The 67,963-nt window shown below is 46.1% G+C and overlaps 6 protein-coding genes across 7 annotated transcripts; 2 read left to right on the top strand and 4 right to left on the bottom strand.

The window, feature by feature from the left end:
* Positions 1-7,616: 7,616 nt before the first annotated feature.
* Positions 7,617-12,921, top strand: TMED7 (transmembrane p24 trafficking protein 7). The gene is made up of 3 exons (XM_068176986.1): positions 7,617-7,920; positions 10,198-10,443; positions 12,358-12,921. The coding sequence occupies exons 1-3, from the start codon at positions 7,753-7,755 to the stop codon at positions 12,592-12,594; spliced, it is 651 nt and encodes a 216-aa protein (XP_068033087.1). The 5' UTR covers positions 7,617-7,752; the 3' UTR covers positions 12,595-12,921.
* An 11,714-nt stretch (positions 12,922-24,635) lies between these two features.
* LSM5 (LSM5 homolog, U6 small nuclear RNA and mRNA degradation associated) lies at positions 24,636-27,199 on the top strand. Its single transcript, XM_068175663.1, has 5 exons — positions 24,636-24,744; positions 25,213-25,308; positions 25,534-25,561; positions 26,170-26,242; positions 26,935-27,199. The coding sequence occupies exons 1-5, from the start codon at positions 24,699-24,701 to the stop codon at positions 26,965-26,967; spliced, it is 276 nt and encodes a 91-aa protein (XP_068031764.1). The 5' UTR covers positions 24,636-24,698; the 3' UTR covers positions 26,968-27,199.
* Positions 27,200-29,581: 2,382 nt separating this feature from the next.
* LOC137464365 (AT-rich interactive domain-containing protein 4B-like) lies at positions 29,582-38,866 on the bottom strand. Of its 2 annotated transcripts, none has more exons than XM_068175660.1 (7): positions 38,698-38,866; positions 38,249-38,555; positions 37,034-37,144; positions 36,212-36,301; positions 35,613-35,759; positions 30,461-30,512; positions 29,582-29,778 (listed from the first exon to the last, which is right to left on the bottom strand). In XM_068175660.1, exons 1-7 carry the CDS (start codon positions 38,710-38,712, stop codon positions 29,724-29,726), a joined length of 777 nt encoding a protein of 258 aa, XP_068031761.1. In that variant the 5' UTR covers positions 38,713-38,866; the 3' UTR covers positions 29,582-29,723. The 2 variants fall into 2 exon arrangements, with proteins under 2 accessions (XP_068031761.1, XP_068031762.1); XM_068175661.1 differs by having other exon boundaries at positions 29,582-29,775.
* Positions 38,867-40,719: 1,853 nt separating this feature from the next.
* Positions 40,720-45,725, bottom strand: LOC137465109 (serine/threonine-protein kinase PAK 3-like; the record flags this gene model as incomplete). Its single annotated transcript, XM_068176868.1, has 10 exons — positions 40,720-40,878; positions 41,113-41,250; positions 41,347-41,543; positions 41,825-41,924; positions 42,671-42,788; positions 43,052-43,161; positions 43,338-43,386; positions 44,024-44,087; positions 44,468-44,609; positions 45,609-45,725. Coding segments are annotated over 10 exons (1,137 nt in total), but the record flags the coding sequence as incomplete, so codon positions are not given.
* A 4,955-nt stretch (positions 45,726-50,680) lies between these two features.
* LOC137465145 (serine/threonine-protein kinase PAK 3-like) lies at positions 50,681-55,677 on the bottom strand (the record flags this gene model as incomplete). Its single annotated transcript, XM_068176935.1, has 10 exons — positions 50,681-50,813; positions 51,048-51,185; positions 51,282-51,478; positions 51,760-51,859; positions 52,607-52,724; positions 52,986-53,095; positions 53,272-53,320; positions 53,958-54,021; positions 54,402-54,543; positions 55,537-55,677. Coding segments are annotated over 10 exons (1,161 nt in total), but the record flags the coding sequence as incomplete, so codon positions are not given.
* Positions 55,678-60,529: 4,852 nt separating this feature from the next.
* Positions 60,530-67,096, bottom strand: LOC137465358 (serine/threonine-protein kinase PAK 3-like). Its single transcript, XM_068177373.1, has 10 exons — positions 67,073-67,096; positions 64,334-64,370; positions 63,886-63,949; positions 63,200-63,248; positions 62,914-63,023; positions 62,535-62,652; positions 61,688-61,787; positions 61,210-61,406; positions 60,976-61,113; positions 60,530-60,741 (listed from the first exon to the last, which is right to left on the bottom strand). Exons 1-10 carry the CDS (start codon positions 67,094-67,096, stop codon positions 60,640-60,642), a joined length of 939 nt encoding a protein of 312 aa, XP_068033474.1. The 3' UTR covers positions 60,530-60,639.
* Positions 67,097-67,963: the final 867 nt, after the last annotated feature.

Raw genomic sequence — 67,963 nt, 5'->3', positions numbered from 1 at the left:
TGCCAAAATAGGAGAAAACTCTGTTAGGGAGAGACCTACAGGTTTACTGGGGGGTTGGGATTATCCCAAGAGAAGGAAAAATGGTGGTACAAATAATGAAGTTATCCCAAGGGGATATTGCTGACATAAATCCAGGAGTATGGGCTGAAGGAGGAAAGTGGGGACATTTGGATATCCCACCAATAACTATAAAGATGCAGGATGGCACCCCACCTATAAGAGTCAAACAGTATCCAATCTCTCTGGAGGGGAGAAGGGGGCTTGCTATGGTGATTGAACAACTGTTGCAGGAGGGGATTTTAGAACCTTGTATGTCACCCCACAATACCCCTATTTTAGTAGTCAAGAAAGCTGAAGGGAAATATAGACTGATACAGGATTTAAGAGAAGTTAATAAGAGGACCATTGCCAGACGTCCAGTTGCGCCCAACCCATATAGTCTCTTAAGCCAAATTCCAAGGGACCATGCCTGGTTTACTATCATAGATCTGAAAGATGCCTTTTGGGCGTGTCCCCTAGCAGAGGAGTGCAGAGATTGGTTTGCGTTTGAATGGGAAGGCCCAGAAACAAAAAGGAAACAGCAGCTCAGATGGACCCGATTACCCCAAGGGTTCACTGAATCCCCTAACCTCTTCGGACAAGCATTGGAGGGTTTGTTAGAACAGTTTGTCCCCGAAGGAGATGTACAGATTCTACAGTATGTAGATGATTTGATGGTGTCAGGAAAAGAGAAAGACCAAGTCAGAACAACCAGCATACAACTTCTAAATTTTCTGTGGGAAAAAGGACTGAAGGTTTCCCAAGAAAAGCTGCAATTTGTACAGTCAGAGGTGATATACCTTGGGCATATAATCGGAGAAGGATATAAAAAGCTGAGTCCTGAGAGAATCTCAGGTATTTTATCACTTCCAGCTCCAAAGATAAAGAGAGATGTAAGAAAACTCCTGGGCCTATTTGGATTTTGCAAGTTGTGGTTAGATCAGTATACGCAGAGTGTAAAATTTTTATATGATAAGTTGGTATCCCCGGACCCCATAGTTTGGACAGCAGAAGACGAACAACAATTAGAAAGCTTAAAGGACAAGTTATCCTCTGCTCCAGTCTTAAGTTTACGACCCCTAAGAAAGGGTTTTGATCTTTTTGTGAGTGCAGAAGGGGGTATAGCCTATGGTGTACTGACCCAAGAATGGGGAGGCTGCAGGAAACCCGTGGCTTATATTTCAAAATTGTTAGATCAGTATTTTGAGGCTGGCCAGTTTGCATACAAGCAGTAGCCGCTACCACTATCCTGATAGAGGAGGCTCAAAAATTGACCTTACAAGGAAAAATCAAAGTATTTTGATTCCACATGATCTCAAACCAATTTTGAGTCAGAGAGCCCAGCAATGGCTGACTGATGCGAGAATATTAAAATATGAAATAATATTAATGAACTCAGAGGATTTAGAACTGGTTACATCAAATGCTCTTAATCCAGCACAATTTCTTATAGGAGAGCCCATTGAAGATTTAGAGCATGATTGCCTTGAGTTAATTAATCTCCAGGCAAAGGTGAGAAAAGTTTTAGAGGACCAGCCTCTAGCAGGTGGAAGAATTTTGTTTATAGATGGTTCTTCGAGGGTAGTAGATGGGAAAAGAGCTTCAGGATATGCCATCATAGATTGAGAAACCTTACACATTAAGGAAAAAGGGAAATTGCTTTCAAACTGGTCAGCCCAAAGCTGTGAAATATATGCCTTAAAAAGAGGGTTAGACTTGTTAGAAGGAGACCGGGGAACTATTTATACAGACTCCCAATATGCCTTTGGAATAGTACACACATTTGGGAAAATATGGGAAGAACGGGGATACCTAAGCTCAAAAGGGAAAGGCCTAGCTCATGAGAAATTGGTAAGGTCTGTGCTAGAATCTCTCCAGAAACCAACAGAAACAGCTGTGGTCCATAAAAAAGGACACCAAAAAGGGGACAATTTTGAAGCCAGAGGAAATCGACTGGCTGATCAGGCTGCAAGGGAAGCAGCTTTAAACTCAGAAGATTCAGTAAAAAATTTTAAAATCGAAACCACATCTGAAGAGGGAAAAGGAAAAGAGGAGCCAATTTTTAGTGGAAAAGAAGTAAAAGCAATAAAAGAATTAAAAATTAAATGAAGGGGAACAAGGGGAGTGGTTAACATCAGATGGATGAGTGTTTTTAAACAAAGCACTTGCTCAGGCAGTGCTAACTGAACTACATAAGTTAACCCATTGGGGGGTCCAAGGATTATGTGATCATATCTTAAGGAATAACCTGTGCATAGGCATATATGACCTAGCAAAAGCAATCACCAAAGGCTGTTTAATTTGTCAAAAGTAAACCAGAAGGTTATGAGGAAGGCTGTACCTGGGGGAAGGGAACTAGCTCTAAGACCTTTTCAGAACATACAGATAGACTTTACTGAAATGTCCCCGGTGCAAGGATACAAACACCTACTGGTCCTAGTGGATCATCTCACCCATTGGGTGGAAGCCTTCCTGACCAAAAGGGAAACTGCCCAGGTTGTGGTGAAAGTAATTCTAGAAAACATCATTCTGAGGTATGGGATGGTAAATACTATAGATTCAGACTGAGGTCCACATTTTGTTGCACAAACACTGCAAAGTATCATTCAGGCCTTAGGAATAGAGTGGAGGTTGCACACTCCCTGGCATCCACAGAGCTCTGGGAGGGTAGAGCGAATGAACAAAACTCTCAAGAATGTGTTGACTAAATTAATTGAACAGACAAAAATGAATTGGTTAAAGTGTTTGCCATTAGCACTTTTGCGCATCAGAACAAGACCTCGGTCTGATATAAGCATCTCACCCTATGAGATGATGTTTGGATTACCATTTTTGTTAACACCTTATAGCACAGGGAGTTATTTAGAGGGAGAAGAGGCTACTAGAAAATATTTAGAAGCTATTGGAAGAACTCTAGAAGGACTTAGAAAAAAGGGATACCTCGCCCAGACGTCCCCTTTGGACATGAAAGCACATAATATTAGCCCAGGAGACTGGGTTTTGATAAAGTCCTGGAATAGTGGACCACTGATACCTAAATTTGAAGGCCCTTTTCAGGTACTCCTCATCACTAATTTGGCTGTGCAAACCAGAGAGAAAGCTTGGACACACATCACAAGAGTCAAGGGACCAGTCCTACCCCCTGACATTGGAACAGATTCAGTTCCAGTTTCATTCCCTGGCATTGGACCAGATTCAGTTTCATCTCCTGCCACTGGACCAGATTCAGCATTGGTCACAACACCTGGCATTGGACCAGATTCAGCACCACTTCCACCCCCTAACTCAGGACAGGATTCAACTGCATCACAAGTTAATTTACCTAAATATACTATAACAGGACCAAAAGACCTGAAGTTAACTCTCAAAAGGAAGAGTCAAAAAGACTGATGAATGGGTAAAAAGGGGTTCGGTTTAGATCTGTAAAGGGTTTTAAATTAGTTGGGTATGTTTAGAGAAGTTATAAGTTGCTAATAAGTGTTAGGTGATTTTGAGTGTTTTAGGAACAGTTCTGATTTTAGTTGAGTTTTCCTCAACTAAGCCCTGAAAAGCCACAGGTTAATCTTAACAGAACACTCCCCCAAGCGAGCGCAAAATTAGTAGAATACAAGTTGAGAGGCCGAGCCAGAGGAGGGTAGAAAAGGCTACAGGACTCGGAACAACCCCAAGAGGCAAGGCTGGGTAAGCAGGCTGCAAAGATGACTCATACTGGACTCTTGGGCAGTGAAGTAGTCATGGCTATAATGGCTAGTGGTGCTCTGGGGAGCCCAGGAAAGCCGTGTAGCAAGTGTTACCAGTCCCTGTACGAAGAGGAGGAAATTAGTTCCTTACTAAGAGTCCATACTAACTTAAACCCTGGCTGTGTTAACCTCTCACAATTAATTCCTTGCCAAGAGGATGGAAAGGCATATTGGACGGCCTGAAACACCGCCAATTTTAGGCAGCAACTCCTGGGAGAGTGTCCAGTAGGAGAAGCCTGGTTGTGCTTTGAACAGAGTACCACTCAAGCAGGTCTGGTAGATTAATCAAAGAAAAGAAAATGGTAAAAACCACAAAAGAACCAGATGATTGAGAAATACCCCAAGGGAAAAATTTATTTATAGACTTAGTAGAAAGGATCAGCCACGAGCTGAACCTAATCAATTGTTGGGTCTGCGGGAATACACAAATGTCTGAAGTTTGGCCGTGGTAAGGAGTTAGCCTGAGACCATTAGAAATTTTAAAATAGAAACAAAATAATTCAGAATCTAGCCTTTTCAAGAAAAGGGGGGAAGGGCAGTGGAATTTGAAAACCAGAATAATAGGAGAAGAGTGTATATCCAGAAGGGGAATAGAGTATAACACCCAAGTGGGAAGGATGGCTTGTAGAAGGTATTTAAAAGTGAAAAATTCAGTTACCAGATGGATCCCAAAAGAACCAAATAGGTTCTGGTCCCTAGAAAAAAAGGAAGGATTTAAGTGTATATACAATCAGGCTTATGAACTGCATGAATGTGCCAAAGAAGGCATAAACCCATTCTTTGGGATAAACAAAATTTCAAAATATTGGGAACATCCAGCAGAAATTAGTAATACCTTCTGGGAAGCCCCAAAACATTTGTTCTGGGTTTGTGGAACAACAGCATACACTAAGATTACAGGGAATTGGTCAGGGAGCTGTACTATTGGAATAATAAAACCAGCCTTTTTCCTATTACCTAAAGAATCTGGATTGAGTTTGGGAGTCCCCATATACGATGATCTAAGAAAAACTAAAAGGGAGAAAAGAAGTGCAATTGAAATGGGGGGGACGCAAAAATGGAAAAGTGAAGTTTGGACTCCAAAGAAAATTAGCGAGACCTATGGCCAGGCCACCTGGGCTCAAGATGGGTCATGGGGCTACGGGACCCCAATATATATGCTGAACAGAAACATCAGACTCAAAGCAGTATTAGAGATGGTCTCTAATCAAACCTCCTTAGCCCTTGACCACATTAATGATCAACTTACTCAAACCAGGACAGTAATTTATCAAATCACACTGGCCGTAGACTATCTGTTGGCTGATAAGGGAGGGATCTGTGGCAAATTTAACTCATCAGAGTGCTGCTTGGAGATTGATGACAGAAGTGAAGTAATTAGAAACATTTCAAACGAAATACAAAAATTAGCATATGTAGGTAACCAAGAATGGACTCCCTTACTCAATTCCAACTGGTGGGATAACCTATGGTCTTTTAAGGGGGACTGGTGGAAAAAGGCAGCTTTCTTCACGGTGTGCACCCTGGCTGGTTTAGTCTTCTTACCTTGTTTACTTCCCTGCTTGATTAAAATTGTAACATCTGCTGTGCAGACCAACCTGGAGATGGCTTTAAAGAAACCAGAAAAGATAATGAACTTAAATAATCAAGAACACAAAAACGCACAAGAAATCTATGACCAATACCAGAAATTAAGGAAAATCTATGCCGAAGAACCAGAAACTGCAAATTGATGTGGGCTTGTAATTCAAACCCGATCAAAGATAAAGAGGGGGGACTGTTATGAGTAAAAAAATTGTTTATTTCTCAAAGGTTATGAAGTGTCACATTATGACAGTTTGCTAAGGAATTGTTAATTATCTCTTGTTCATCCCTTGTTAATTACCCCTTGTTCATCTCCTGTAGATCATTCACTGCTCATCTCCTGTTAGAAATTCTCTTTCTGTCGGGTTGGGTTTCACTGTCACTGCTTCCTAGAAAATGGCTCCCAGGAAGTTACATCAGAAGCAGTACGCAAATGGAGGAAGGTGTCAAATTCAACACCAAAAACCCCTGAAATAGCGAGCCACAATGAAATTGAAGGACTCTAACCACTGTAAAGGGTGAGCAATTAATCCTAGTTTCTGCAGGAACCTTTCTAATGTCTCTAACCACCAGAGACATCGGCTAGTATGAGGACCCCTGACTATGAGTCGGTCTGTGGAATCCTGCCGCTCCCGTGAGAACAGAACCCCTGGCTCTGCCTGCATGCAAAGCGGACAAAGCTGCACTCCTCCTCCTCCGTGCCACTCCGGGAAGCAGCAGCGGCGTGCGCGCAACCCGTCAGGTCCCCACCCGAACTGGTCACTTTTTAATAAAGGCACTTTAAAGGAGTACGATATCCTGTCCAATTTATTTCGAAGGTGACTAGTTGATACAGTTCCTGCAAGTCTTTGGTTACTGATTTAAGTAAAATTACTGGAGCTGCATTTTATGCCTCAGATATATAACCTGCTCTTGAGCTATCTCAGCTATCAGCCAACAGTTAAATGCCATCTAAAATAAAACAGTGTGTTTAAATGAAAACAGCAAACATCTGAGGATTAATTGTAAATGGATAATGTCTGCCTCAGCTGTAAGGTGGGTACTTGGTAAAGCATCTGGCATGTCACTATAACCCACATCTGCATATCTATCAGAACCTCCTATACATGAATTTTGGATATCTCTGCCCTATGAAATCCACAGTCCTCAAACTGATGCCCAAGTTTCTTATGCAGTGGTGAGGATGAAAATTATACATTTCACAAGCTAGCACAGGACTTCTCTCCATGGCTAGAGGATTATGCAGCAGCACCCCAGTGTGGTGCCTCTTTTAGCAATAGGTATTTCATGCAGGTTCAGCCCCTCTTCCAGAGAAGCAAAATGGGTGACCAGACCCACAGCATTACAAGCTCATGCTGCTGCCTGGGAGGTTTGAGCTGAGGTTTCCTTTTCCTACTATGTCTGATTTGCCACAGAACTTAATATAGTAAGAATGGAGGGTATCTTTGATTTTTTTTTTTTTTAAATTTGTAAAAATAACTGAAAAAGGCTGAGAGTGCTAGAGAAAGGAAGGCTGTGTGCAGACCTCATAGCAAACTAGCAGTGTATGAAGGGGGCCTACAGGGAACTGGAGAGGAATCCTTCATCGGGATCTGTAGTGGCAGGACAAGAAATAATGGGTACTAACTGAAAGAGGGGAAACCTAGGTTAGACATAAAGAAAAAATTATTTACAGTGAGGGTTGTGAGACACTGTAACAGGTTGCCCGAGGAGACTGGGAATACTCCAAACCTGGCGGTGCTCAAGGCCAGGCTGGATGGGGCTCCGAGCAACCTGATCTAGTGCAAAGTGTCCCTGCCTATGGCAGGTGGATCAGGACTCACTGATCTTTCCAACTTTTAACATCCTACGACTCCATGACTGACGAGTGGAACTTGAAAGTCAACACTCCTGTAATCAGCGTGAGCACTTTAATCGACGTTTTATATCTCTGTTTATTCATTCATCTCTTTTTCACTCTCTGCAATGAACGTTCAAGGATCTGCACAGCAGAAGTCTCCAGATTCCTCTTCTCGGAGGGCAGCAAGGTCGCTCTTTGCGTGCGCTCTGCCACAGGTGCCCGCCATTTCCAGCTGCAGGGCCTAGCGGGACTCTCAAAAACTTAATCTGTGGGCAACGGCGCTGAGCAGACACCAACCCCCAGTCGCGACACGACGCTGGGAGAGGGCAAGGCCGTGACCGCCGCTTGTCCGCCCCCTCCCCGCCGCACAGCGCTGCGGGAAGGCGCGGCCGCTTCCGTCCCGGAAGCGCTCCGGGAAGGCGCGGGCGCTTCCGGGTGCCGCCTCTCGTCCCCTCGGCCACGCCGCGTCCTTCCCGCAGCCTCGCAGCCCCGCAGCCCCGGCCGCCCCGAGCTCCTCCGCCCCCTCCTCACCCGTCTCCGCGCTGGGCGATGCCGCCGCGGGGCTCCCGGGGGCCGCTGCCGCCCTTGTTGCTGGTGTGGGCGCTGGCGGCCTGCGCGGCGCGGGCCTCCGAGATCACATTCGAGCTGCCCGACAACGCCAAGCAGTGCTTCTACGAGGAGATCACCCAGGGCACCAAGTGCACCCTCGAATTCCAGGTACCCCGGCGGGAGGAGCCGCCCCGGCCGTGCGCTGCGCTGGGCCGCGGCCCTGAGCCCTACACGCAGGCCCCTGCCGGAGGCTCTCCCTTAGCTCCCTTCCTCCTGTAGGGAGTATTTGGGAGCAGCGCTCGGCGAGGGAGCAGCGGCTGGATCCAAGGAGAGGTTTCTAGCTTGACTAAGGAAATCTCTGCGGGAGCGGCTGGGAGGCTTCCGAGTAGTGCAGGGCTGAGAGGGACACAAGAGTTGGCCCTGAAAACTGGTAGTGTCTGTAGCCTGGTCGCTGCCATGTAGTGCCTCACCTGAACAAGGTGCCGCACACCTAATTTCCTTGTGATTTGTGAAGCATCATGATAAGCACAGTACATCGTAAGAGTTAATGTTTCGTATTTCAGAGTACAGTTCAGGTTTGGGTTACATACTAAACAGTGAAAGGGTGATAGGAGAAGGATGTAGTGCAGCATCACTGTTTTGGTGTCTCTGAGTGTATTAGCAGGGTTGGAACTTTTCAGTCTGCCATTTCAGTATATTAACTCACTGATAGTACAGCAGCAGGATGAGAGAAAACTCATGCCCGATGACAAAAATCACAGTTGTCTTTGGGGGCTTTTGAAAAGATTTTGTAATTTTTATGGCCTGACTTTTCTTGCTGAAGTCCTGTGCTTTCTAGTTTCTCAGTTGCTGTCCCATCTCAAGTATTTTTGGGGAATGTTGCTGCCAAATACCAGTCCTTGTTACTCTGTCCTGTGTGGTCTAAGTCCTGGATATCTTTCTCCCTACCCAAATATATCTTGTCCCTTACTGTTTCTTCCATACAGTATTTTCTGTGCAGTACTTAACCCTGCAGTTTTGAAGTGGGTGTCACTGGACAGATAAGCATGCTGTGGCCATTTTTGTTGGTGACAAAAACAGGATTAGCACTGCTAAAAGAACAGTCTGGATTTGACCAGCCAGCTTGAAGTGCTGTGTGAATGTGTTTGGCAGTGTGTCTCAAGAGTCAACAGGAAGCAGAAGCAAGTTCTGTGGCAAGGAATCCTAGGGGAACTTTAAAGTTCTGGCCAATCTTTACTATTGCTATGTCAACTGATATTTTCAGGGTGCCTACAGAACTGAATTCAAGTGACTTCCATGTAATTGGTAAAAAGTACATCCTAACCAAATTGTAGATCGTATTTCAAAAATGAAGAGGTGTGTTACTGGTTGCTATCTGGGTACTTTTAAAACTTTGCCTTTGTTGAAGAGCTGCTGCTCCAGTCTGTTGTTATTTCAGTTGTACCACTAATGTAATCATTTTAATGACCTGGTATTTCAGTAAACTGATGAGCATTTCAACAATGCCATGTGGACTGAAGTGCAGATACAGAGATACTTAAATATTTCAGTGAATTCTGCACACATATGAAATAAGTCTCTTCCTCCTTCAGCATGCTTTAACTTAAAAGTAATAAGTTTGCAGCAAAGATAAAGTGTAAAACTGCTGTGGTAAGAGTCATCAGAATACCAAGTTGTGAATACCTGAACTCCTGATCAGTCTTTCTGGAGAATCCAGGTAATAATAGACTGTACATTACAACAGTAATCAAAGCCTCAAAAACCCCCTTGGAATAATTGTGAAGTTTTGAGTCAGTGGCAGGCATTATCCAGATGTGCTAGTTTTTGGAAGAACGCCTGTGTCTTAACTGCAGGAGGGAGGTGGCAGGTCCCCCAGAGCTTGCTTTGTTGACAGCAGCTGACCGGAAAACCCGGACAGATTGAAATTCCTGTTCTACTGGTCAAACACCATTCCTGCAGGCTAATGCAGCTGATACTTAGCAGGGCAGTTAGAGTTTCCTGGCCACAAAGGAAGCAAGTGTCTTGCTGCATGTTAGCAGTCTCTGCTGGATGAATCAATTCCATGGAGGACTTGAATGTACTGCAAATGTCAGACTCACTCCTGTCATGTCTTTGTTGTCCCATGGAGTTTCATCTACTGTAGCCTTTGCTGTTCTACAGTTAGTAATAACAAAGTAACTAAAATTGTTCTCCTAAGGGTTTGAAAATACAGTTGACATTGCAAATACCGAACCTAAAGCATTTTTAGTTTTTTTCTGTGTGTTGTTCATGGGAAAATAATTTTGCAGACTTGCTTTGAAAGATTCTCAAATGAATGCATTATATTTTAAAACACCTATCAAGGCAAAAAGCTTTGCAGTTCCACCTGCCAGACCCTACTTCTTAGAAGAAATCTGTAAGTGTCCATTTTTTTAAAAAAGACAATTCCTTGGTTTTTGTTTCCAGGTGATCACTGGAGGTCATTATGATGTTGACTGTCGGTTGGAAGATCCCGATGGCATTGTACTGTACAAAGAGATGAAGAAACAATATGATAGCTTCACATTTACTGCATCCAGGAATGGAACATACAAGTTTTGCTTCAGCAATGAGTTCTCTACTTTCACACACAAAACTGTGTACTTCGATTTCCAGGTTGGGGAAGATCCACCACTGTTTCCTAGTGAGAACAGAGTAACTGCACTTACCCAGGTAAAACACTGTTGTGTTTGACAAAAGCTGTTAGGTGAAGGCAATTTTTGTTCAAGTTCAGCTGCTTTAGTTATCTACACCACTTTTGAAAATAAATTAATTGAACCTTTTAAAATACTCTGAATTGCAACAAATAGGCTTTCTTTGTAAATATATGATTTGTAGAACACAAAACAGAGCTGAGAAGGAATCACCAAATGTCTAAGGAAATTAGGACAGAAACTTAATGCCACTGTTGTTTGGGGTTTTGTTGTTTGGGTGGTTTCTGGGGTTTTTTTGATTGTTTTCAGTCTGGTTGGTGGGATTTTTCTGAAGTTTCTAAGGGAACGTCCTTAGATGATGCCACAGTATTGTGTCTCCTGACATGTGGATTTCACTAAAGAGATATTGGTGGAATAAGATTTAAAAAATTTTCAAGCTCTGGAGAAACTCTCAGAATTATTTCTATATTTAAAACAGTATAGTCTTTTTTTAGGAGGAGGACTCATGTAACTACTGTTTTTAAAATGGAGAAGGAATTTCTAGCAAAATAAATCAATAAAGTCAGCTGTATTTATCTGGCTTCTATATATTTGAGCTTTGTAAGTCTACAAAGTGTCGGAGCATTACTATTATTGTATTTTCAGGGTTTTTTTAGTTTTGTACCACCTGTACACAATCTAAATACCTTAAAACTTTCTTTGAAACATTTCATTAATTGCTGCAGTGCTTTTATTTTGTCTTCAAATTCTTGATACTGTATCTCCTAGTTTCTTTTTTTTTGCCTCTTTGGAAGGAGGTTGATTTTGCAGTTCTGGTCAGGCTTGTGGCATGACTAAATTTGAGCAGCCTTTCATGGGAACAGTTAAAGGTAAATGCGTAAAACCAGAGTGATTAAATCCCTTGTGTTTAAATCCCTTGTGCAGATCAGGATGCTTCTACAATTTACCAATAGCAAAACTTAGTTTGGAAAAACTAATTTTGAGTTTTGTTGAGAAGATTATCTTAGACTTGTTCAGACACATGTCTTTAAAGTCATCAAAATGTGGTTAGACATAGATATAAGGGACTGAGAGGAGCCCTACAAGGGTGTCAAACGTTTCCTTTATGATAATTTGTTCTGTTTGATCTTCAGGAAATATTAACTTTAACCCATTAAAGAGAAATCTAAATTGTGAGTAGAAAATAAGTATATTGAAGATCTAATGACTATTTCTTAGTGATCAAAACACAGTGAGGAGTACTTTTACTTACAGCGGATAAACTGAAACAGCAAGAAGTTTATATAAAAATTATCTAGGACTTGGAAAACCAATAATGCTTTCTTTAAAATGAAAAATCATTAAATTGGCCAAGTTGGTAAGTATTTTTCTATGAGTAAGGTCTTGAGTGTTCAAGAGCACTGAAGGATAACAATTGTCCCTTCTCTAAACACTTTTTGTATACATGACTAAGAGAATGGTCCCTTGACAACAGAATAGACATTGTACAACTTGAGTGAGAATTAATCAATGAAGAATGTCATATTTGTGAAAACAGAAGCATGTAATATATGCTGTGTGTATCTTAATATTATAAGCTACTGCTTGTTTTCCTGTGGCATTAACAGCTGGAGGATTAGTGACATTTCAAAAATATTTCTGAGGGTCATTTTGAATCCAAATATGAATTTGGAATTTGTTCATTAATTTTCAGACCTCATTGCTTTTTATTAGTTGTGTGGTTTTATCTGCTTCTGTATTTAACAGCGCCACATTTTGGTGTGTAAAGTTTCATCAGTATAAGTTACATTTTACTGTATTTACACTATTTATATCTGACATTGGTCTGAGTTAATTCTTAGCTTGCAAAGTTATATGACTCTTCATTTTAAATATCGAAGCACAAAATCATTAGAAGGGTTCTTAATTCCGTGTTGTGTGTTTGTTTCTCCAGATGGAGTCTGCGTGCGTTTCAATTCATGAAGCTTTGAAGTCTGTCATTGACTATCAGACTCACTTCCGCTTGAGGGAAGCACAAGGCCGCAGCAGAGCAGAGGATTTAAACACAAGGGTGGCCTACTGGTCCATAGGGGAAGCAATCATCCTTCTTGTTGTTAGTATCGGGCAGGTATTTCTCCTTAAAAGCTTCTTTTCGGATAAAAGAACCACGACAACGCGCGTTGGATCGTAACCAGTAGTGGCAATGCTTCAGGTGTGTTACTCATTAAGATTAGCGGTTCTCCAATTTAAATGTAGGTACAGAGGTCTGAATATATGCAACATTCAAATGTGTCTACTCCTCATCTCTTAAAAATCACAAAACAGACCCAAAAAGTTATGAAAGGGACACATAATCTTAAATATTTTTAAGGATCCTTTGGAACTTAAGTGTTTTAATTCCTATATTAAAAGAGCTGGCAGTGTTTAGACTCTCCATATTTCTACTGATACTAATCCAAACCAAGTTTAATTTTTACCAGTACAATTAGCCATCTGCAGTGTAACACTTGAAAATAACCCTACAGTCTACTGTCTGATACAAGAGAGTATATATATACGAAAATCTCATTTCATTTTAATTTTCAGGCTGAATATCTTGGATTATAAAAAAGAAAATGTGATTAACTGTAGTGCACTGTTTTAATTTGCTGTTTAAAAAAAAATGGAATCATACCCCTTGCTTTTTTGTAAAATTGTTGAAAGCTTGGCACTACATTGTGGTACACATCTTTATCAGCCTGGAAAGTCTTCAGAATTTGCTGAATTTTATACTTCATTATGATTGCTTAAACATACATTCTTCTGCATTAAAATAAATACATTTTCTCTTTTGCAATGTGTGTTTTACTGAAGAAATTGTAAGCTGAGATTACTCAGGAAATTCACTTCTGCATACAAAAAAAATCCAAATTTCCAAGTTTATGTAAAAAACATGTAGTAGAATAGGGAGTCTTCTAACTTTGTCATTGAACATGTGCAGTACTCATACATGCTGCTGCTGCTGCTTTTTGGATTTAAGACCAGAAGTAGCTTGGTTTGTTAAGTAGCACAGCACCAGCTCTGGATGAGGTTATATTATGTGTTAGGCACGTATTAAGCTTTTTACTAAATTGTTTTCCTAGTAAGAGGGCAATTTGATATTGATACTGCATTGCACAAGTGCTGTAAATATTCCTCTGTGTGGTGCACTGAGACATGACAGCCTTGTGCATATAATTGCCACTCTGTTTTGTTAGTGGTCAGGAAATGTTTTAAATATTTCACGTTATCTTTTTGATAGAGTTATTAGAGTTACATTGTTTTCACTGCTCATGTCTTCAGTAGCTTATGTACTGTAAAATTCTGTTTTATTTTGTTATGGAAGGTAGTAAATGTATGTACATGGCTGTAGTTTGAATTGAGCTGGTCATAGTAAGGCTAAACTCCTTCAAATGTCTCTGGGAAAAAAAAAAAAAAGAAGTAAGTAAGAGTGACCAATTCTTCAATGCACACAAAACTAAAGTGAAAATTCTGTCATGTATTACTAGCTAAATCAAAAAATGCTTCTTACACAAGTTCTTGGCAAGCAGAGAAAGAGTGCTACACCCTTATTAATTGCCTACAGTATTTCTAGCAAAAATTTGAAATTACATGTTCAGGTGACACTTGAGCAGTCTGAGGAATTGATCTAAGATGACTTGATTTTAGAGTCGTGTCATGGTTGAAAAAAATAAAAGTGCTCCTACTCTTTTGTGAACTGATTGACTGCTCTTTTGGAAATTGAAGGAAAACATCAGACAGCTCAAAGATTATTTAGAAGGCCATGGAGGTATTAAAAATCCTTTAGTAAAATTCAGGATGTAAAGTTCTGCTGTCCTGTACTGAATTTTGGATACTGCAGTCAAGTTTTGGGATGCAGGTTCCCCAGAAATTGTTAGACCCACTAATACAAGAAAACAAAAGTCTGCTTTTGTCTTGCTATACAAATCTGTGCCTGCACACAACATTCTTGATTGTACCTCTGTTCTTTCTTCTTTTGCTTCAGCAACTGATGTCTAGTACTTTTTGTGCTGCGTTGCACACAGTAGTGAAGCAAGTGGTACACTTCAGGTGCAAGTGTCAAATGAAAACATTATTTACTTTTGCTAGTGTTCATTATTTCTGGAGTTTGAATATTACGTAGCTTTAATCACAGCAAAGGCATTTGTTTGAAAGCTTGAATTGTGTTGGGTTTTTTTCCCACTGAGTTGTTCTGTGTGCTGGCAAAAGTGGTAAATAGTGCTATAACACTGATGATGATCAGCTATTGCATACATGTTTCTTTATTCTTTCATAATGTTTGAATGTGTGGACTGTTCCATTCAATGTTACTCCCATAGCAGAGGTTTTTTTGGACTGGACTTTTCCATTAAAGTTAGGTGTCTGAATCAGTGCTCTGGCATCTTGCTGCATAATATGCAGCAACAGCTTAAAAATGCCTTTATTTTTGTGTTGTTAAAAACATGGCACAAACACACGTTTAAACATAGCTGTATATAGTTTTTAACTGACTGAATAGGATATAATAAAACACACATGCTAACACGCAGTGGGTGAAGAAGTGCATTGTGACCTTTGGTTAAAGCTGCACATTTTTAATATATGAGCAGTTTGGTTAATGGTGTGATACACAAGAAAACACCCTGCGTTAAAGGGGATATAACTGTGTTTTTAATTGCTAAATGCTCTCGGTTTCTGCTATGTGTTGGATGTTTTATGTTTACAAAACTTCTTTTCGTGTCCTGAAATGTCGTTTCTTTAGTTTGAGGGCATGGGGGGGGGGTGGGGGGGAACTTAGTTTGAGTAAGACAAAAAGCAGACTCTGTGAATATTGTATGGGAAAATAAAAAATTAATATATGAATGTGGTCTGATTGTTTTGTTTGCATATGGGATTGGGAAACATTATTCTTAAAAAAAGCTTTGAATCATAATTTGAATAGTCAACTTGTGTTCTAATGTACTACAGTTAATCTACCTCCTGACACTTGGTCATTACTTCAGCCATGCTTAGCAAGGTAGTGTGGTTATTGGCTCTTTGCTCAGTACGTCCATAATGCAGGCAGTCACAGTCATAAATCTCTTCATGTTGGAGTAGAATTCAAAGTATTTAATTGCAGATGCCAGGAATTATTTGGGAGATAATTCTGTAGATACAAAGTTACAGAGGGAGCTGGAAAGGTGCTTTAAATTAGTGTTGTCCAATTAACGAAATATGAACTTCAAATAAGTAGTGACTGAATGTGTGATTTGAGGTACTTTATATTGCATTGCATAGGTTTAAAGAACAGATATGGTAGGCATCATTGTTTTGTATGGTCACCTTCCAGAATTACTCTTCTTGCTAAGTCAGTTGCTATATATTAAAAAAAATTCAAGACTACTAATGCAGCAGTTGGATTAAGAAAAGCTTTTGTCTAGAAGTATGGGTAAGTTCTCTTTCAGTGATGTGTTACTGTTATGGCCAAGTAGTTGTCTGGGGCCTTTTAATGTGCACGGCACCCAGGATTTTGAAGTAAATTTAGTTGTGGTCTGAAGTGCTTTTCTGCTGAAAGGTGGTAATTGTACAAAAAAAAAAAAAATTAGACAAAAGATGAATCGGTGGATCAAGTGACATGCATGATGATGATGAAGGCTTTTATCAAGGAGGGAGGAGAAATGCGCTCTGGACCACCAGAAATTTAAACAATTCCTCAACTACCAGGCTACCAGAGGGCACAGGTGCAGCAGGGATACCACAACCACCTCCTTCAGGGGTGAGATGAAACCAAGAGTTTAACACAGGCCCTAAATGAGATGGATGAAAAGTCTTTCACATTCTTGCCTTGACTTGCAGAATCAAGTTCCAGAAAAGAAAGTTATGCTATGTGCACACTGAGGGTGCTACTGATTTCTGTCAAGTTAAGTGTTGTGAGACATGAAGGAAACTGGTAACTCAGCTTAGCTTAGTAAAAACTCCTGACAGTAATAGCTCTCAAAAGGTTCATTATTTGTATTAAAAAGTCCTGTTGCACTCCACAGGGCAAGATGTTATGGTGGTTTTACTTTTCAACGGTTCTAAGCAGATTGATTTGACTCATGCCATTTCCCTATGTGCTGACAGGATCCAACATACCCATGTGAGTGGCCTGGTCAGCATCTATTGTGTAACACATTTTTAAGCAAATGGACTGCCTTGTGTGTCCATGTTTTATGTTTCTTATTACAGGCTGTTTTGCTGGTGAATTAAGAGGAAAGAGAGTGGCATGAGTTATGTTGTAGTTTTGTTGCCAGCCTCCTGTTTCTGGATGGAAAGTCCTTAAATGAGTCTTCTGAACTGTAGTTTTACCAGAATGCAGAAACTAACCCTGACAGGAACATCAGGTTCCTTATGTTCACTGTTGATCATTGTGTGTTTGGTTATCAGTAGAGGCCATTGAACAGAACTTCCTCCTCTTTGTGATCTGAATCTTATTGTGAGACACTGTCTAGTTCAGAATACATCACATGAGAGGCAGTACAGCAGGATGCCATACCTTCAACAGCCTGCATTGTTCAGGTGCACATTCCATAGCTGAATGTATTTTTTGGTGTGTTTCCACAAGAAGGATGCAGTGACCTCCTGCAGACATGTGTGACAGTGCATAGTCTGTTACCAGCTGTATATTTAAGAGGCCTCCACTTGATGGAGTATTCCTGGCTTTAGCAAGAACCTTTTTGTTAGGGATGGTTTCCATGCATATCTTGGACATTCTTTCCTGAATTTATGTACAGGGATTTTTCTGGCACCAAGGACAGCAGATTTATTTAGACTTTACTGTAAATGAATATTCGTTATAAATCACAAAAAAAGAAAGCATATTGGTATACTTGATATGCAGGATAAGAAAAACCAAAGAAAAGTATTTTCTTCCTGGAAAAAATCAAACATGAGGAAAAAGGGGTTGGGAAGGCTAACACTGATAAGAGACAAGAGTGTTTTTGGCACAGCACTGCCTTTTGCTCTGGTGTTTGAAGAGCACAATACCACTAGATGTCAAGAAAGTAACTCAGCAGGGACAGAAAGAGGGGGTAAGAGAGGCAGAAAAGAGAGGGCAAAGAAGGAGGAGTTAGGGAGTAATAAAAGGATGGAAAAAAAGGAGAGGACAGATGGGACAAAGTGAGGAAAGGAGCTCATGTGCTGGGTTTGTGAGTCTTAAGGAGTATCTAGCTTGCTCCCTATGGTCAGGAGTTGCTCCCTGTCCGGGGATGCTGGTGGCCTTTGGTGGCTGCTGCCCCCAGTACAAGTTTGCAGCACAATCTGCAAATAGCAGCTGAGAATCACACCAGAATCAACTCTTGTAATGCATATTGGCACACACACACATTGAATGAAGAATTCAATGAAAATTACCCTGGGGAAACTCAGAAGAAACATGTGTCAAAAGGTGGGTGAAAGTTGGAAGAGCAGGCAGCTGCTACAGGGAGGGAATGTGAAGAACAGAGAATGGTAACAATCAGGAAATGCTGTCACCTGTGAAATATTCTGCCTCGCCTAAAACCACTCTTTAATGCACTGATACAAACCCAGAGTGACTGCATTTCTGTGTCAGTGATTGTCCTGAACTACTGACTCAAGATCATCAGCTGCCCACCCATTCTGCATGTCCCTTTCACTCGCAGAGATGCCTAAGACATTAAAGACCTCACTTATTATCACACCACACTTGCCCTTCTCGGAACAAAAGGCATCAGAATCCAAAAATTCACAGAGCAGAAAATGAGTCCATATTTCATGACTTGCACAAATCCTTAGGTCAAGCTCCTAGAGAGTTACACTTCATTAAGTGGAACTGTGTAGCAAATGGAATTTTTACCCTCTTGCAAGTCTCAGCTTAGAAAGAAATTGCTTGAATTTCAAAATGCAATTAATATCTTAAAAAACATTGGAAAATAATGCTTTTAGGCAAAATATGTGGCATTTTTGGTCTAAATATTGCAGTTTAATTTCAATTAGGCAAAGTATGTGGCATTTTTGGTCTAAATATTGCAGTTTAATTTCAATTAGAAACTGTTACTGTTTGCAATATCTCGGAACACAGCACATGACAGGATGTCTAAAATATTTCTTTCCTCCAGGTTACAGTACTTTCCTGCAAGAATACTTTAAACGAAAAACTTCCTTTTACTTTTTACCCCAAAACTCCAAGAGTTGAAAGTTGAGCTGCTGTCAGACAAGAGTCCTGCATGCAGTGCAGTCAACAGCAGAGGAAAATACTTGTGGGTGTCCTGGGAATCTGTATCCATCTGTAATGTTGGACTGACAATATCTGTTTCTTTTCCATAATATTTTCTCATGACCTTGAGTAGAAGCAGGACTGCTATAAACTAAGATTGCTTCTGAGCACTTGACTGGAATCAGTAATTCTACTGAAGCACTTTTCTGGAAGTACACTGAATGCATAGCAATAAAGAAGTAGGATGAATGGCACATGTCTGCAAGTGTAAATCAATACATGTCATGAATGCCAAGATAAAATTTTGCTGCCTACCTTCAGCTTATCTCTGTAGGACTGAACTTTCTCACCATAAATCCTGACAATAGCACATGGTAAAAAAATCCAATTAAGTACAAAATTAAATGAAATATTGAACTTCTGGCAGTCATACAGGTAAAATTCCATACAGGGAAGGATGACTGATCTAGGGCAGGGAGTGCTAATAGGTGCATTGGTAACTCATCTTCTTTACTAATGCATAAAGCAAACCAGTGTCCTTGAGTGATAAGAACCAGGTTCTGCATTGGAAGGTATTCAGAAATTACAGTCTTAGGGTGTCTTGCTGTAATGTGAGAATTTCAACATTTGGAATTACTACAGAAACTATATTTCTGCCTTCCCATTTACTGGCAGACCAAACACTGCATTGTAGTAAAGAGATCCCTGCTTGGTGAATACTGTCACTTGACATTCTCACCGGCTTTGGATGTTTGGATAGGGAAAGCTCTGATGGGCTTTTACCATATTCAAATAGTGATAATTATAAACCCCTTCATCTTTGTCATACCTGTGGTTGCATACTGATCCAGCCTAAATTGCCTTAGACCAAAAGTAATTCTGAAGTCATAACAAAAGCCCCAGGAAAGTGGGACTAGCCTGGCACTTAAGCTGACTAGATGTCCCTCCTCAGGACATCTATGCATTTCATGGCACACAGAACCATCTACTTCCCCTGAACTCCTAGGAATATGTCAAGATAAAAACAGGGATCATTTGGATGACTAAATCATACCTCCTTCAGATGCATCAGCCATGAAATGAGTAATTATGCAGGAAGGACTAAAAGAACATCCTCCAGCCGCTACAGCTTCAGCACTCAATAGCAAGCAAATGGCCTGTCATTAAAATACAAGGTCACAAGTCTCCATGAAGATTCCCCAGACAGTAGTCCACTGGAAAACCTTTAGCAGATTTGAAACAAAGGTCAGCGAGGGAAAATAAAGTTGAAAGAATGAAATTCTGAAAGACCCAGAGCCATTGCAGCCCCAGACTTGCTCACTTAGATCACTGTTAGACCTGTGCTGGAAATAGCAGACCCAACACAGCTCCGCACACAGATTCACAACTCCACACTTTCAAACTTTTTGTGGCTATCCTTCAGAGCTTTTCACAATCTTTGAATCAACCAGATGTGGACACCTAGATGGTGGTACAAGATGGGCAGAAGAAACAGGGGCATTTGAACGGGTATTTCCTTTCCTCATGATAAAACAGTAGTTCCTTTTATTGTGGATTTGGAGCAACAAAGGTTCTTTTATCCCCATTCTGCAGACTAGGCAGTGGATCTGAGGAGGGCAAATCCTTCTGTCTCAAGTTCCTCACTGAACTTGTGGAAATAATTCCAAGGTAATGCTTGAGTTGGACTATGGAACAAGACTTTCTCGACTCATCACAACTTCCAGATTCCAGGACAGCATGGAAACCCTCCTACCCACCTTGTGAAACCTAATAACCCACAGTCTTGTTCTTGTTTATGCTTTCAGCCCACCTAGGCCTGCATGGCTAGTTTCATGGATTAAATCACTGGGAAGTGGAAGTGAAGGCACATGGTGGCCAAGGAAGAAGGAGAGGGAGAAGGGAAGTGGAGCAGTTTGCTTCCCAGCACTTTGCCGTGCCTGCGGGAATGTGGAGTATCTTTGAGTCCCTGGTGATTGATGATGGTTCAAAACTCTTACACAGTGTCTAGTTCTAGCCTTGAGGTGTAGTTGTAGAGTTGAAACACAATCTAAATGACAGAAGACAGCACTGGACAACCTGTCTAAGCGTGGTGCTGCACCCCAGGGATGCCTTAAGGCAGAGCAGGTAGCTGCTCCTTAATTCCAGCTCCTTAAAATAAACCATTGATTTGGAAAATTTATTTTTAGTATGTTTCCCTTCCAATTTGGCTGATTTGGCTGATTGGCTGTCAGGATTTTCCTTCACATCTTCATTTCCAAAAACTGCTTACAGGTGTGAAAGAAACACCCAGTCTTCGGTTTCTAACATTAGTACTGCAGGACAGCAAGTGGATGCAAAGAGTGATCTGCTATTTTTTCTGCCAACACTGAAAAACTTTCAAGGGCAGAAACTTTTGCTGGAAGGCTTATGCAACAAGGTCTGCGAGATAACAGTGTGACAGCAAACTCCTGAGGCTGAGTAGCTGGGTACTCTGAGCATATCTTTACCGTTTCTAGACCAATAAATAATACTTCCTGTGCTTTACCAGGCACTCCAAGTAAAGACAGGATTCCATAGTTTTTATGTAGCTATGACTTTGAGTTTCACATGTGTTCCCTTGCCCTTTCCCCTCAGAATAAATGTATATATTGAAATTGGCTTGGGTGTTTCAAAACTACAGTGCCCTTGCCATAGTTTTGCCTGCCCTGTGGCTGGGCTGCAAGACTTCTGCTGTGAGACTATTGCACTGCATTTGGGACCCAAATGGAAGATGATGTGTTTCCATGTCAGCAGCCTAAAGAGAGAGACTTCAGTGTCATTCTAGAAAGCGGAGAAGGACAGTGAACAGGTCAGTCTGGCAGTTTTATGTAGAGTGGCTGGGCAGATGGAGAACACAGGTAAGTATAGGCAGTGTAGAGGCTGCCAGGCCAGATCTTTCCCAGACCCAAGCAGAAGGACAGTAACTGAGCAGCACTGGGAACCACAAACAGGGAAAATGCTGTGGCCACTTGCACCAGGTAAGGTGTGGAGTTGAAGGGACAGGACAACACAAGGTAAATTAGCTGAATTGGCAGAACTACAGAAGTTCAGTCAACAGAAGATTTCCCCAGATTCAGGCATTCAAGAAGGCAGAAATTCCCCCAAAGGTCAGCATTGCAGGAGTTGGGATTACTTCACGAGGGATAGTTTCCTACTAGTGGCTATGGGGCAAAAATCTGCGGCTTGTGTGGAGAGGATTTTTGTTTTCTCAGCTGGAGAGCTCTCCAAATGGCAGCAGCTGAGAGAAATGCAGACACCTTCAGGAGAGTTGCAGGGCAGTAGCAGTCCTCTGAAACTTAGGATCTCCTCAGGCTGTCCAAGTTTCCTAGGCAAGACAGCAAAGATTGCAGTGCACCTTGGAGGAGCAAAAAGCATAAAGAACAGCAAGGAGCAACTTGATGCTGTCACAAAATTCTGTTACAGACCTGGGTACCTGTGCTTTTAATTAAAAAAAATTAAATGAAATTAAATGAAATTAAATGAGAGGCAGCTGCTGGGCACAAAGGCAGTAGGCTTTGTGCCACATCAAGATGAGAGGCTCCAGGGTCACAAATTGGTATTTTGGTCCATCTTTATTCCATTGATGCTGGTCAATGGAAGTGGCCAAGTTTCAGCTGTCAGACACATAGCTGAGGATGAGGATGATGCACTCTATGCAACACTGTCAATTGCATGCACAAAGACAGGAATACACAGAAATCCAGAGTCTTAGTGCCCAAATGACATGCAGAGAACAAGGACTTAGGTTCATGGAGCACTAGGAAGCCTTCTGGGATAAAAGAAGTCTGAACAAGAGGAAAAGACTGCACTCTGATCTTAATGAAGTAAGGCTTTTCACCCTAAAAATTCAAAGGCTCCCAGAGGAATATTTAAAGTAGAAGCTGGGGGAAAGCAAACAGACACAGAAGAGCATGTAGTGTAAACTGAAGTGATGTCAAAAAGTGGATACATCTAGGGTTCAATGCCTCTTAGGAAATACCAGAAAGAAAATGAAAATAAAAATTGCAGTAAGTAAGGACAGCAAGTTAGACTGCTAATGCCAGTTCATTTTCACATGCAAAATTAAATGTTGGTGTCAGGGCAAAACTGGCACATCCTTGCATGGAGCCTGGAGAAAGAAGTTAGTGATGCTGAAATGGTTACCTTCAAAGAACAATGGCCATCGCAAGAGCTGGAATATGGACGATCAATGGGACTCAGTATTACCTTGCTGACAGTTTCATGGCAAGGAAGGAGTTAGTGCCCTCCCTCTCCTCTGCAAAGCTGTGGCCAATGCCCTCCTACCTCCCAGTGCCAGCAGAATACTCCCCATGTCTACTGAGCACTCTTCTACTCCTATGAGAGTACTGCCTGGGCCTTCACAGCCCATTCCCACTGGCACAACTCCTGTGATGCCAGCTGGTGCCTGTGCCCAGCAGGACAGGAGCAGGTGGAGAAGAGGTGAGTGCCAGTGACTCCAGTGTCCACAGTTCCAGTGAGCACCTCCTTCTCTGAGCAGGGATAGGGGCTTCCTGTGATGCAGGGTGATAGCCAGTGGCCCCCACGTGCAGCATTCCCCATGCCCAGGAGGCCCAGAGGGCTGTCTCTGCCCCCTGTGGCTACTGTGCACAGAGGGAGCCAGCTGGGAATGGTGGTGGGATGAAGTTACGGAAATGCTTCAAAAACCTCCCACATGCCCACCTCTAGTGAGTCAATGGACAAATGTGGGGTATGAAAATCTGCACATAAAACAGTGGGGCCAGCAGCAGCAGACAGTAATTGTCTCCCTGTGCTCAGCACTGGTGAGGCCACACCTAGGTCCTGTGTTCAGCTGTGGGCCTGTTACCAAAAGTCAGTAAAAATGAAAACTCCTTAACACTAATGTAGCATTAAGAAGCCAGCATTCTTTATTCAGCTGAATGCATGAGGGGATAGGTTCTCCAAAATCTTATTCATGCTGAGTACAGAGAAAGCTCTAGTTGATATACTATATTTTACATACATATTGATAGGATTTCCTAGAAGAAACATATTTTTGAGAATAATTTCTCTGAAGTCATTAATATATGTTCCCTCCCCTCTCTCCATGTGTTTGGTCCTGGGGGTCTCTTTTGTGATCCCTGGTGGTCAGGGACACCAAAGTCGTAGCTGATGGCCTAGTGAACTGGTAAAAGTTGGCACAACTGTGCTGGCTGCTTTCCAGTTCTTCTTCCTACAGAATAAGCATTGTGCAGTTCCATAGGTCAATGGTTTTTGAAGACTAAACATTGTATTAACCCACCCATTGTGCGAACAGTTCTTCATCTGGCAACAGGCCCCTCTTTGCAAGAAGGATATTGAGGTGCTGGAGTGAGTCCAGAGAAGGGCAACAGAGCTGATGAAAGGACTGGAGCTCAAGTCTCCTGAGGAGCTGCTGAGGGAGCTGGGTTGTTTAGTGTCAAGAAAAGGAAACTTGGGGAACTTAACACTCTCTACACCTGCCTGGAAGCAGGTTGTAGACAGGCAGGGGTTGGTCTCTTTCTCCCAGGTAGCAAGTGACAGCACGAGAGGACAGCCTCAAGCTGTGCTGGGGAGGTTTAGGCTGGACATTAGAAAGAATTTCTTCAAAGAAAAGCTGCCCAAGAGGATGGTAAAGTCAGTGTCCCTGGAGAAGTATAAGGAAAGAGTGGATGTGGCACTGAGTGCTATGTTTTGGCTGACATGGTGGGATTAGTGGGGCGGCCTCGGTCATCTCGGAGATCTTTTCCAACCTGCCTGCTTCCGTGATGTTGTAGCAGCTGAGCCACTACAGCGCACACCGCACAGCCCGCACTCCTGGCGCGGAGGCACATCGGTAATGGCGGCAGCCCCGCCGGCACTGCTCGCCTGGGCCGGCAGGACGAGAAGGAAGGGGGAAGAGAGGGGGCTTCCTTCAAGTCTCGTCTCTACGTGGAAGCAGCGCCGAGCCGGACTCGCGGGACACGCCCGCACCCCGACCGGGGCCCAGGCGGCCCTGCGGGCGGAGCGGGGCGGTGCGGCTGCCGGCCCTGCCCTTCCCTTCCCGCTGTGGGCGGTGGCGGCGGCCATTGGCCAGGGCCGGTTCCGACATGGCGGCCAGTGCGGTGTCCAACCCGTCCCAGCTCCTGCCGCTCGGTAACGATGGGGGATTCCCAGGGCCCCCAGTCGGGGCCCGGCCCGGGGTCCCTCTTCGGGGGGCCGCTGTGGCTGCGGCCCCTCTGGGGAGCCGAGCTGCACCGGCGCCTGGCGGGAAGCGGGAGGGCGGGAGCGTCGGGCGGCAGGGCCCGCGCGCGGCCCGGGAGGATATCGGGGTCTGGGGCCAGCGGAAAAGGGGGGTGGGAGTAGGGGATAGGTGTGAGGGTGTTGGGGTCTGGTGGTGAGGTGAGCTGTGGGGCTACGGGAGTGTCTGAGGGAGGCTAGTGAGAGTGGGGTTGGGTGTAAGGATGTCGGGGGCGGGGGGCAGCTGGTTTGTGTGGGAGTGTGGAGGGGGAGTATGTTAGGTTGCGTGGAATGTGTCTCTGTTTGTGTAAATAAACAGAAGAAAAACCCGTAAGGCACGAAATACTTGCTTTGTAGAACCTATGCTTCTCTGTGTATCTACAGAACTTGTGGACAAGTGCATGGGTTCACGCATTCACATCGTGATGAAGAGCGACAAAGAAATCGTTGGGACACTTCTAGGATTTGATGACTTTGTCAGTATCCTTTGATGGACGTTTAAGGCTGTCTGATTTATGCTCTGGCCTAAGTAATTTGTAGCTCTTGAGAGTTTTGAGTTCACTGAATAGAACCTTTTCATATGGATTGGTTGTATTCTGGTATTTTCAACTAAGGTAAAGTCACATTTTGGCATAAAGTGAAAATAGCATTAAATAGTCTAGTTTGAAAATCTGGGCCTTATTTTCCTTGAAACTGGATTTTCAGATATGGTGCTGGAAGATGTTACAGAATTGTAAGTATGTTTTCTGCCTCTTGTTGCTATTTAATGTTTGGTTCACTGAGACAAAATACTGTGTAAGGTCTGCTAGAAAAAGGTTTTTACATTTATGGAATAATTACCAGCTGACTAGTTTAACATTGGACTTAAAACTATAGAAGGTGATCTGTTCAGGACAGCCATGTCATAGAGTAGCTATTGCATGGCTTATAGTTGTATGGGGATTCTGTTTGTAGTCTTAATTTTGCATGGGCTGTGTGAGAAACTTTCCAGTAGTTAATTTGTTTTTACACTTCCTGAAGACCTAGGCAAAGATTCAGCAAGGTAGCCAACTTAAATATTTTTACTTTATCATATCATGTTGATATGTCATATTCAAGAAATTGTCATGCTTTAGAGGGTGAATACACATCTCCTTGTACTGAGTAGAAGAGACCTTTTCAGTTAGCTTTCTGTACCTAGGTGCTCCATTTATCAAGATCATGCTGCAGTGTAGCTGATTCATTTGTTAGTTCCAACAGTGGTCACCTTAATGCAGAGATTTCTTTTGGTTCTGTGGTCAAATCTGGAGTCATTGTCCCTGGTTCTGTGTTCTTACTTCCTCTTTCTAACACTCCCTTCAGTGAGATCACATCTGAGGGCAGAAGAATCACAAAGCTGGACCAGATTTTGCTCAATGGAAATAACATAACTATGGTGAGTCATCAGAGGCTGCATTTGTTGACTTTCTGTGCCTGTAAATCGATTGGTGATTGTATTCAACTCCTTTAAGCTGAGCTTTCCTGGCAGTTCCGTTACATCAGGAAGTTTCAAGTAGCTTATCTGCATAGCTGGCCACAAAGCTTGGACTTCCAATACAAGGGCATTCCTAATTTTGTGGGAAGAGGAGGGCTCAAGTGGAAAGATTTGAGTCTAAGTTGGCTCTGTATGAATGAGGAATTGTCTCCATTGTGTTGTTTTACCTATCTTGCACTTCTCCATTGTGTGTCAGAGCAGGTGCCATCCTGTGTTAATTTCTAAGCCTTTTTTCTGCTTGCTCAGCTGATAATGAAAAAGATATCAGTAAAAGTAGTGGTTAATATTTATTTTCCTCGTGTTTTTCCTTTTTTCTGTTCTTCAATTCTTTGCTTCCCTCACAAGGAGGTGCTATGCTGATTGCTATGCTGCCTTTTTGGTTTGTGCATCTCTGGTAATAACTGACTTCCTCTGTTGGGAGACTCGAAAAACCACTTTTGTGGTCTAGCATCAAGTCTCTTAAAATGTTTGTTGTAAAGTCCTAAAATGTTGTAATGTCCTAAAATGTTTGTTGTAAATTACGAGCTGTCATGTATGGGTTAGTAAAGCTTAAATCTATGGCAGTAATGCAAAAATGTCTTACTCTTTTATAGCTGGTTCCTGGAGGAGAAGGACCTGAAGTATGAAGACATGATATTCAGATGTATTTGATATATATATGCAAAATCTAAGTAGAGGTTTTGGGGTAGAAATGTGTTTGGGTATGGATTGTTCATTTGCTTTGCTTACACACTTGACATTTTACAAAAGACAACTCTTTTGGAAAGGTGCTGGTGGTAATGTTGACTTTGTAAGTTGAAATCATGACTTTCTTGTAAAGACCCCTGAACCTCTTCTGAATAAAAGGCTTTTTCTTTGTTGGTTACTGTGTTCTGTTAGGTGAGTGCACAAGTTTGATAATTTTATAACTACTTGATGGAGTAGAAAAATGACAGTTGTGTTTCGGTTGCCATCAGTCTTCATTTTTTCTACATCTGTTGCATTTGTTTCTGGCCCAAGTCTATATAATACACAGGTCATGAGCCAGGACGTTAATGTGCTTTGGCATACAGGCAGATACTGAGCTGCATGTTTTGTTCAAAGTCTGTGTCACTGGAAACCATGTGGCAGAGTTTTGTAGAGTTCTGAAAGCCCTTCAGACTGGGTGCGCATCTGTTTGATGCTCAGCAGCCTTTGGTTCTGCTGGCCTTGAGGTTCAACTCTTGTTGACCATTTTGCTTGGCGGATATGCTTCCTTACGACAAAGGTCCTGCAATGGCATTTGGCAAGTGAGAACAGACAGACCTGACCTGTTTAATGTTCTGGGGCTAAAAATCCCCAAGGCTGGTGTTCAGACTTCTCACTGGTGTCAGGGATGACTCTGGTTTCACCACTTGATGATGTTGTGTATACTCAAACTGGGAGGTGCCCGTGGCTGCTTGCATAGTTTGGAACACTCAGAGTAAACAGAAGTCTCGTGTCTCCCTCTGTTCTCCCGTGATAAAAAAGCGTGACAGATATTGCAAGCTACTATTTTAGGATAATTTCTGTAAGTAATTGCTGTTTTGTTATGATGCCATGCTCCCAGTGCAGCTTATGCTTCCAATGTACACCTCTCAGCTGGATTCTATATGTAAATGTCTTTGGAGAGGAATCACAGATGCCTGCTGTCACTGTAGACAAGGTGGGTGCAGCATGGGCTCATGTGGACCAGGTGTGCTTCTCCTTCCCATCACCAGAAGAAAGAGTTGAAGAAGAAGGCTAAAGAGCAAGATTCTGCAAGGAAGCTGCTATACTGGATATTTCTGCCTTGCTTATCTGACAGAAAAGCTGCCTTCTGCTAGCTGGGTGTGAGCTCCCAAAGCAGCAAGAACTCTTGCTGTAGCCTGTTAAAAGGGAGAGGGAGTCCCTTCTCTCTCACAGGGAGAGTGCGGCTTCTGGCTCACGTGTTCTGAATAAGTGATCTGTGATTGCAGTGTTTAGATTGTGTCCTGGCAATCTATACCATTACTCCTTGAGCATCTTTGGTTTTTTCCTTTCTGTCTCCATTTCTTCCAGTTTTTTTTAATACATGCATTTTAAAAAGATAAAATATTTTAGACTTAGATTTGATTGAAGCATCATCTGTGGGTATTAGCAGCAAACACTTTCTTTCCTAGAAATAAGTTGAGTTTTCACAAGAAATGAGAACACTTCAAAGATTTCTAGTCAGGGCAGAACTACTGTGTTGGGTTATTGTAGAATAAAATTTTGGGTTTGTTCCAGTGTACGGACTTGATTTCTGTTTCACTCTGTTTTGGAAACACGCTTCTGAGAGAAGAAGAGTAGATTTTGACTCAAAAGCAGCTTTTACTCTGACAGCACAAACATCTTGTTCTCTCAGGAGTTGCCTTGAAAAAGCCCAAAGAACTTGGTACTGCCTCAGTTCTTGCTTGATTGGCTGTGTTTTGTTCCATTCACTCCAGAAAGTGTGCTAAGACTTTTAGGAAGACGTTTTAATTCCTGACTCGCAGGTCTGCAGAGATCCCTCTAAAGAGTTTATGCATGCAAAACACTGTTAGTCTTTTCTAAGATGAGACATTTTTTCACTGTCAGCTGAGAATACAAAGTAATCCAGGTGGGTCTGGTTTGCTTTGCATTCATTATTCCCTTAGCCTGTTGCTTTGGAAGTGCAGCTAATAAGCATGTCCATTAAGTAAGTAAGTAGTCGTGGTTTTTGTTCTTCCTCCTCTAGAAATCCAAGTGCTTAATCATACTGCACTGTTTTCTTGTGGACACTGATCTCCAGAATACTACTCAGGGTGCTACCACATGTAGGTCATTTAAAATAATAACCTTAGACTTCAAAAGATGGAAAACTTAATGAGCCTTTAAGTTTAGGGCAAGGTAACTGCAAGATAAATGCATGTTATGACATGCACAGTGGTGATTCTCTTCAGATTTATGTTTGTGTTACTTTCTGTTTTTCTTTAGGATAGCACTGGTTGCAGTGATCTTTAGTTCCACTACCTGGCTGTCTGTCTTAGTATGGAGACAGTTCCCTTCTGCCTACTATTTCAGTATACTTGCTCATTCTGGTTTGGGTATAATATCCTCACTGAAATTATTACAATGACTCCTGTTAGTCCCAGGTCACTGGTAATTCTTAACACAGTCAGTGCTTCCAAAGCTTATAATTGTAATTTAGCAGTCTTATCGGTAACGTGTCATTTTGCAGGTATAACAATATTTTGGTCAATTGAACTACAGTCAGACACAATGTAAGCAGAGAACACTAGAATATTTATTCCAGTTTCAATTCCAGTTAATCTGATCTCAAGACAGTTGATACAACAAGTCAGCAAATATTTTCAGGAGCTTGCTTGGACATTTTTGAACTACCATAATGAACAGGAATCAAAATTCAGCTTTGTTTTGACTGGTGCTGCATTAATGCTGGGCCACACTTCTGCTTTCTGCTAAAAGAGAGAATGGATTTGAATTAATCATTTAACAACATATTCTGCAGCTTAATGTCATTTTCATAAAGTCACTATGGTTGGTTAATTCACCTGTTAGAAACAAAATCAGGGATTCAAAAACTATGCCTTTTTATTTCAGAGGTCCTTGCTTATATTTGTACAATATATTGCATAACTCCCTTTTCTGCAAAACGTAATATATCTTTCATGGCTTTTTTCTGTAAACTTTTATAAACTCACATTCTCTTGAAGCCTTTTAGAAGCTCAAAATAAGAATTACAAAGGAAGTATTTGTTGTTTTCACAGAAAAACAGATACAAGAAAACACAAAAATATACCTGTTTAATCTATGATAAAGAAACACTTCAAGCAGATTGAATACAATCTTCATACATCAGTACTTAATACAATTTGTTAGCTGTTTTTTTTATAATGTATTTAATCAAAATTTTAAAATACATTTAAATATGGCAAAGTACTTTAGTTTTATTCCAATTAATGGGTACTCTGGGTTTACAGAGCAAGCTTTTTAAAACTAAGTCAAACATGTAAACATTTGGTTGGTTGGTTTTGTGTGCTTCTTTTAATGGATCCTCATATTTTGTTTTCAGTACTGATTAAAAAGAGTGGCCTTCAGCAGCCATTAAGTGCAAAGTGATTTGGCAAATCCTGCTGTCACCTGCGTTCCCCTGGCATTCCATTTGGTGAAGAACTTGATGTAGCAGCAGCCCCTGCACAGGAAGAGGAAAACACAGGTTATAAGGATTTATAAATAAGTAGTTAAAATGTTTTTCCATTCAGTAAGCACTGGTCTATTGTCATGATTTAGGAATGTTACTCCTCAGTTCAGTGCTCCACTGAGGCTCTCCCAAACTGTGTGCAGTTTTTGACCATGCCAGAGGGTTGATGCACAGTCAGGAATATGATACCTACTCAGTACTGTGCTCTCTGGCCCAGGGGTCTCTGAGACTACTTTTGAAATTAATCCCATTGTCTAACTCAGCTCTTTCTGGGGTTCCATGTCAGCACAGGCCTTGCTTTTCAAGACTCGAGATGGTGTTTGGGCACAGGGTACACCTCCAGCCATCCGGTGGTGGATTCCACCCCTGTCAGCACTTAGTGCTTGCCTTTGCAGGTTTGTGGGAGTGCAGTCTAACTAGCCAGGCCTCCCCATATTTGTATTTTGAGCATTGTTCCCCATACCACAGAAGCTTTATTTGGCCTGCTTGATTGCAGTGCATGGTTCAAAGCTAAGGATAATCTGAGATATAGTGTCCATGGTTAAGCCCACCCCTCAGTCATGAGCCCATCTGTATTGTTCCATCTCTTCTCTGATGACCTGAAGTATTATGGGCCCAATGAGCCAAGAATAATTCACCCTTATGTTGCCAGTTCAGATCCACCCGAGACACTTTAATCTTGGCAACCCAATCCACCTGTCCATTGTTGTAATGTTCTTCAGTAGCCCAACTCACAGGTGTGTGTGCATCTATGTGATGTGATTTTCTATCCAAGCAGTGATGTCTTGTCAAACTTCAGCAGCCCAGATGGGTTTACCTCTCTGTTGCTAATTTATCTTTTTCCATTGATCCAGCCACCCCTACAGAGCATTTGCTACTGTTCAGTGGTCAGTGTAGAGGTAGGGCGCTAGCCATTTCTCTTGTTTAGTGATTTCTAAAGCCATCTGGATGGCTTTCAGCTCTGCAAATTGACTTGATCCACCTTGTCCTGCAGTTGCTTCTGCAACTTGCCATGTAGTATTCCATATAGCAGCTTCCCATTTTTGATTTATCCCCAAGATAAATCCCCAGGAACCGTCAATGATAAGGCATTTTCCTTTTTCTGGTAGCTGATTATATGGTGGTGCCTTCTCAGCACATCACCTTTTTGTCCTCCTCCTCTGATCATAGTCCAAAATGTTTGGCTTCCTTGATTTCTAAGATTCCTGGGTGATTGGTATTTCCTATTTGAGCCTGCTGTGTGATCAGCACTACTCACTTACTCCATGTAGCATCAGTGCCATGATGTGTGGCAGGGACTTTCCATTTGAACATCCTGCCCAGCACTGGGAGTCAGGGTGCCAGGAGGAGCTGTGCTTTGGTGCCAATCACTTCCGAAGCAGCTCAAACCCCTTCATAAGTTGCCAGGATCTCTTTTTCAGGTGGGGTGTAACACACCTTAGATCTCTTGTATCACAAACTCTGGAACCCAACTGGTCATCCTGAAGTCTCCCTAGGTACTTTTTGCCAGAGACTCCATGAAAGACCACTCTCCCTGTCTGCAGTGTAGAGCAAAATTTTCACACGTGCTCCTATCCTGACTGGCCCAGAGGTTACTGCATGAAGAATCTCCTGTTTATATAATTCAAAAGCCAGTTATTGTTCAGGACCCCACTTGAAATTATTCTTCTTCCATGTCACATAATATAGAGAGGGCTATATCATGGGCCACAACATCCCAGAATTAGACCAGCCAGGTCACCAGGGGCTCTCCTGACTAGTGGTTGAAATCTATTTGTATATCTCACAGCCCACCTGGGGATTGGGATCGGGTCATTGTCTCTGGCCCTGCCTCTTCCTCCTGTTTTGAGGGCTCTACTTCCTCTTCATCCCTCATGAAGTGAACTGATTACATGCTGGATTTTTTTTTTGTATAGGATTGACTGCTACGGGCAGGGGTTGCTCCTCTGGTTCAGCAGCAGTTCGAGTGGCCATGGTGCTGGTTGATCTGCTTTCTTTCTCCTTCTCCTGGTGGTAATGTCTGCTGTTGAGCAGTGTCCAGTAAACAGTACCCAGGACAGAACATGTTGCATAAGTGCATGCCTCTCTGGAGCTACTACAGCATTTTTCTTTGACATATTTAATCACTTTAACAGGTTCCTATAGCTGTTCATGGGTGAACTGCTAAACCATTGGAAAAGTCCTCCCAACACTGGCTCATGTCCTCCTACATTCCATGCCATTCATTACTATCCCACTTCAGGGCAGATCTCTGAACAACCTCCCTAGAAATCTTTCTTGGCTCTAAATATGGTGTGCATTGCATTGAGACCTAGCAGACCTGGCAAGATGAACATACTTTCCTTAACATCTAAAGGGAATTCAGAATTCTTAAAAGCTGTTGTAATAGGCCTTAAGGGGGAAAAGGGGGTGAAAGGCTGGGGAAAATCATCCTCCTCTATCCCCCACCAATAGACTGGATACTTTTAATAATGGACTCCAAAGGGTGGTGCCTTAGTTGAGGGTGGGAGAGCAATACTGAATACACACGCCAAATGACCCTTGGTATTATCACGTTATGAGCTGATATCAGACAGTGCAACAGAGCAATCCTGATCCCTCTCCATGCTCCGAAAAAAAGAAACACGATGGGCACACAGTGCATATATGGTAACGTATTGAGTTTCTGTAGGCAAGATTTTTGTACTGGGGGGCTACAGGGATGGCTTCTGTGAGAGGCTGCTGGAGCCTTCCTCACTGTCTGGCAGAGCCAATGCCAACTAGATCCAGGACAGGTGTGTCACTAGCCAAGGCTGGGCCAATCAGAAATTATGGTAATGCCTCTGTGACAACATATTTAAGAAGAAGGAAAAAAAATTATTGCACAGATGTAACTGTGACCAGAGAAGAGCAGAAGAATATTTGAGAGGAACAACTCTGCAGACACCAAGGTAAGTGGGGAGTTGAGATCCACCTGCAGTCTATGGAGAGGAGCCACGCTCAGGTGAATGCTGAGAAGAGGCTGTGAACCCAAGGGAAGCCTGTGCTGAAGCAGGCTCCTGGCAGGGACCTGCAGACCCATGGAGAAAGGAGCCCATGCTGGAGCAGGTTTCCTGATAGGATTTGTGACCCTTTGGGGGACCCATGCTGGAGCAGCCTGTTCTTGAAGCACATGGTGGAATAGTAATCCCTGTTGCAGCAGTTTGTGAAGAACTGTTGCTGACAGGATAAACTCACATTGGAGAAGTTAATGGAGAACTGTCTCCAGCGAGACGGACCCCATGATGGAGCAGGAGAAGGACACCTCTCCCTAGGCAGCAGCAGAAACACACAATGAACTGATTGTCCATCCCCTGTCTCCCGTCGATGATGAAGGGGAGGAGGTAGAGCTGGGAAAGAGGAACAGATAAGGGGAAGGTGTTTTTATTTCTTGTTATCCTTCTCTGATTTTCTTAGTAATAAATTCAGTTAATATCATTAATTCTAGCTGGTTTTGCCTGTGACAGTATTTGGTGAGTGATCTCTCCTGGTCCTCAGTTCATGTGAACCCTTTGTTATATTTTTTTCTCTCCCCTGTCTAGCTGCAGAGGGGATGATAGAGAGGCTTTGGTGGGTGTCTGGCATCCAGTCAGGTACAGCCCACCACGGGATTAGGTAGCACACCCACATGAGTAGACCAAGCAGCATTGTGACCAGTGGCTCTGTACCTAATAAAACTAATGTTTAGATCAAATTATTTCCAGCTCACACTGGGCAGATCTGTTATTATCTCAACCCTTCAAGCCCTACACTAGGAGATAAACAAGGCTGTTGTGGTTTAGGAATGGTACTCCCCAGTTCAGTGCCCCCACTGAGACTTCACTAAACGACACACTGTTCTCTCTTGCTCCCCCACACTGCTGCACTGTGCTGGAGAGGAGAATTGGAGGCATGAAAGGTACTGGTCATTGGTTAAGATAAGAACAACTTACTTGAAACAGCAACGAGATATAAAACCAAATGGTAACAGCAACAATACTAATGTCAGAGGGTATAAGAAAAGAAACAATTCATGTGGAAAAACCACCCAGATAATAGACAATATTAGCTCCCACTGCCACATTTTCTTGACTGGCAGAACTCCTTCTCTCCAGAACAAAGTCCCTTTTCCCTGCTCCTGGCAGTGATATAAGGTGGTGTGGAATAACCTAGCCATGCTTCCTCCTGGCTACTGCAAAAGATTAACCCTGTCCTCGCCAAAATGAGGACATATATACTGACTTCCATATTTAACGCCTAGTGATGAAAAAATAAAGCCTCTTTCCCCCAGTTTTAACATTGTTGCCCCTTAAAGCCCTGACTGATCAGCCAAGCAGATCAGAGCTCATTCCTGACCCACCAACAAGTCAGCTATTCTCTTTCTTTCCCCTGGGAGTTGGCACATATAGGATCTTGTCCCACCACTGAATCTGTACCTCCTCTGGCAACCAAATAGCAACTGCAGTTCCCTTGCAATGGCTGCAGCCATAAAATCTTAGTGTGATTTCACTTGTTCTTCATATACTCAATGAACTCTTAAATGCACACATGAACAAGACATAGAGAAAATTATCCTTTTAACACTCTTAGCAGAAGGCACACTATAACATTTTCTGCAGCAAGACATAGCAGCTTCAGAAAAATTAGACATTTTATTGGTTATCTCCCTTACACTTTTGAAATAAATCCCTAGTCCTAAGTGGCAAGCACTAAGTAGGCAAACAGGCAAAGCTACAGGAAATGTATCTAACTTGACAAAAAATGAGAAGTTATTAAAAACCATACTTTGTTTGCTGCTTAGAAGAGTTTATTTTCTGTATATTGTTTCCTGTATAAAATAGTTCTGCCTAAACAGAATTAACTGGATTGACTGTCTTGTTAATGTTTCTCCCCTTACATCATCATTGGGTATCTGATCTGGACCTTCTAAAGGTCATAAAATAACTGTATCCAGTGTTTTCAGAAAAACGGCAAGCTTAAACACACTCCTAACAGCAGTAATCTCCCTAAAGATTACCCAACTCTTGTTAAAACCTTTGTAACAAGACATGCAAGTTAGCTCTCTAAAAGTAGAATTCAGTTCCCAGCACTTACTTTCCAGCTCTTTTTTTTTCTTTAAATACTTTGTCCGGTCAATGGCAGCCAACTCAGCTTTCAGCAACCAGTAGCGTTTCCGTATTTCCTGCATTTTTGCTTGGAGAATTGTTATGTACTCAGTGCTACTCAAATTTTGCAAGTCAGCTGCAATTTAAACAATTTCTGTTAATTATTGCATTGCAGCAGTTCCCAAGCCTTCTGAATTTCGATGAAGGGGAGGTACTCAAATCTTAGTGATGTGCTTTGAGGTAGCAGGCAGCAAAGCTGAGGAACAGCAACTGCTGTTTATTATCACTACCTTGACTGACACAAACACACTGAAACTTCTTACAAGAAATACTAAACAAGTCCTGGTTCATTATGGTGAAATGGAAAGGGAAGATTTAAAAATTAATAATCTTAGAGGGGGAACAAGAAACAGAGAACAAAGAGTAAAACAGCAAGAAAGGAAAACTATCAGGGTATATGACAAAATTAGGCAAACTGGGGATGGAGTGATTTTAGAGGTAAAAAATCCTCAAAACCAGAAAATTCCAAAAGTCTTCTTAAAGTATATTGCAAGACCACAACAGGCATGTTTCAAAGAAGATACTTACACATTTGAAAACTCCATTTGGAACCTTTGGGCAAATGATAATCGTGTTCTTTTAGATCAGACTCCCTCTCTCCACTTTGCTCACGTTTTCCTGTGGGAAGGTAGATTGTTACAAAACAAAGCAACTTTCCCACCCAACACAAAGCTTACCAGGAGGTGTCTGACTCTAACATAACAGAATCCATCCTGGTGTAGCAGTTTGGCACACAGCTCTCTGCACCACGGGTGCCCAGGTACAGGACCACAAACTTGGTCTGTAATGGGGCCCCTCTAATTCTGGCATGCTGGGAAAGGGAAACCTTGCACTGGAAACACTGGCCAGTTAGTTGTTGTGCACGTAGACTCAGGTCTGTTCTGTGGATTTATGGGAACCAAAGTCCTACAGACATGGAACATTAATAAAAGCAGGAGACTATGGCTCCACAATCCATCCCAAAAACTGGCAGGTATTTAACTGAATGTGTGTGTGCAGGAACATAAGGAGGGAGGAGATTCTTGAATATGATCTAGTTGCTCAAGGTTCATATAGCCATAGTCCCCTCTACTCTCCAACTATATCACAACAGCAGTGTACTTATTCCTTTGGAATCAGAGCCACAAATAAATTGTCTGCATCAGAAAATAAGGCAAAGAGGCACTGTAATGTGTTCATGTAGGTGCCAAAATTATCCACATTTCTACTTATGGAGCTATATAATCTTTAAAAGACTTTGCAAAACTGATTATTACATCCTAGCTCCTATTCACCTTTTTAAATATTAATTTCAAACAAATGACATTGTACTTGCACATATTTTATTTCAAACTGATCTGCTGTACTTACTACTTTTATTCTTCTTTTTGATGTTCACAGATGTTTTGAGGCTTGTTTTCTGCTTTTTGGAGGAACTGTCTCTTCCCTGAGCATTTTGAAGGTTTTTTTTGCCTCTAAACACTATAAAAGACTCCCAAAAGTAGAAAGAAACAGAAATAACAACAACCATTTTAAAAAGCCTGCATCTCTCTGTGTTTTTCTCAAAGTATGTACATCTGTGATTAACAAAACAATAGAGATATATTTATTGAGGGCTTCCTATTGACCTCTTCCAAACTCTCAGCTTTGCTGAATGAAACACATTTTATTGCTTTCTTTTAAAACAATATTTCCAGATGAATTATAGTAACACACTTTAAGGGCATTTTGAGGAAATTCAGTTAATTGTTAACTGAAATCTCTTGCAATGAAAAAAACAAATCTGTCATCTCAGGAGTTTAGTCAGACAAGCATTTCCTTCCTCAGTGTTAAAAATTTTTCAGGCACTACAGCACAGTGAAAGCACCTGTATTTTTGACAAAATACAGGTGCAAAAGAGTCAGTCACTTTCACAAAAAAGCTTTTGTATCCAGCCTTGCCAACAGTTAAAATGCAGGCAGCAGTACACTGACTGTCTATTATCCTCTTTTCTCTGGTGGTCTAAGGATGAATCTCAAAATCACATGAATGTGAAACCTAGCTAAGTAGGTCAGTGTTTGATATCAGCTTGACTTCCATTTTTCAGAACATTAACTTCACAAGGGGCAATCGTTGCCCAAACATGCAATAACTGGCACTTTTTTCCCCAGATTAAATAGCTTACAGAGAATCAAGTTTTATGCAAGAAACAACATCTTCTCCTTGTAAGCAGGGCACTCAAAATGCTTTCATCTTGCTACAATAAATATTCCTTACACAATGCATTACAGATTGTTTTCGGCCTTTCTTGTCAGGTCCAGTATAAAACATCATTCTTATATACATTTTTCCTCATTGAAACCATCACAATTCCTAAGAAAAGACCAAGAAACTTCCTGGCAGTTTTTTTTTTTTTTTTTTTTTTCTTTTTTTTTTTTCCACTGGATTATTATACCATTTCCACAAATTTGAAGTAGACAGTAGGCAACTATTTCCTACAAAAATTCACTTCCCAGAAGCAAAACCATAACAGAATGAAGATACATAAGCAATGGCAAAATGAGAGTTGCTTAGGTTGAAGACAGCTCTTTTTACCCTTTCCTTTACCATTTTCAGCATGCTCTGGCTCTGATTGATTACCACTATTGGAGATGACATTGGCATCAAAACATTTTGAAGACATGTTTCGGTGAGATTGGAGACCTTGTATCTGCCCAGCAGTGTTCTGTGCCTCTGCCATGCCATCCATTTCACTTGTGATGCTTTGTATCCCTTCTTGATTTGGTGGCAGACTCCCAGAGACAGTGGATTGATGGTTACTGTACTCTACTACAGCTACAGTGGAGGGTGACTCAAGAGTTGGAGCACTATTTTGCACTAAAAACTCCTCTTCCTTCTCTCTGTTAGTTTTATTCTAGGTGAAAGAAGAGATGAGAAACCTTTCTCATTTGAGCAATTACAAGATTGCCATTTTAAAAATATGCAGTGCTTACAATTTGTTAAACATTCAGTGTGTAGAGGAAAACTCTCGTCTTCATTTAAAAGACTACAAGTACCTTCCTACAGTCCATGCTGAGACCTTTCTAGTGAAGACACGAACTTTGTCAGCACCCAAAGAGATGTGAAAGCAAACACAGCCTGTGCTGTAGAAGGAGTGGGACCGCAGGGTGACAGGCACAGCAGGGCAGCCGTTGGGCAGTTGGGCAGTTTGTGGCCGTTGGGCAGTTGGGCTGTTCCTTGGCACAGGGGTTCTAGAGGTTTCACCACGCTGCACGGGAAGGAAGGGGAGAAGGTGGGGCAGCAGGAGCATTGACTCCTGTGGCAGAAGGAAATTCTTCCTTGTAGCCCACCCCCTGAGGAACCTAACCTATGCCTAAATGTCAGTTAAAAAAAAAAAAGGGGTTTTGAAGAAAATGCTCTGAAATAAAATGATACAGATACACACGAGTCCTATTTGGTCTCCAGAATCAGCAGAGGGAGCTCCCACATTTCACCTCATTAAGCTGGCTTCCAACACTGAAGAAATGCATTCTTCTCATTTGTTTGCTATTAAGTCATGCATAGCTTTAATTAAAAAAAAAAAAAAAAAAAAAAAAAAAAAAGTGAAAACCCCAAAATCTTTATGGGAAATGTTTTCATTTCTAAAAGGCTGGGAAGCCACTTTTCCTGACATGTATTTATATGCCAATCAAAGGGAAGCAAAATGGGGTGTACTTAAGAATGTATCAAGCCAAATTTGGGGGTGACAAGAGCAAAAAAGGGAGATAAACTACCTTTATTTTCTAATTTATCTAATTTTTGGTACTTTCCTTTGGTCTGCCCTTATCATTCATCATACCAAAATATAAAACTGAATTGTACATGTTCATGGGTTTTAGCAGCAAATTACGACATTTATAAGAGAAATTACTAGGGAAAAAAGAAAATCAGATTTGAATAAAGCAGTCATTTGTGTACTTTTCAATCCGCTAAGTTTCAGCTAAGGTTCAATTCTCCATGTATTGGGACACAGAGGATGAAGGTTTTACTACGCTGACAGGTAAGAGGAAAAGGTGTGGTTTTTCTAGTTAGCACTGAACAGTAGGATCACAAGTAAAACACACCACCCAAATAAAAATTCCGTGTGGATCTCTAGCAGGTTTACTTCATACATATACCTTAAAAATGTAGCAATAAGATGAATTCTTACAATTAGATAAAATGTGACCAGGTTATGAAAAAAACTCACTTCTGAGCCTGAGTGAGTGCAAAGTGAGTATTTGGAATGGCTAACCCTCTTGGAGTCACTAACTTTCAAGTCACTGAATTTGCACTAAGACTTTTAAATTCTTTTCCCATTCAAGTCTTCTATTTTAGATCAGAATGATATAAAACAAACACTACTCCCTAATACCAAGATAGTACCAATAGGCATCATATGATCTTGGGCCTGCTCAATCCAAAACCAAAGAGACACATTCTCAGAGATTGCCTCATAGATACTCCACAGAATTCCTTGAGGGAAAACAAGGAAGAAAGAGAAATTTTCCAGCTGCTAGATTTATACTCGCAAAGGTATCACATTCTCAGGAAGACAAGGAACCTCAAGGAAGTAGCAAGCCTTGGCAAATTCACTGAAAAGTTCCAGGACTCCTCTGTGTAGCTCATAACAAGAATGAATAAAATTTTTTTTGGCTGTGATCAAAGAAAGGAATAGTTAATTTAATATACAAATACAGGAATATTAGAGGAGGGCTCCATTTTAAAATTTATTTTATTTTTAAATAATTTCCTTTCTTCCCTCTCTCCCCACCCCAACATACAATACCCTTCAGAACTTGGAAATTTCATATGTGTCCCTTTTTTACATTTACAACATTCTGTAGCAACCTACACATTCCTTTATTATTTAAACTATTTATGTTCTGTAGCACTTACAAGTCACTCCCTCAATTTCCTTAATTTTTAAAAGTTAATCTTTTGAGAGAAAAAAAAACATAAGTTGAAATTCACAACACCTAAACAGACAAAATTACAAAAGCATTAAATTTCCTACAGCAAACCATTGAAAAAAAGTCAAAGGATGGCTGACTCTCTGCCAGAACACTATACATCCCCTTTTCCCTGCTCTGAGCTGGCACGGCACAAGGGCCTCCTCAGGCGCAAGCGTCTCCTCTCCAGTCTTCCAGCTCTTGCTTGGCTGAGGTGATCAGAGCAGCCAGGCTGGAGGCTGGCTCGCCTGAGGTCACAAACGGATGCTGCCAGAAGAAAAACCAACATGAAAGGAACCGTTACTTTCCATGATCCCATCCTCACGGGCCCAAGCAGGATTCCTTGGCTATCAGAACGACACACCAAGAGGACCGAGGGCAGCCCATTCCGCGTGGGCCCTTCCTGTCCTGTAACCTGTCTCACCCACGTGACCCACACTCCTCTTGATCCCTTGATGCAGGTGTCCTCACGGGGCTTTTTGCCCCTTTGCTTTTTCTTACCTGCAGGAGTTCCTGGGCAGACCAGCGCCTGTCCTCGTCTGCCTGCAGGCAGCAGCGCAGAAAGTCGCGCAGGAGAGCCGAGTGGTGCTTGGGGTTCTGCAGTTTTGGGGGCCCGTTCCTTTCTATCAGCTCAAAAACCTACAGCACATGGATGGAAGAGGACACTCTGCCTGCTCCTTTCCTAGCCGCAACAGCTCTCCCCACACAGAGCCCCCTTTCTAAGCTGCACCTTACCCTGGGACGGGCTTCCCTCTCGTAAGGAGCTTCCCCTTCCACCATTTCCAGCCCCATGATCCCCAGGGACCAGATGTCCACTTTGGGGCCATAGGCTTCTCCTCTCACCACTTCCGGTGCCATCCAGCTGGGCGTGCCAACGCTGGAGCTGCGCTTGCTGCGCTCAGGGCTGAGCTGAGCACAGAGGCCAAAGTCAGCTGAGGAGAAAAACAAACCCTGTCAAAGCCAGCTACCACTGGCAAACCAGGCTAAAGGATGGCCCACCCCAAGCCTGACAAGGCCGTGCTGAATCTAGCTGAAAACGCAGCCGAGCTCTCCTTCCACGTGGCTGGAGCCAGGGAAATAAGGCATTGGCCATTTCAAAAACACCCTCACGATTCATGAACTGGCTGAACAGCGCTTCTGGGCAAGTGGCAGTCACCAAAAAGCAACCCCAGAGCACACGCAGGGAGCGCTGCACCTGAGCAGGGATACCCACCCAATTTGACTGATCCGTCCATGCCCACAAGAACGTTGTTGCTTTTGATGTCTCTGTGGATGACTTGGTGGGAATGAAGGAAATGCAGTCCTTGCAGGCACTGAGAGAGAAAGAAGGGAGGGAAAGTTAACATTTCAGCATCTGATTTCCTCCTACAATAAAGGAAAGGGCTCTAAGAGATTGACAGCTTTCTCAGGAATTGTGAAGGAGGCTGCACTATCATGGTGCGTTCAAGAGGAAGAGCTTGCTGCTTCAATGCTCTTAGAAGTGTTTTCTATATTTCAAAGTGAAGGCATTGGAGCTTGCACAAGTCCATCCTGCCGTGGGTACCGAGCACGTGACCTTTGGCTGGCGAGCAGCGTGGCAAAGATTTTCTCGGAAGCCCTGTGGCAGCAGAGGAGGAAGTAGCACAATAGACCTGTTTCAGAATCCATCACCATCTGGGCGGCAATGCTATCTTTTGAAGCTGAGGACATCTCTTTTAGCCTTGGCTTGAAATTCTGCCACCTGCATGCGGGCTTAGAATGTCGAGGAAAGTAGGACAGACAGACAGGCTCCAGGCAAACATTCAGAGGCAAAGCTGAGAGGAGGAAACCAGGAAACGAAGCAAGTGAGCGAGCACGAGCGCCAGAGGACAGACAGTAGGGAAGAGTGCAAGAACAGAGCCTGAGGAGTGCGGGGACTCCGACAGGCAGCTCACTTCAGACGAATGCTATTACTTCTCCTCTGTGTCGTGACAGCAGCAGCAAAAGAAAGCCGGGAGCAAGAAATCTCTGCTGTCCTTAACCACCAGTTCACAAGAGCCATCCTGGGCAGGCCGGGGGAAGCAAAAGCGGGATCCCTCACCTCCCGACAGACAGCGCCTATCTGTCCTTCCTCCAGGTACACTGCACTGAGCACATCAAACAACGTGCCGCCGTCCATGAACTCCATCGCCAGCCAGAGCTCCGTATCCACCAGGTAGCTGAAAGAAGCAAACCACAGCATGGAGACAGAGAGAGAGAGAGAGAGAGGAACGGGCCCAGCTCAGTCACCCGAGGGCCTGACCCAGGCTTTTGCAACTGCTGTCCAAGCTACATATGCCAGAAGAGATTCTTCAACACCAGGTGCAAACCCCTCCCCTGCAGAGAAATCATGAACAGCTCCATTTTCTGCTGGTTGACCAAAGGGCGTTGTCACTTCTGGCTTGCACTCTCTAAAGCTACATAGACTAGAGAATATCCCAACCTGTCTAAGTAGCTAACAATATTGGGATTCCTGCTGTCCCTCATGACCAGGATTTCATTGACAGCCAGCTCCTCGGACATCTCCTCAAGCGACATTATCTTGATGGCCACCTAAAAAGACATTGGCGACCATTAACTTGAGAAGTGGCTCCCTGCACGAGAGGGAGACGGAGAGAGGAAGGAGCACGGAGAGAGTGCTTGTGCCATGACACAGCGAGCTGTGCCAAACCGCCTTGTTTCTAGACAGCAGAGCTTAGGAGAAACTCCTGGGGGTATTGACACTTTACCTGTTGTCCTGTGCTGGTGTCGAGGGCTTTATAAACAGCTCCAAACCCCCTAGAAAGAGAATGGCAGCAGAAAAAGCTCTTTCCAGCTGGCAGTGAAAGCAAGCCTAGGCAGGAGATCTCCCCAGGCTGCCTGGACTCCTTAGAAAATGCCTGGCTGTGGCACCTCGTCAGCCGACAGCGCACCAGCCCACCAGCCCTCTGCCATGCAGGGCAGGGTGTCCAAGGGAGCACTGAGCTCCCACAGGAAGACCAAGGCCTTCTGCAAATCTCCAAGGCACACGCCCAGTTAGTTCCATTCCAGTGTTAAGGGGGACTCTCTCTGTGTGAGGGTTTTCACACAGGTGTGCACGTGGGTTGAAATCTGGAGAAGACTAACTTTGAAAACACTGCCTTGTAGAACTGTTATCAGGCAGCTCTTGAGTGGCAAGGTGCTCTTTGAGGCCACACAGACACAGAGGCAGGGGATCTTTCAGCTCCTGCTCCTCAGTGCTGCAAGCGAGACATGGCTAGCATCAAGTTGTCTTTGATGATGCTTCCTGACTGCTCTGACTGAGCAATCCTGAGAGGTGGCAGGAGGCAAAGCCAGAGTCTGACCATGTTTGGAGCTTGCCTGACTTCACGCTTGATATTGCATAAGCTGAAGACCCGGCCCATGGTTTGTTTTATGGAGTAGACGTAACACTTACCCTCGTCCAAGTTCTTCAAATGCCCTGTATTTCTTCATTGGCTCACCCAGACTCACAATGCTCCCTGAGAAAGACAAAAGCCGTGCAAGGAGCTCACTTTCAACCAGAGACGCTGCTCCCCGGACAATCCAAAATGCATCCCCACTGTCAGGAGTTTGAGAGCTGCCTGGGGCCTAGTCACTCGCGACGTGCCAGCCCTTCTGCTCAACCAGAAGCAATCTCTGCTTTTGCCTTTGGCACAGAAGGCAGCCCAGGCAGATCCAAGCCAGGCTCAGCTGCCCCCAGAGGCAGCAGGAACACCCTGAGCACTCCCTCACTGCCTCAAAGCACAACCACAGGTTCTGTTGAGTGCCTCCGAGACTGAGGGGGAACTTCTGGCTGAGCCTACACCGGGAACTGCAGACAACACACTGCTCTGGCAGACAAGAAATACACCAGACGTACTCAGTGTCTTCAGGTCCTGCTCCTCTCTCATCTCGGGCTGCTGGGCTGGGCTGCTGGATGAAGGGCCGGCAGCTGGGGGAGCGCTGGCTGCTGCAGGCGATGCTGGTCCAGCGGCACGCTGAATGGCAGAGCCTGTGTTGAGCTGGGACAAGAAAGGATTGCCCCTCAGAAGGGTGGCTGGTACAGATGCCCCGGAGAGCACACAGCAAAAGCAAGGCTTTCGGAAGATGCTGCCAGCCACCACCAGGCCTCCTCAGCTGGGGAGTTTTGGATGTCCCCTTCTCAAAGGCAATGGGAAAACCACTAAGGCTGCTTTGATACAGCCCCTCATGGCCACTTCCCTGCTCCACCGTTTCGGCTTTCCTGCAAGACCACTGCAGCAGGGGATCAATGGGTTTGAAAAGGTCCAGAAAGAGATCAGAGCACGGCCCCAGAGCCTTGTTCTTCTCCTCCTCCTCCTCCTCCTCCTCCCGTGTTTTCCTTGACAATGAAATCACCATGGAGCTAGCATGCAACTGTCTGATCACAAGTCTGGAGCGTGCCCCTTCTCTGATCTGTTTCACTGATTTCCCCTCTGTATTTCAGGCATTAGGGGGCAGCCCATGGGAGCTGCGTTCCAGCCCTGCTGAGACCCATCCGCCCTTTACAATGTGGAGCCTCCTAGGATTCTCCTCACCAAACCCTGCTCTGACCGTGGGGAAGTCCAGGACAGTCTACTTTATGCCTGAAGCTAATTAGGCCATGGAGAGTGGCTAGTCCCTTTCAGGGACCAGCGTCTCCCAAAATAATCCCGCAAGGCTGTCAACTGAGGCTTTGCACCACTCCGTCCACTGACTGCAGGCAGCCCGCACTGACAGTGGGCACAAGGGGCTCACTTCTACATTGGGAATAATTTAATGCTGCCTCTTGTCTGATCCCAAGAGACATTCTCGGGCCCTCTCAGCATCCCAGAAAAGTGACGCTCAAGTGTCAAAGTTCAGAACCCACTGGCCAGGGGTCCCTGGCTTGGCTGAAGCAGCACTACGTCATGGCAGGCACACAGCCCCCAGCATCTTCAGCCGCGAGCAACGAGGGCTGGGTCATCCAAAGCTTGAAGCTTGGCCCTGCACCACAGGCAGTGCCAAGCTCAGATGCCACTTACTGGCTCTGCAAGTTCAGGCTGTGGAGGGAGAGCAGCTGGAGGCTTGATGTTGTTTTGCTCCTCTTCATCCACTTCCTCAAAAACAGTGTCAGCCAGAGGAGGTGCTGACCCTGTGGTTGAGCCCTGCAGACAGACAGAAGTGAGAGAGACTGGGAACAGCCAATCCTTTCAGGGCTGCTTTCTACTGAGCTGGGAAAGCACCCAGAAGAAGGGCAAATTGTAGACTTGGATACAAGTGGGATTCTGAGTCATGAAAGCCCTATGAAGATGGCTGAATGAGGTGGTACTCCCTCTTGCTGCGCATTTGATCTTCCATGCTGGCTGGAATCAGCAAGACACCTTGGAGCTGTCACATTTGCCTTTCATCTCTTGAAAGGCTCTTCACTGGAAAATTAGGAAGGAGCCAGTGCTCCCTTTGCTACTGCTGATGCCACCAGGCAGTTGGTCTTTCTTTCAGCCGGGCACTCCACACTCTATTACAACAGGCCAAGCCCACAGCTTGCTGCACAGTTCTTACACGCCAGCAACGTCAGAGGTTCCTTTGCTACTCACCAAAGGACAGGCTTGTCTCCATCTGTGTGAGAGGTGACCTGCAGGGAGCAAGGGAAAAGGAACCAGAGGCCCTTAGAAAAGTGCCCTTAGAAAGGGGGCTCCCACAGCACAAGTCATTCCCAACGGAGAGCATTTCCCTTTCCCAACATGCCTCAAGGAGCAACAGCCCTTTCCCACAGCAAGCAAGAGAACAACAAGGACACTATAGTAGGCTCTGTCTACATTTGGGCCTCTTTTGCCAGGAGAGAATAGAAACACGGCCATGGAAATGCCAGTTGTTCTTTAACAGGCTGAGCTTCTGTTCTGCCCAACAGCTCAAGCAGCATTTTCCTCTTCTCTTTCCTGCATTTTATAGATACTTCTTTTAGTTGCATGCACTACTTCCCATCAATTGGCTGAAGACGATACAACAGCAAAGCTTCCACAAAGGGCCCCCTTGCTGTGGCAGCTCTCTGCTGAAGCAGCCCAGGAACAGCTCCTGGGTTCAGCAGCAAACCCTAACTGGATTGGAGTTGGTCCCGCATTGCCAAGGGAATGGCTTTCTTGGCGCACCATAAAAGGGTCAAGTCAGACAGCCAAGGCCTGTGAATGGCAGAAGTTGGAGCAAAAGATGCTTTCCTTCACTCCTGGAGAGAAGCGCAGATGCTCAGAGTACTTCTGAGCATCTCTCCCTGGAGTCTGCAATTTGCAGGTTGTCTTGGTTGAAGCAGCAAGCTTGAGGAAATGACAGACTCCACTGCCACGCGCTGTCCCGTGGGAGGGAACGCAAGCGCTGCAGGTTGCAAATTACATTGCAAATACTCTGCAAATACTCTGCGCCTACCACCCAGTACAGATACCCCCTTCTTAGCTGATACTGCTGGCAGCAGATTTACCAAACCGGTGGCATCTTAATGGCAATTTTGTTCCCAAAAGAAACTTGGTCACTACTGCAGCATAAAGAGCAGAGTGAAGCAAAAGCCAGGTGATGCCAGCCCCAGGAAAAACCTTTACTTACGAGTCAGGTGGATCAGGTAATAGCCAGAATAAGCAAGAGAAAAGACGGTGCAAACCGCGGCACAGACTCGCCCGATCATTTTAGCCGTGCTCTGCGGGTTTGCACACTGAATGCCACCCAAGGGAAAAACCAAGACTCCTCTCGGGGGGCAGGCCGTCTGCTGAGAACTCCTTGATCACAAGGATCCTCCTGCAGGGAGTGAGCGGAAAAGCTGCTCTGGACAACCAGGCCTTGGGTGCACCGGGACATCGCTGTGCTGACAGCACTGTGACGTGGCACCGCTCCCTTGACCTCACAATAGCAGCTGCTCTGGGTTTGTTGTGCCCGGCAACCAAACCTTCTGTACAGTGGATGCAAAAGTAAAGCCTGGGAAGTTCTCCTCGGTCATAAAGCAGCAGAACATGTCCTTACAGTCCATAAGCCAGTGCTCAAGGCACCCCAGGGGAACTCAGAAAACACACCGGCCCAGCCAGCACGCAAGAACCAAAAGCAAGCGTGCTTCTTCTGGCTGGCATCTTCGTTGGTTCTGAAAAGTCAACTTCTTCCGTGACATTTAGGGGAAAAAAGAAGCAAAGTAAATACATTTCCAGGAGTATTGCAGTGTGCAGCTGCTTCTTGAGCACACAGGTGCATGCTGATTGTTGCTCCCACTCTGTTTGGAGCCTGACCTCCCTATGTGGCAGGGAGATGCTGGCTTAGCTCTTGACACAAAGCTCCTCTTGTCCTGCTTGCTCTTGCTTTGGCCATCGAGCCTCCGAACATCCAGAGGAGCTGTGCGGTGATTCTTGGGCTGTCAGAGTTGTGCTGTTTTGGATATCTGGCAGCAGCCTGCAGCCCACTGCTCTGCAATGCCCTGCAGATGTCGAGCCCAAGGAAGGGCCTTTTGGAACAGTCCAAAGCTGCAGTCTCACAGAGGTTTGCCTAGACTCTATGCTTCCTGTAAGATTCCAAGCAGACGTTCAGATAGCCAAATCCCAGTAAAAATCAGATGCAGTCATTCCCCTCTCTGTCAAAATTTCCAGCTCAATCCAGGAATCAGCTGGAAAGTTGAATGGAAGTACTGGGTGGGAGGGGAGGGGGGAAAAAAGTGCATGCGACTCCTCTGGAATTCAACTCTGTTTTCCCATGGAATAATGATCCCTGGCTTAGCTTGCTTTTCTGGTGACTCAGCACAGACCGGTCCTCTGCTGGTGGACAGCACATTGTCTTTAAAGAAGCTTTACAATGGGCTCCTCACACTTCAGATGCTGAGGGTGGCATTTGAAAACCAATGCAATTGCTGAAAGGCCCAGCACTATCTTGAAATTCTGTTGCTGAAAAAACCCTGCAGTAGTTACCCAGAAGAATTGCCTCAATTAGAAAGCATCTCATTTTCCCCATTTCCAAGTCAGCTGACATCAACCAGCCCCTTGTAGGGCTTAGAGAAGGAAGAATGAGACGGTAGCGTGGAAAGCTGAGTGTAGGCCCTCAGACCCACTTGAGCAGAGCGCTTTGGAGCTCCAAAGGTTTAAGAGAGGGAAGCGTTAGGAAGACGCGCCGTTTCTGTTAGCACACGTCCACAACTGGCCTCTGTGCCTCTGCATTCCCAGGATGTGGAGCATGCTTGCTTAAAATGTTGGTGAATGAGGCGAGAGACTGGTCTTTGTGTGGAGCCGCAAAGGTGCCTCAGTGCCATGAAGAGGCTCCAGGGACAGAGACAAAATGGGGCTGAGGACACAGGGCTTAATATGAGGGGAAAAGGGGCAGCTCGGAGGGCCAACGGCAACTGAGTACAAGGGAGGCAGAGGAGGGGCAGCCATGTGGGGAACCAGTGAGGTAACAGGAGCGGAGCATTGCAGTAAACTGAGACCAACAGGGGACAAGAGAGGGGAGAACATTCAAGGGGGAGTTCATATCAGGAAAAAAGGGCGGTTGAACGGGGTGATACCAATAAAACCTGTTGCATTAACATAAGCCTGCAGATGCTTATGGGGTGAGAGAGAGGGGTTGTCTCTCTTTGACTCTGGTCACCGTTCAGGACTGAGGTAGTAGAGCTCCAGCGGCAGGCCTCTGGGCCTCAAGAGTTTCAGCCCTCCTTTATTCTTCAATACCAAGTGATTGCCAGGAAGAACAAACAAGAGGGGCTTGGTCCCTTCTCTTGATACACCAGGAGGTGCAGCTGGAACTGGAGATGCCAGGGCATGGGGGACAAGGTCTCTGCAAGCCAGGTGGGGCGGTGTGGAGCAGCTGTCAGGGGCCAGATGGGGCAGGGCAGGGCAGGGCCCCTCTGTGAAGGGAGAGAGCCTTGGGCCACTCGGAAGCAGTGCAAATCCATGAACGGGAGAGCCCATCCCGAGCGCACAGCTTCGTAGGCACTGCACTGACCAGCTTAGGCACAGCATGACATGGAAGGGAACATTCCAGGGCTCTGGAGGGTTTAGAGTTTTTATGGCCAGTCATGCTGAAACCAAGCGCTGGAACAGAGCATCTTCTGCTTACATCACCATCTTCATCTTCCTCATTTTGTCCTCCAGATGGCTAGTTCAGGCTGCAAGCACGTGGGACATGTGTGCTCCGGATCTGCTGAATCCCAGCTTCTTCTTTGATAGCTTAATTCTTCTTATGACAATTCATTCATTTCTCCTTAAAGGATAATTCTGAGCTTCCCTACATCGACAATACTCTGCTCTTATCTAAACAATGCTTCGTCATGAATGAAGCTTTCTATGGTCTATAGTCCTAACTAAAGACAGCTAAGCTAAGAGACCCTCAAAACATTACATTTCCTATCTACAGCAGAGCTCCTCAACAAAACTCAGGGGATGGCTGAATCTCTGCCAATGCACGATACGTCCCCTTTTGCCTCCTCTGAGCTGGCGAGGCACAAGGGCCTCCTCAGGTACAAGCGTCTCCTCTCCAGTTTTCCTGCACTTGCTCTCCCCAGTTCAGGTAAGCCAAGCTGCTTAGCTCAGCATGCTCTTTGGGCCCCTGAAAGGGACCGTCGAGCTTAGCTACAGCATGGCAGGGAAGGAAGCCTTCCAAAACTCTGGATATTTTAGTTTTATTGCCACTCTGGCTGAAACAAAGTATCCCCTCACTGCTTCTTCATCTTCATCATTCTGCCCTGATCAGGCTGACAGCTTGTAGCGCCTGCATGGTGCAGTTCTGCTGCATCACAGCTTTCCCTCTCACAGCTTAATTCTTATCAGGACAATTCATTCTTTTCTACTTAAAAGATACCTCAGAGCTTCCCTAAATTAACAATACTCTATTCCAAGCTAAACAATCCCCTCTTGTCCAAGCTACCTAGATGCTGTAGTCCATAGAAGTCACTCCCTCAATTTCCTTAATTTTTAAAAGTTAATCTTTTGAGAGAAAAAAACAACAGCAATAAACATTGAACACCATTTTTAATAAAAATGTGTCATTTTAATAAAATGGCAAGGTTACGAAGCCATTACATTTCCTATCTACAGCACAGCTCCTTTTAAAAGTCAGGGGGTGGGCTAACTCTCTGCCGGAACACTATACATCCCCTTTTCCCTGCTCTGAGCTGGCACGGCACAAGGGCCTCCTCAGGCGCAAGCGTCTCCTCTCCAGTCTTCCAGCTCTTGCTTGGCTGAGGTGATCAGAGCAGCCAGGCTGGAGGCTGGCTCGCCTGAGGTCACAAACGGATGCTGCCAGAAGAAAAACCAACATGAAAGGAACCGTTACTTTCCATGATCCCATCCTCACGGGCCCAAGCAGGATTCCTTGGCTATCAGAACGACACACCAAGAGGACCGAGGGCAGCCCATTCCACGTGGGCCCTTCCTGTCCTGTAACCTGTCTCACCCACGTGACCCACACTCCTCTTGATCCCTTGATGCAGGTGTCCTCACGGGGCTTTTTGCCCCTTTGCTTTTTCTTACCTGCAGGAGTTCCTGGGCAGACCAGCGCCTGTCCTCGTCTGCCTGCAGGCAGCAGCGCAGAAAGTCGCGCAGGAGAGCCGAGTGGTGCTTGGGGTTCTGCAGTTTTGGGGGCCCGTTCCTTTCTATCAGCTCAAAAACCTACAGCACATGGATGGAAGAGGACACTCTGCCTGCTCCTTTCCTAGCCGCAACAGCTCTCCCCACACAGAGCCCCCTTTCTAAGCTGCACCTTACCCTGGGACGGGCTTCCCTCTCGTAAGGAGCTTCCCCTTCCACCATTTCCAGCCCCATGATCCCCAGGGACCAGATGTCCACTTTGGGGCCATAGGCTTCTCCTCTCACCACTTCCGGTGCCATCCAGCTGGGCGTGCCAACACTGGAGCTGCGCTTGCTGCGCTCAGGGCTGAGCTGAGCACAGAGGCCAAAGTCAGCTGAGGAGAAAAACAAACCCTGTCAAAGCCAGCTACCACTGGCAAACCAGGCTAAAGGATGGCCCACCCCAAGCCTGACAAGGCCGTGCTGAATCTAGCTGAAAACGCAGCCGAGCTCTCCTTCCACGTGGCTGGAGCCAGGGAAATAAGGCATTGGCCATTTCAAAAACACCCTCACGATTCATGAACTGGCTGAACAGCGCTTCTGGGCAAGTGGCAGTCAGCAAAAAGCAACCCCAGAGCACACGCAGGGAGCGCTGCACCTGAGCAGGGATACCCACCCAATTTGACCGATCCGTCCATGCCCACAAGAACGTTGTTGCTTTTGATGTCGCTGTGGATGACTTGGCGGGAATGAAGGAAATGCAGTCCTTGCAGGCACTGAGAGAGAAAGAAGGGAGGGAAAGTTAACATTTCAGCATCTGATTTCCTCCTACAATAAAGGAAAGGGCTCTAAGAGATTGACAGCTTTCTCAGGGAATTGTGAAGGAGGCTGCACTATCATGGTGCGTTCAAGAGGAAGAGCATGCTGCTTCAGTGCTTTTAGAAGTGTTTTCTATATTTCAAAGTGAAGGCATTGGAGCTTGCACAAGTCCATCCTACCGTGGGTACCAAGCACGTGACCTTTGGCTGGCGAGCAGCGTGGCAAAGATTTTCTCGGAAGCCCTGTGGCAGCAGAGGGGGAAGTAGCACAATAGACCTGTTTCAGAATCCATCGCCATCGGGGCTGCAATGCTATCTTTTGAAGCTGAGGACATCTCCTTTAGCCTTGGCTTGAAATTCTGCCACCTGCATGCGGGCTTAGAATGTCAAGGAAAGTAGGACAGACAGACAGGCTCCAGGCAAACATTCAGAGGCAAAGCTGAGAGGAGGAAACCAGGAAACGAAGCAAGTGAGCGAGCACGAGCGCCAGAGGACAGACAGTAGGGAAGAGTGCAAGGACAGAGCCTGAGGAGTGCGGGGACTCCGACAGGCAGCTCACTTCAGACGAATGCTATTACTTCTCCTCTGTGTCGTGACAGCAGCAGCAAAAGAAAGCCGGGAGCAAGAAATCTCTGCTGTCCTTAACCACCAGTTCACAAGAGCCATCCTGGGCAGGCCGGGGAAAGCAAAAGCGGGATCCCTCACCTCCCGACAGACAGCGCCTATCTGTCCTTCCTCCAGGGACACTGCACTGAGCACATCAAACAACGTGCCGCCGTCCATGAACTCCATCGCCAGCCAGAGCTCCGTATCCACCAGGTAGCTGAAAGAAGCAAACCACAGCATGGAGACAGAGAGAGAGAGAGAGAGGAACGGGCCCAGCTCAGTCACCCGAGGGCCTGACCCAGGCTTTTGCAACTGCTGTCCAAGCTACATATGCCAGAAGAGATTCTTGAACACCAGGTGCAAACCCCTCCCCTGCAGAGAAATCATGAACAGCTCCATTTTCTGCTGGTTGACCAAAGGGCGTTGTCACTTCTGGCTTGCACTCTCTAAAGCTACATAGACTAGAGAATATCCCAACCTGTCTAAGTAGCTAACAATATTGGGATTCCTGCTGTCCCTCATGACCAGGATTTCATTGACAGCCAGCTCCTCGGACATCTCCTCAAGCGACATTATCTTGATGGCCACCTAAAAAGACATTGGCGACCATTAACTTGAGAAGTGGCTCCCTGCACGAGAGGGAGACGGAGAGAGGAAGGAGCACGGAGAGAGTGCTTGTGCCATGACACAGCGAGCTGTGCCAAACTGCCTTGTTTCTAGACAGCAGAGCTTAGGAGAAACTCCTGGGGGTATTGACACTTTACCTGTTGTCCTGTGCTGGTGTCGAGGGCTTTATAAACAGCTCCAAACCCCCTAGAAAGAGAATGGCAGCAGAAAAAGCTCTTTCCAGCTGGCAGTGAAAGCAAGCCTAGGCAGGAGATCTCCCCAGGCTGCCTGGACTCCTTAGAAAATGCCTGGCTGTGGCACCTCGTCAGCCGACAGCACACCAGCCCACCAGCCCTCTGCCATGCAGGGCAGGGTGTCCAAGGGAGCACTGAGCTCCCACAGGAAGACCAAGGCCTTCTGCAAATCTCCAAGGCACACGCCCAGTTAGTTCCATTCCAGTGTTAAGGGGGACTCCCTCTGTGTGAGGGTTTTCACACAGGTGTGCACGTGGGTTGAAATCTGGAGAAGACTAACTTTGAAAACACTGCCTTGTAGAACTGTTATCAGGCAGCTCTTGAGTGGCAAGGTGCTCTTTGAGGCCACACAGACACAGAGGCAGGGGATCTTTCAGCTCCTGCTCCTCAGTGCTGCAAGCGAGACATGGCTAGCATCAAGTTGTCTTTGATGATGCTTCCTGACTGCTCTGACTGAGCAATCCTGAGAGGTGGCAGGAGGCAAAGCCAGAGTCTGACCATGTTTGGAGCTTGCCTGACTTCACGCTTGATATTGCATAAGCTGAAGACCCGGCCCATGGTTTGTTTTATGGAGTAGACGTCACACTTACCCTCGTCCAAGTTCTTCAAATGCCCTGTATTTCTTCATTGGCTCACCCAGACTCACAATGCTCCCTGAGAAAGACAAAAGCCGTGCAAGGAGCTCACTTTCAACCAGAGACGCTGCTCCCCGGACAATCCAAAATGCATCCCCACTGTCAGGAGTTTGAGAGCTGCCTGGGGCCTAGTCACTCGCGACGTGCCAGCCCTTCTGCTCAACCAGAAGCAATCTCTGCTTTTGCCTTTGGCACAGAAGGCAGCCCAGGCAGATCCAAGCCAGGCTCAGCTGCCCCCAGAGGCAGCAGGAACACCCTGAGCACTCCCTCACTGCCTCAAAGCACAACCACAGGTTCTGTTGAGTGCCTCCGAGACTGAGGGGGAACTTCTGGCTGAGCCTACACCGGGAACCGCAGACAACACACTGCTCTGGCAGACAAGAAATACACCAGACGTACTCAGTGTCTTCAGGCCCTGCTCCTCTCTCATCTCGGGCTGCTGGGCTGGGCTGCCGGATGAAGGGCCGGCAGCTGGGGGAGCGCTGGCTGCTGCAGGCGATGCTGGTCCAGCGGCACGCTGAATGGCAGAGCCTGTGTTGAGCTGGGACAAGAAAGGATTGCCCCTCAGAAGGGTGGCTGGTACAGATGCCCCGGAGAGCACACAGCAAAAGCAAGGCTTTTGGAAGATGCTGCCAGCCACCACCAGGCCTCCTCAGCTGGGGAGTTTTGGATGTCCCCTTCTCAAAGGCAATGGGAAAACCACTAAGGCTGCTTTGATACAGCCCCTCATGGCCACTTCCCTGCTCCACCGTTTCGGCTTTCCTGCAAGACCACTGCAGCAGGGGATCAATGGGTTTGAAAAGGTCCAGAAAGAGATCAGAGCACGGCCCCAGAGCCTTGTTCTTCTCCTCCTCCTCCTCCTCCCGTGTTTTCCTTGACAATGAAATCACCATGGAGCTAGCATGCAACTGTCTGACCACAAGTCTGGAGCGTGCCCCTTCTCTGATCTGTTTCTCTGATTTCCCCTCTGTATTTCAGGCATTAGGGGGCAGCCCATGGGAGTTGCGTTCCAGCCCTGCTGAGACCCATCCGCCCTTTACAATGTGGAGCCTCCTAGGATTCTCCTCACCAAACCCTGCTCTGACCGTGGGGAAGTCCAGGACAGTCTACTTTATGCCTGAAGCTAATTAGTCCATGGAGAGTGGCTTGTCCCTTTCAGGGACCAGCGTCTCCCAAAATAATCCCGCAAGGCTGTCAACTGAGGCTTTGCACCACTCCGTCCACTGACTGCAGGCAGCCCGCACTGACAGTGGGCACAAGGGGCTCACTTCTACATTGGGAATAATTTAATGCTGCCTCTTGTCTGATCCCAAGAGACATTCTCGGGCCCTCTCAGCATCCCAGAAAAGTGACGCTCAAGTGTCAAAGTTCAGAACCCACTGGCCAGGGGTCCCTGGCTTGGCTGAAGCAGCACTACGTCATGGCAGGCACACAGCCCCCAGCATCTTCAGCCGCGAGCAACGAGGGCTGGGTCATCCAAAGCTTGAAGCTTGGCCCTGCACCACAGGCAGTGCCAAGCTCAGATGCCACTTACTGGCTCTGCAAGTTCAGGCTGTGGAGGGAGAGCAGCTGGAGGCTTGATGTTGTTTTGCTCCTCTTCATCCACTTCCTCAATAACAGTGTCAGCCAGAGGAGGTGCTGACCCTGTGGTTGAGCCCTGCAGACAGACAGAAGTGAGAGAGACTGGGAACAGCCAATCCTTTCAGGGCTGCTTTCTACTGAGCTGGGAAAGCACCCAGAAGAAGGGCAAATTATAGACTTGGATACAAGTGGGATTCTGAGTCATGAAAGCCCTATGAAGATGGCTGAATGAGGTGGTACTCCCTCTTGCTGCGCATTTGATCTTCCATGCTGGCTGGAATCAGCAAGACACCTTGGAGCTGTCACATTTGCCTTTCATCTCTTGAAAGGCTCTTCACTGGAAAATTAGGAAGGAGCCAGTGCTCCCTTTGCTACTGCTGATGCCACCAGGCAGTTGGTCTTTCTTTCAGCCGGGCACTCCACACTCTATTACAACAGGCCAAGCCCACAGCTTGCTGCACAGTTCTTACACGCCAGCAACGTCAGAGGTTCCTTTGCTACTCACCAAAGGACAGGCTTGTCTCCATCTGTGTGAGAGGTGACCTGCAGGGAGCAAGGGAAAAGGAACCAGAGGCCCTTAGAAAAGTGCCCTTAGAAAGGGGGCTCCCACAGCACAAGTCATTCCCAACGGAGAGCATTTCCCTTTCCCAACATGCCTCAAGGAGCAACAGCCCTTTCCCACAGCAAGCAAGAGAACAACAAGGACACTATAGTAGGCTCTGTCTACATTTGGGCCTCTTTTGCCAGGAGAGAATAGAAACACGGCCATGGAAATGCCAGTTGTTCTTTAACAGGCTGAGCTTCTGTTCTGCCCAACAGCTCAAGCAGCATTTTCCTCTTCTCTTTCCTGCATTTTATAGATACTTCTTTTAGTTGCATGCACTACTTCCCATCAATTGGCTGAAGACGATACAACAGCAAAGCTTCCACAAAGGGCCCCCTTGCTGTGGCAGCTCTCTGCTGAAGCAGCCCAGGAACAGCTCCTGGGTTCAGCAGCAAACCCTAACTGGATTGGAGTTGGTCCCGCATTGCCAAGGGAATGGCTTTCTTGGCGCACCATAAAAGGGTCAAGTCAGACAGCCAAGGCCTGTGAATGGCAGAAGTTGGAGCAAAAGATGCTTTCCTTCACTCCTGGAGAGAAGCGCAGATGCTCAGAGTACTCCTGAGCATCTCTCCCTGGAGTCTGCAATTTGCAGGTTGTCTTGGTTGAAGCAGCAAGCTTGAGGAAATGACAGACTCCACTGCCACGCGCTGTCCCGTGGGAGGGAACGCAAGCGCTGCAGGTTGCAAATTACATTGCAAATACTCTGCAAATACTCTGCGCCTACCACCCAGTACAGATACCCCCTTCTTAGCTGATGCTGCTGGCAGCAGATTTACCAAACCAGTGGCATCTTAATGGCAATTTTGTTCCCAAAAGAAACTTGGTCACTACTGCGGCATAAAGAGCAGAGTGAAGCAAAAGCCAGGTGATGCCAGCCTCAGGATAAACCTTTACTTACGAGTCAGGTGGATCAGGTAATAGCCAGAATAAGCAAGAGAGAAGACGGTGCAAACCGCGGCACAGACTCGCCCGATCATTTTAGCCGTGCTCTGCGGGTTTGCACACTGAATGCCACCCAAGGGAAAAACCAAGACTCCTCTCGGGGGGCAGGCCGTCTGCTGAGAACTCCTTGATCACAAGGATCCTCCTGCAGGGAGTGAGCGGAAAAGCTGCTCTGGACAACCAGGCCTTGGGTGCACCGGGACATCGCTGTGCTGACAGCACTGTGACGTGGCACCGCTCCCTTGACCTGACAATAGCAGCTGCTCTGGGTTTGTTGTGCCCGGCAACCAAACCTTCTGTACAGTGGATGCAAAAGAAAAGCCTGGGAAGTTCTCCTCGGTCATAAAGCAGCAGAACATGTCCTTACAGTCCATAAGCCAGTGCTCAAGGCACCCCAGGGGAACTCAGAAAACACACCGGCCCAGCCAGCACGCAAGAACCAAAAGCAAGCGTGCTTCTTCTGGCTGGCATCTTCGTTGGTTCTGAAAAGTCAACTTCTTCCGGGACATTTAGGGGAAAAAAGAAGCAAAGTAAATACATTTCCAGGAGTATTGCAGTGTGCAGCTGCTTCTTGAGCACACAGGTGCATGCTGATTGTTGCTCCCACTCTGTTTGGAGCCTGACCTCCCTATGTGGCAGGGAGATGCTGGCTTAGCTCTTGACACAAAGCTCCTCTTGTCCTGCTTGCTCTTGCTTTGGCCATCGAAAGCCTCCGAACATCCAGAGGAGCTGTGCGGTGATTCTTGGGCTGTCAGAGTTGTGCTGTTTTGGATATCTGGCAGCAGCCTGCAGCCCACTGCTCTGCAATGCCCTGCAGATGTCGAGCCCAAGGAAGGGCCTTTTGGAACAGTCCAAAGCTGCAGTCTCACAGAGGTTTGCCTAGACTCTATGCTTCCTGTAAGATTCCAAGCAGACGTTCAGATAGCCAAATCCCAGTAAAAATCAGATGCAGTCATTCCCCTCTCTGTCAAAATTTCCAGCTCAATCCAGGAATCAGCTGGAAAGTTGAATGGAAGTACTGGGTGGGAGGGGAGGGGGGAAAAAAGTGCATGCGACTCCTCTGGAATTCAACTCTGTTTTCCCATGGAATAATGATCCCTGGCTTAGCTTGCTTTTCTGGTGACTCAGCACAGACCGGTCCTCTGCTGGTGGACAGCACATTGTCTTTAAAGAAGCTTTACAATGGGCTCCTCACACTTCAGATGCTGAGGGTGGCATTTGAAAACCAATGCAATTGCTGAAAGGCCCAGCACTATCTTGAAATTCTGTTGCTGAAAAAACCCTGCAGTAGTTACCCAGAAGAATTGCCTCAATTAGAAAGCATCTCATTTTCCCCATTTCCAAGTCAGCTGACATCAACCAGCCCCTTGTAGGGCTTAGAGAAGGAAGAATGAGACGGTAGCGTGGAAAGCTGAGTGTAGGCCCTCAGACCCACTTGAGCAGAGCGCTTTGGAGCTCCAAAGGTTTAAGAGAGGGAAGCGTTAGGAAGACGCGCCGTTTCTGTTAGCACACGTCCACAACTGGCCTCTGTGCCTCTGCATTCCCAGGATGTGGAGCATGCTTGCTTAAAATGTTGGTGAATGAGGCGAGAGACTGGTCTTTGTGTGGAGCTGCAAAGGTGCCTCAGTGCCATGAAGAGGCTCCAGGGACAGAGACAAAATGGGGCTGAGGACACAGGGCTTAATATGAGGGGAAAAGGGGCAGCTCAGAGGGCCAACGGCAACTGAGTACAAGTGAGGCAGAGGAGGGGCAGCCATGTGGGGAACCAGTGAGGTAACAGGAGCGGAGCATTGCAGTAAACTGAGACCAACAGGGGACAATAGAGGGGAGAACATTCAAGGGGGAGTTCATATCAGGAAAAAAGGGCGGTTGAACGGGGTGATACCAATAAAACCTGTTGCATTAACATAAGCCTGCAGATGCTTATGGGTGAGAGAGAGGGGTGTCTCTCTTTGACTCTGGTCACCGTTCAGGACTGAGGTAGTAGAGCTCCAGCGGCAGGCCTCTGGGCCTCAAGAGTTTCAGCCCTCCTTTATTCTTCAATACCAAGTGATTGCCAGGAAGAACAAACAAGAGGGGCTTGGTCCCTTCTCTTGATACACCAGGAGGTGCAGCTGGAACTGGAGATGCCAGGGCATGGGGGACAAGGTCTCTGCAAGCCAGGTGGGGCGGTGTGGAGCAGCTGTCAGGGGCCAGATGGGGCAGGGCAGGGCAGGGCCCCTCTGTGAAGGGAGAGAGCCTTGGGCCACTCGGAAGCAGTGCAAAGCCATGAACGGGAGAGCCCATCCCGAGCGCACAGCTTCGAAGGCACTGCACTGACCAGCTTAGGCACAGCATGACATGGAAGGGAACATTCCAGGGCTCTGGAGGGTTTAGAGGTTTTATGGCCAGTCATGCTGAAACCAAGCGCTGGAACAGAGCATCTTCTGCTTACATCACCATCTTCATCTTCCTCATTTTGTCCTCCAGATGGCTAGTTCAGGCTGCAAGCACGTGGGACATGTGTGCTCCGGATCTGCTGAATCCCAGCTTCTTCTTTGATAGCTTAATTCTTCTTATGACAATTCATTCATTTCTCCTTAAAGGATAATTCTGAGCTTCCCCCCATCGACAATACTCTACTCTTATCTAAACAATGCTTCGTCATGAATGAAGCTTTCTATGGTCTATAGTCCTAACTAAAGACAGCTAAGCTAAGAGACCCTCAAAACATTACATTTCCTATCTACAGCACAGCTCCTCAAAAAAACTCAGGGGATGGCTGAATCTCTGCCAATGCACGATACGTCCCCTTTTGCCTCCTCTGAGCTGACGAGGCACAAGGGCCTCCTCAGGTACAAGCGTCTCCTCTCCAGTTTTCCTGCACTTGCTCTCCCCAGTTCAGGTAAGCCAAGCTGCTTAGCTCAGCATGCTCTTTGGGCCCCTGAAAGGGACCGTCGAGCTTAGCTACAGCATGGCAGGGAAGGAAGCCTTCCAAAACTCTGGATATTTTAGTTTTATTGCCACTCTGGCTGAAACAAAGTATCCCCTCACTGCTTCTTCATCTTCATCATTCTGCCCTGATCAGGCTGACAGCTTGTAGCGCCTGCATGGTGCAGTTCTGCTGCATCACAGCTTTTCCTCTCACAGCTTAATTCTTATCAGGACAATTCATTCTTTTCTACTTAAAAGATACCTCAGAGCTTCCCTAAATTAACAATACTCTATTCCAAGCTAAACAATTCCCTCTTGTCTAAGCTACCTAGATGCTGTAGTCCATAGAAGTCACTCCCTCAATTTCCTTAATTTTTAAAAGTTAATCTTTTGAGAGAAAAAAAACAACAGCAATAAACATTGAACACCATTTTTAATAAAAATGTGTCATTTTAATAAAATGGCAAGGTTACAAAGCCATTACATTTCCTATCTACAGCACAGCTCCTTTTAAAAGTCAGGGGGTGGCTAACTCTCTGCCGGAACACTATACATCCCCTTTTCCCTGCTCTGAGCTGGCACGGCACAAGGGCCTCCTCAGGCGCAAGCGTCTCCTCTCCAGTCTTCCAGCTCTTGCTTGGCTGAGGTGATCAGAGCAGCCAGGCTGGAGGCTGGCTCGCCTGAGGTCACAAACGGATGCTGCCAGAAGAAAAACCAACATGAAAGGAACCGTTACTTTCCATGATCCCATCCTCACGGGCCCAAGCAGGATTCCTTGGCTATCAGAACGACACACCAAGAGGACCGAGGGCAGCCCATTCCGCGTGGGCCCTTCCTGTCCTGTAACCTGTCTCACCCACGTGACCCACACTCCTCTTGATCCCTTGATGCAGGTGTCCTCACGGGGCTTTTTGCCCCTTTGCTTTTTCTTACCTGCAGGAGTTCCTGGGCAGACCAGCGCCTGTCCTCGTCTGCCTGCAGGCAGCAGTGCAGAAAGTCGCGCAGGAGAGCCGAGTGGTGCTTGGGGTTCTGCAGTTTTGGGGGCCCGTTCCTTTCTATCAGCTCAAAAACCTACAGCACATGGATGGAAGAGGACACTCTGCCTGCTCCTTTCCTAGCCGCAACAGCTCTCCCCACACAGAGCCCCCTTTCTAAGCTGCACCTTACCCTGGGACGGGCTTCCCTCTCGTAAGGAGCTTCCCCTTCCACCATTTCCAGCCCCATGATCCCCAGGGACCAGATGTCCACTTTGGGGCCATAGGCTTCTCCTCTCACCACTTCCGGTGCCATCCAGCTGGGCGTGCCAACGCTGGAGCTGCGCTTGCTGCGCTCAGGGCTGAGCTGAGCACAGAGGCCAAAGTCAGCTGAGGAGAAAAACAAACCCTGTCAAAGCCAGCTACCACTGGCAAACCAGGCTAAAGGATGGCCCACCCCAAGCCTGACAAGGCCGTGCTGAATCTAGCTGAAAACGCAGCCGAGCTCTCCTTCCACGTGGCTGGAGCCAGGGAAATAAGGCATTGGCCATTTCAAAAACACCCTCACGATTCATGAACTGGCTGAACAGCGCTTCTGGGCAAGTGGCAGTCAGCAAAAAGCAACCCCAGAGCACACGCAGGGAGCGCTGCACCTGAGCAGGGATACCCACCCAATTTGACCGATCCGTCCATGCCCACAAGAACGTTGTTGCTTTTGATGTCTCTGTGGATGACTTGGCGGGAATGAAGGAAATGCAGTCCTTGCAGGCACTGAGAGAGAAAGAAGGGAGGGAAAGTTAACATTTCAGCATCTGATTTCCTCCTACAATAAAGGAAAGGGCTCTAAGAGATTGACAGCTTTCTCAGGGAATTGTGAAGGAGGCTGCACTATCATGGTGCATTCAAGAGGAAGAGCATGCTGCTTCAGTGCTCTTAGAAGTGTTTTCTATATTTCAAAGTGAAGGCATTGGAGCTTGCACAAGTCCATCCTGCCGTGGGTACCGAGCACGTGACCTTTGGCTGGCGAGCAGCGTGGCAAAGATTTTCTCGGAAGCCCTGTGGCAGCAGAGGAGGAAGTAGCACAATAGACCTGTTTCAGAATCCATCGCCATCGGGGCTGCAATGCTATCTTTTGAAGCTGAGGACATCTCCTTTAGCCTTGGCTTGAAATTCTGCCACCTGCATGCGGGCTTAGAATGTCAAGGAAAGTAGGACAGACAGACAGGCTCCAGGCAAACATTCAGAGGCAAAGCTGAGAGGAGGAAACCAGGAAACGAAGCAAGTGAGTGAGCACGAGCGCCAGAGGACAGACAGTAGGGAAGAGTGCAAGGACAGAGCCTGAGGAGTGCGGGAACTCCGACAGGCAGCTCACTTCAGACGAATGCTATTACTTCTCCTCTGTGTCGTGACAGCAGCAGCAAAAGAAAGCCGGGAGCAAGAAATCTCTGCTGTCCTTAACCACCAGTTCACAAGAGCCATCCTGGGCAGGCCGGGGAAAGCAAAAGCGGGATCCCTCACCTCCCGACAGACAGCGCCTATCTGTCCTTCCTCCAGGTACACTGCACTGAGCACATCAAACAACGTGCCGCCGTCCATGAACTCCATCGCCAGCCAGAGCTCCGTATCCACCAGGTAGCTGAAAGAAGCAAACCACAGCATGGAGACAGAGAGAGAGAGAGAGAGGAACGGGCCCAGCTCAGTCACCCGAGGGCCTGACCCAGGCTTTTGCAACTGCTGTCCAAGCTACATATGCCAGAAGAGATTCTTGAACACCAGGTGCAAACCCCTCCCCTGCAGAGAAATCATGAACAGCTCCATTTTCTGCTGGTTGACCAAAGGGCGTTGTCACTTCTGGCTTGCACTCTCTAAAGCTACATAGACTAGAGAATATCCCAACCTGTCTAAGTAGCTAACAATATTGGGATTCCTGCTGTCCCTCATGACCAGGATTTCATTGACAGCCAGCTCCTCGGACATCTCCTCAAGCGACATTATCTTGATGGCCACCTAAAAAGACATTGGCGACCATTAACTTGAGAAGTGGCTCCCTGCACGAGAGGGAGACGGAGAGAGGAAGGAGCACGGAGAGAGTGCTTGTGCCATGACACAGCGAGCTGTGCCAAACTGCCTTGTTTCTAGACAGCAGAGCTTAGGAGAAACTCCTGGGGGTATTGACACTTTACCTGTTGTCCTGTGCTGGTGTCGAGGGCTTTATAAACAGCTCCAAACCCCCTAGAAAGAGAATGGCAGCAGAAAAAGCTCTTTCCAGCTGGCAGTGAAAGCAAGCCTAGGCAGGAGATCTCCCCAGGCTGCCTGGACTCCTTAGAAAATGCCTGGCTGTGGCACCTCGTCAGCCGACAGCACACCAGCCCACCAGCCCTCTGCCATGCAGGGCAGGGTGTCCAAGGGAGCACTGAGCTCCCACACGAAGACCAAGGCCTTCTGCAAATCTCCAAGGCACACGCCCAGTTAGTTCCATTCCAGTGTTAAGGGGGACTCCCTCTGTGTGAGGGTTTTCACACAGGTGTGCACGTGGGTTGAAATCTGGAGAAGACTAACTTTGAAAACACTGCCTTGTAGAACTGTTATCAGGCAGCTCTTGAGTGGCAAGGTGCTCTTTGAGGCCACACAGACACAGAGGCAGGGGATCTTTCAGCTCCTGCTCCTCAGTGCTGCAAGCGAGACATTGCTAGCATCAAGTTGTCTTTGATGATGCTTCCTGACTGCTCTGACTGAGCAATCCTGAGAGGTGGCAGGAGGCAAAGCCAGAGTCTGACCATGTTTGGAGCTTGCCTGACTTCACGCTTGATATTGCATAAGCTGAAGACCCGGCCCATGGTTTGTTTTATGGAGTAGACGTCACACTTACCCTCGTCCAAGTTCTTCAAATGCCCTGTATTTCTTCATTGGCTCACCCAGACTCACAATGCTCCCTGAGAAAGACAAAAGCCATGCAAGGAGCTCACTTTCAACCAGAGACGCTGCTCCCCCCCCGGACAATCCAAAATGCATCCCCACTGTCAGGAGTTTGAGAGCTGCCTGGGGCCTAGTCACTCGCGACGTGCCAGCCCTTCTGCTCAACCAGAAGCAATCTCTGCTTTTGCCTTTGGCACAGAAGGCAGCCCAGGCAGATCCAAGCCAGGCTCAGCTGCCCCCAGAGGCAGCAGGAACACCCTGAGCACTCCCTCACTGCCTCAAAGCACAACCACAGGTTCTGTTGAGTGCCTCCGAGACTGAGGGGGAACTTCTGGCTGAGCCTACACCAGGAACCGCAGACAACACACTGCTCTGGCAGACAAGAAATACACCAGACGTACTCAGTGTCTTCAGGTCCTGCTCCTCTCTCATCTCGGGCTGCTGGGCTGGGCTGCCGGATGAAGGGCCGGCAGCTGGGGGAGCGCTGGCTGCTGCAGGCGATGCTGGTCCAGCGGCACGCTGAATGGCAGAGCCTGTGTTGAGCTGGGACAAGAAAGGATTGCCCCTCAGAAGGGTGGCTGGTACAGATGCCCCAGAGAGCACACAGCAAAAGCAAGGCTTTCGGAAGATGCTGCCAGCCACCACCAGGCCTCCTCAGCTGGGGAGTTTTGGATGTCCCCTTCTCAAAGGCAATGGGAAAACCACTAAGGCTGCTTTGATACAGCCCCTCATGGCCACTTCCCTGCTCCACTGTTTTGGCTTTCCTGCAAGACCACTGCAGCAGGGGATCAATGGGTTTGAAAAGGTCCAGAAAGAGATCAGAGCACAGCCCCAGAGCCTTGTTCTTCTCCTCCTCCTCCTCCTCCTGTGTTTTCCTTGACAATGAAATCACCATGGAGCTAGCATGCAACTGTCTGACCACAAGTCTGGAGCGTGCCCCTTCTCTGATCTGTTTCTCTGATTTCCCCTCTGTATTCCAGGCATTAGGGGGCAGCCCATGGGAGCTGCGTTCCAGCCCTGCTGAGACCCATCCGCCCTTTACAATGTGGAGCCTCCTAGGATTCTCCTCACCAAACCCTGCTCTGACCGTGGGGAAGTCCAGGACAGTCTACTTTATGCCTGAAGCTAATTAGTCCATGGAGAGTGGCTAGTCCCTTTCAGGGACCAGTGTCTCCCAAAATAATCCTGCAAGGCTGTCAACTGAGGCTTTGCACCACTCCGTCCACTGACTGCAGGCAGCCCGCACTGACAGTGGGCACAAGGGGCTCACTTCTACATTGGGAATAATTTAATGCTGCCTCTTGTCTGATCCCAAGAGACATTCTCGGGCCCTCTCAGCATCCCAGAAAAGTGACGCTCAAGTGTCAAAGTTCAGAACCCACTGGCCAGGGGTCCCTGGCTTGGCTGAAGCAGCACTACGTCATGGCAGGCACACAGCCCCCAGCATCTTCAGCCGCGAGCAACGAGGGCTGGGTCATCCAAAGCTTGAAGCTTGGCCCTGCACCACAGGCAGTGCCAAGCTCAGATGCCACTTACTGGCTCTGCAAGTTCAGGCTGTGGAGGGAGAGCAGCTGGAGGCTTGATGTTGTTTTGCTCCTCTTCATCCACTTCCTCAATAACAGTGTCAGCCAGAGGAGGTGCTGACCCTGTGGTTGAGCCCTGCAGACAGACAGAAGTGAGAGAGACTGGGAACAGCCAATCCTTTCAGGGCTGCTTTCTACTGAGCTGGGAAAGCACCCAGAAGAAGGGCAAATTGTAGACTTGGATACAAGTGGGATTCTGAGTCATGAAAGCCCTATGAAGATGGCTGAATGAGGTGGTACTCCCTCTTGCTGCGCATTTGATCTTCCATGCTGGCTGGAATCAGCAAGACACCTTGGAGCTGTCACATTTGCCTTTCATCTCTTGAAAGGCTCTTCACTGGAAAATTAGGAAGGAGCCAGTGCTCCCTTTGCTACTGCTGATGCCACCAGGCAGTTGGTCTTTCTTTCAGCCGGGCACTCCACACTCTATTACAACAGGCCAAGCCCACAGCTTGCTGCACAGTTCTTACACGCCAGCAACGTCAGAGGTTCCTTTGCTACTCACCAAAGGACAGGCTTGTCTCCATCTGTGTGAGAGGTGACCTGCAGGGAGCAAGGGAAAAGGAACCAGAGGCCCTTAGAAAAGTGCCCTTAGAAAGGGGGCTCCCACAGCACAAGTCATTCCCAACGGAGAGCATTTCCCTTTCCCAACATGCCTCAAGGAGCAACAGCCCTTTCCCACAGCAAGCAAGAGAACAGCAAGGACACTATAGTAGGCTCTGTCTACATTTGGGCCTCTTTTGCCAGGAGAGAATAGAAACACGGCCATGGAAATGCCAGTTGTTCTTTAACAGGCTGAGCTTCTGTTCTGCCCAACAGCTCAAGCAGCATTTTCCTCTTCTCTTTCCTGCATTTTATAGATACTTCTTTTAGTTGCATGCACTACTTCCCATCAATTGGCTGAAGACAATACAACAGCAAAGCTTCCACAAAGGGCCCCCTTGCTGTGGCAGCTCTCTGCTGAAGCAGCCCAGGAACAGCTCCTGGGTTCAGCAGCAAACCCTAACTGGATTGGAGTTGGTCCCGCATTGCCAAGGGAATGGCTTTCTTGGCGCACCATAAAAGGGTCAAGTCAGACAGCCAAGGCCTGTGAATGGCAGAAGTTGGAGCAAAAGATGCTTTCCTTCACTCCTGGAGAGAAGCGCAGATGCTCAGAGTACTTCTGAGCATCTCTCCCTGGAGTCTGCAATTTGCAGGTTGTCTTGGTTGAAGCAGCAAGCTTGAGGAAATGACAGACTCCACTGCCACGCGCTGTCCCGTGGGAGGGAACGCAAGCGCTGCAGGTTGCAAATTACATTGCAAATACTCTGCAAATACTCTGCGCCTACCACCCAGTACAGATACCCCCTTCTTAGCTGATGCTGCTGGCAGCAGATTTACCAAACCGGTGGCATCTTAATGGCAATTTTGTTCCCAAAAGAAACTTGGTCACTACTGCGGCATAAAGAGCAGAGTGAGGCAAAAGCCAGGTGATGCCAGCACCAGGATAAACCTTTACTTACGAGTCAGGTGGATCAGGTAATAGCCAGAATAAGCAAGAGAAAAGACGGTGCAAACCGCGGCACAGACTCGCCCGATCATTTTAGCCGTGCTCTGCGGGTTTGCACACTGAATGCCACCCAAGGGAAAAACCAAGACTCCTCTCGGGGGGCAGGCCGTCTGCTGAGAACTCCTTGATCACAAGGATCCTCCTGCAGGGAGTGAGCGGAAAAAGCTGCTCTGGACAACCAGGCCTTGGGTGCACCGGGACATCGCTGTGCTGACAGCACTGTGACGTGGCACCGCTCCCTTGACCTGACAATAGCAGCTGCTCTGGGTTTGTTGTGCCCGGCAACCAAACCTTCTGTACAGTGGATGCAAAAGAAAAGCCTGGGAAGTTCTCCTCGGTCATAAAGCAGCAGAACATGTCCTTACAGTCCATAAGCCAGTGCTCAAGGCACCCCAGGGGAACTCAGAAAACACACCGGCCCAGCCAGCACGCAAGAACCAAAAGCAAGCGTGCTTCTTCTGGCTGGCATCTTCGTTGGTTCTGAAAAGTCAACTTCTTCCGTGACATTTAGGGGGAAAAAGAAGCAAAGTAAATACATTTCCAGGAGTATTGCAGTGTGCAGCTGCTTCTTGAGCACACAGGTGCATGCTGATTGTTGCTCCCACTCTGTTTGGAGCCTGACCTCCCTATGTGGCAGGGAGATGCTGGCTTAGCTCTTGACACAAAGCTCCTCTTGTCCTGCTTGCTCTTGCTTTGGCCATCGAAAGCCTCCGAACATCCAGAGGAGCTGTGCGGTGATTCTTGGGCTGTCAGAGTTGTGCTGTTTTGGATATCTGGCAGCAGCCTGCAGCCCACTGCTCTGCAATGCCCTGCAGATGTCGAGCCCAAGGAAGGGCCTTTTGGAACAGTCCAAAGCTGCAGTCTCACAGAGGTTTGCCTAGACTCTATGCTTCCTGTAA

The sequence above is a fragment of the Anomalospiza imberbis genome, chromosome Z (genome assembly GCF_031753505.1).
Source record: "Anomalospiza imberbis isolate Cuckoo-Finch-1a 21T00152 chromosome Z, ASM3175350v1, whole genome shotgun sequence".
NCBI lineage: Eukaryota > Metazoa > Chordata > Aves > Passeriformes > Viduidae > Anomalospiza > Anomalospiza imberbis.
The sequence above is the reverse complement of the archived record's forward strand: the minus strand, read 5'-3'. Positions and strand labels throughout refer to the sequence as shown.

Coding starts and splice junctions, on each gene's coding strand:
- LOC137465358 (XM_068177373.1), bottom strand. CDS start 67,096: ATGATCGGGCGAGTCTGTGCCGCG. Junction 61,788..62,534: donor TAGGCGCTGTCTGTCGGGAG/GTGAGGGATCCC, acceptor TTTCTCTCTCAG/TGCCTGCAAGGACTGCATTT. Junction 61,114..61,209: donor AGAGGGAAGCCCGTCCCAGG/GTAAGGTGCAGC, acceptor CATGTGCTGTAG/GTTTTTGAGCTGATAGAAAG.
- TMED7 (XM_068176986.1), top strand. CDS start 7,753: ATGCCGCCGCGGGGCTCCCGGGGGCCGCTGCCGCCCTTGTTGCTGGTG. Junction 7,921..10,197: donor AGTGCACCCTCGAATTCCAG/GTACCCCGGCGG, acceptor TTTTGTTTCCAG/GTGATCACTGGAGGTCATTA. Junction 10,444..12,357: donor GAGTAACTGCACTTACCCAG/GTAAAACACTGT, acceptor TTGTTTCTCCAG/ATGGAGTCTGCGTGCGTTTC.
- LSM5 (XM_068175663.1), top strand. CDS start 24,699: ATGGCGGCCAGTGCGGTGTCCAACCCGTCCCAGCTCCTGCCGCTCG. Junction 24,745..25,212: donor GTCCCAGCTCCTGCCGCTCG/GTAACGATGGGG, acceptor GTGTATCTACAG/AACTTGTGGACAAGTGCATG. Junction 26,243..26,934: donor ATGGAAATAACATAACTATG/GTGAGTCATCAG, acceptor ACTCTTTTATAG/CTGGTTCCTGGAGGAGAAGG.
- LOC137464365 (XM_068175660.1), bottom strand. Junction 36,302..37,033: donor CAAAAAGAAGAATAAAAGTA/GTAAGTACAGCA, acceptor ACCTTCCCACAG/GAAAACGTGAGCAAAGTGGA. Junction 30,513..35,612: donor GAAAAAAAAAGAGCTGGAAA/GTAAGTGCTGGG, acceptor CTTCCTGTGCAG/GGGCTGCTGCTACATCAAGT.